At 43.3% G+C, this 72,089-nt stretch overlaps 1 protein-coding gene, 1 long non-coding RNA gene and 2 pseudogenes across 3 annotated transcripts; 2 read left to right on the top strand and 2 right to left on the bottom strand.

Annotated features, from left to right (window-relative positions):
* Positions 1 to 1,345: 1,345 nt before the first annotated feature.
* Positions 1,346 to 2,710, top strand: LOC110258844 (annotated as a pseudogene).
* Positions 2,711 to 28,980: 26,270 nt separating this feature from the next.
* On the bottom strand, positions 28,981 to 66,953 carry LOC110255302 (leucine carboxyl methyltransferase 1-like). 2 transcript variants are annotated; one of them, XM_021082082.1, is made up of 5 exons: positions 66,596 to 66,943; positions 58,747 to 58,838; positions 54,317 to 54,436; positions 49,151 to 49,227; positions 28,981 to 29,259 (listed from the first exon to the last, which is right to left on the bottom strand). In XM_021082082.1, the coding sequence occupies exons 1-5, from the start codon at positions 66,703 to 66,705 to the stop codon at positions 29,224 to 29,226; spliced, it is 435 nt and encodes a 144-aa protein (XP_020937741.1). In that variant the 5' UTR covers positions 66,706 to 66,943; the 3' UTR covers positions 28,981 to 29,223. The 2 variants fall into 2 exon arrangements, with proteins under 2 accessions (XP_020937741.1, XP_020937740.1); XM_021082081.1 differs by lacking the exon at positions 28,981 to 29,259 and adding an exon at positions 30,955 to 32,161 and having other exon boundaries at positions 66,596 to 66,953.
* On the top strand, positions 38,510 to 40,149 carry LOC110258845. Its single transcript, XR_002341263.1, has 3 exons — positions 38,510 to 38,571; positions 38,724 to 38,843; positions 39,890 to 40,149. It is a non-coding gene; the product is annotated as an uncharacterized LOC110258845 (long non-coding RNA).
* Positions 66,954 to 67,138: 185 nt separating the features above from the next.
* Positions 67,139 to 68,621, bottom strand: LOC110258843 (annotated as a pseudogene).
* Positions 68,622 to 72,089: the final 3,468 nt, after the last annotated feature.

The following is a 72,089-nucleotide window of genomic DNA, read 5'->3' as shown; positions in this document are numbered from 1 at the left end:
TGTATTAATATGTACATTAAACTGAATTATTTTGCTTATACTAGAAACTTATACTAATTGTACATCATCTACATTTCCATTAAAAAAAGAAAGTCATCAGGATGATAAAAATTATAAATATGCATGCAACTAATAATAGCATCACATATATATAAATGTGACACTGTAGAAATGCTAAGAAAAAAATCATAATTCCAAGCCAGGGACATTAAGAAGATGTTAAAAATTTAATAAAGATATATAAGATTTAAACTAAACAAAAACTTGATATAATGAATATAAATACAACCTGACACCAAACACACGTAGAAAGTATAACATTTTCAAGCAAACATACCATAGTCATAAAAATTAATCAGCTACAAGGCAATAAGTTAAGTCTTATTGTATTCTCAGAATCAGTACCCTAAGAGCACATTCTTGACCAGAATGCAATTTTGATATTCAGTATAAAAAATATAAAGTTGATATTCAATATAAAGACATTACTCAGGAACAACCACAACACAAAATTAGTGGAAGTAAATTCACTCTTGTAAGTGACCTTTACATAAAAGAAGAAATAGTAATTAAAATTGAAAATAATATGACTGAATGGTAATGAATATACTGCAGAGTTAAAATTTTCGTTAAAGCTAAAGTAGTACTGTGTGTAAATATATATGTATATATATTTAATTTAAAGAAAGATAAAAAAATCAGTTTGGCACTTAAGTTAGAATAACAGAAAACACTAAATAAAATCAATGTAAGAAAAATATTAACTATAAAAGCAGAAAATAATAAATACAACATAAAAAATCAGTAAGCAAAATTTCATCCTTTAGAAAGACTAAGATGTACAAGCATTAGAAAGTGTAAAAAAATTAGAAAGTGTAAAGAGCAATAAGCTATGTTAGGAATGAAAAAGAAAACACCATGGCCTAATTGTTGCAGAGATAATATAATGTTGCAAACAGCATTATGTAATGATTAGAATAACTGAATTTCTTAATAATATTAAAATAATAATAATACCTATACAGGGCAGAATAGAAAATCTAAATAGTCTATAACAAATAAATTGAAATAGTTTTCTTTTGCCTTTTTTTTTTTTAAGAGCCACTCCTGCAGTGTATGGAAGTTTCCAGGCTAGGGGTGGAATCAGAACTATGGCTCTAGGCCGATGCCACAGCCACAGCAACACAGGATCTGAGTCATATCTGCAACTTATACCACAGCTCGTGGTAATACTGAATCCTTAGCCCAGTAAGCAAGGTCAGGAATCAAACCCACATCTTCATGGATACTAGTTGGGTTCATAACCTATTGAGCCACAATGGGAACTCCAGAAGTAATAGTATTTTATATATAAAGAAAATACAAACCACCTAATTTTATTAGGAAAACCACCTAATTTTATTAGGAAATTATAGTATTTATTCAAGGAACACATATTGCTAAGATTATTCAGACATTTATGCTCAGCATTATTCCAATGAAATATTAATAGCAGATAAATATATGAAAAATAAAGGTTAGTCATCAATATAACAAATTTCTAAACAAAGTATTATTAGCAAATTGAATGCAATAGTGTCCAAGAGTTTGTTATGCACATGTGTCTATACTAAAAATGCAAATTAGTTCAACTTTAGAAAATAAGATTATCTATTTATAAATACAGTAAATACAGTAAAGGAAGAAAACTATTATGTGATGAGTAGGATGAGGAAGAACAAAAACTCTCCTTTAGTGCTGATGGGAATATGGATTGATACAGATACTTTACAAAACAGTTTGATGTTACACAGTGTACTGCATATTCCTTATGTTACAACCATTCTACTTCCATGAATACACCCTTACACACATGTACAAGGAAGAATTTTTATACTGGCAATGTTTGTAAAGATCACAAAAAATGAATACATTGTGGGATATGACAAAGTAATGAAATCAAATGAACTATAGTAATTTAAAACAGTACATGATTTCCCACTGTGGTGCAGAGAGTTAAGAATGCAACGGCAGGATTGGCAGGTGACATGTTCCGGGCACCGGAGACCGGGGTGGCCAGGCTGGCTCCAGGGCCATGAAGCCCCCGGGAGAAGACTCAAGCAGTCTGTTTGGAAGTCCAGAAGAAGCTGTCCCTTCAAGCAGGCCCAATAGGATGGCATCTAACATTTTTGGACCAACCGAAGAGCCTCAGAATGTACCTAAAAGGATCAATCCCCTGGGGGCAAAGGAAGTAGTATCTTTGACAAATGAATGCCTGTGCAGACTGGACAGCATCTGAACCCCCCTGGTGGGAAGACCAGTGACATTTTGGGTCCCCGTCACTGCTGCCTCGCCCCTGGCACACCCAAACAAGGCCAAGGACCACGTGCTCCTGCATGAGGGGGAGGAGCCCACCCCTGACCTCAAGGCCTCAGCGAGTGCCTCACCCAGACTGCCCAGGCAGGAGCCAGCAAGCAAGGTGGCCCCAAAGGGAGGCAGCCTGCACCCAGGAGCCTGCGCCCCTGGTGGACAGCCATGAGCCCAGGCTGGGCCCATGGTCGCGCTCTCACAACAAAGTCCTGAACCTGCCTGGGGGCAAGTCCAGCATCTCCTTCTACTGAGGTACCGCCACATCCCTCACTGCCAGACAAGCCTGGGAGATAGGATTTTAGATAGTTTCTTTCAGCCCAAAGGAGCGGGGTGGGGAGAGGGTCTGTGGGGGGCCTGCGGCCTGGCTCCGCATTGTCCTGAGGCCTTGGGCTTCCAGACACCCAAGGACACAGTGCCCGTGGGAGAGGCCCCTCTGTTGGCCCAGGGAGTGGGGTCTTCTCGTCTTTGGTGTGTAGTCTCATTGGGCATCCGGGAGTCACTGACACGGTTGCAGTTAGCATCTTTGGGAGAAAAAGGCAACCCCTGCTCGGTTCATGTGGGACGGAGGGGCTGGCGTGGACACCCTCAGTCTGGGGGGGTCTCTGTGGAGACCTTCAAATCCCTGGGCTATGACCTCTGGGCTCACGGCCTCCACTCCCAGGACCTCAGTTTCTCTCTTGAGTTCCACACATTTTCTTGAAATACCTTGATTGCTTTTCCTCCGTGCCGGTGAGCAGAACACCAGAACACTGTTCTCAGTCTTAGGCTTGATGGAAAGATTCTGTAGCTGGGTCTTCCGAGGGGCCCCACGTTGCCATGTCAAATCCTGGCCACATCTTACCTGAGAATCGCCACCTGTCATCCATCAGAGACTGGTTTCGGACTCTTTCCAGGTGGTTTTGCTTGTGAATTGTCCCCTTCTTTCTCATCGGCCTTGGGCCTACACCTTGCTCCCCACCAGTGCTGTGGATGCTCTCCCACCAGCTCCACTTCTTGTCTGCAAGGCCACTCAGCTCAGCAGGCCTTTAAACCACTGACATACGTCCAGGTAATGGGGTTATTCACATCCTTGCTCTGTCTTCTTTATAGTCCCGTTGACAGAGATCCTCAAGAACCTTGGGTTCTTGGTTTTCAATTTGATCCTTGAGAACCTTGGGTTCTTTGGTTCGAATTCTTGATCACGTCTAAAAAGCTGTTCTAAAGTAGCAGCTTTACATAAGTGACTATTGATGCCAGTCTGTGTGTGACACCTTTCTAGACATGAGCCCACCACTCACATCCAGCACAGAGGAAATAAGGCATCTTAGGCACCTGTAATATGGCTTTGCAGAACCTCTGGCCATATAGTTTCTGATGAGGCCTGGAGGTTTGGTAGTTGGGCAGCAAGGTGGTCACGAGCCCCTCTCATGATGCTTGCCCGCAGAGATAACCTTTGATCTCTCAGGTGACATTTCTCCCTGTGCGTCTCACAGACTACAGCATCAAGTCCTCTGATTCCCTCCTGAGGGGCCAGCAGGCAACCGGGGGTGGGGGTGGGGAGTCTGGGTGGTGGGGCTCTTGGTGCCTACAGAGATAATAGGTGCCAGAACAATCATCATAATCAAGATTCGGTTCCATTTCTAGTGGCCTGGACACTCAAGTGCCTGCAGGAGCCACCTGCCATGCTCCCCTTCTTCCACCAGCACCCCAGGGGTCTATACGGCACTCTGCCAACTAAAGACAGACTCACTTCCAGTTGCCCTGCTGACTTAAGAGCCAAGAAACACTCTGTGTGACTCAAATACCTCCTGTCTCCATCCTTAAAATGCTTATTTGTAAAGAAGTCTGAATTCAGAATGGTTTCTCCCCATTAGAAAAAAATGTCATTAAAAAAAAAAGAATCCAATGGCAGCAGCTCAGGTCACTGCTGAGGTATAGGTTTGATCCTGGGCCTGGGGCAGTGCATTAAAGGATTCAGAGTTGCTGCATCTGAAGCTCAGATTCAGTCCCTGAACTGGGAACTTACATATATCATAGGTGTAACCATTAAAAATGATAATAAAATAAATATAAAACAGCATGATCACATCTCCAAGACAAAACATTAAGAAATAATAGCCACAAATGAATCCACACACTGTATTTGGGATATAGTACTTAAGTAAATACAACTGCATGATTAAAGGTATAAAGAAAAGTAGAATGGGTAGTAAAATATTGAGGAAAAGAGATTAAATCCTGTCAGAAAAATGCAATGACTTAAAGATGAAAATGGGCTTCAAAGACACTGCTGATATTCTTTCATCAATTAATTGAGGAGCAAGGGTAAATGATGTTTGCATTATGTATATTTTTGTATATCTTTTTATTTATAGTTGATTTACAATATTAATTTCACATGTATAACATAGTAATCCAATATTTGTATAGATTATACTCCATTTAATGTTATTCTAAAATATTGGCTATATTCCCTGTGCTGTATGTTGCATCACTGTATCTTATTTTCTTTATATATAGTAGTTTGTTTTGTGTGTGTGTATATATATATTTAATGTCCATATTGTATATATGTGTATGTGCTTAATGTTTAATATATTCAATTATATAGTTTAGTAAGCAAGTGACTTTCAGCAGATTGAACTTTTGCTATTTATCTTCTGAGGGAATGTAATATCTTGAATCTGTTAGCTTTTACCTGTAGGCATTGGAGGGGGGCAGCATTGCTGGACTAGTTTGGGCAGAGGACAGTTTCACTGTTAATGGAGTGCACTACAGTCCCTCAGCTTAATTACCCTTAATTACCCTTATTTTTTAATTACCCTTATTTTTTAAGAATAGGATGCTCCTCACACCTATCACTCTCTTAAAAGATACATACATTGAAAATCTACATATACATATTATAGCTCTACCATACCCAAATTAAAAATGAAAATGGCACATCACTTTATAAAGTTAGAATCTCAAGGCCAGCCCTCACTCTACTAGGGAGAACAGCCAGTAAAGTTAAAACATGTTCATTTTTAGTTAAGAAAATAACAGATGCCAAGATAAATGGAGCATAGCAATAGTATGTAACTTTGACATACATAGTAAACACAGGCTTCCAAAATATAGCCTCTTGGCAACGTTTTACCTTAAGAAATTTAATTTGTAGTTCCAAATCTAGGCTATTTTTAAAGGATTCAAATGAACTTACATTCAAAAGTAAAGGAATGGGGAAGTTTCCTGGGTAAACATGATAAATGTAGAAAATCTATTCCTGGTGAATAATAGGTAGTGGCAGAAAATGCCACAAAAAGAAAAGTGTTAGAGCTGTCAAGTCTGTGACTGCAGAGGGGAAAATAAAAACTTCTTTACTGTCTAACCATCAGTGAGTATGTGGAAGCCAGGAGAAATCTGGCTCCTCTTCCAGCTGGAATATAAGTGAAATTAAAGGAATTAGAAGGCACAGGTTACTGCTCACCAATAGACTTGCATGCAGTACCAATCATGTAAGAAAATGTATAATTGCTCCTACTGGGACACAAAATCATTCTAACCAATATGTTCCTGCTCTCAGATATGTGAATTATGAAGAAATATTGAAGAAGTTAGGCTAGCTCTCATGGGAAATAGAATGGTAGTCACTTAATTGAAGTTTTAAACCCAGCAGGAATCAACAAAATTTTTCCAGATGAACTTCTTATATTTGTAAAATGGGAAACCAGAGGAAATGCTACCAAGATATTCATTCAAGATTAACCAGTTTATAAATCAAAGGAAGCACATCATATTATTGCCACAGGACCCTTTCTTTTACTAAATGTATTTCTTAATTTTTATTATGCCTCTTTCCTAACAGATTTGAAATCATTTGCTAAGTTACCATATAATTAGGGAATCACCTGAGACAGTTTGAAGTGAATACATTGCAGTGGATGTTACAAGTCACCGAGAATGAGCTGTTACAGTTGGGCTCTAAATTCGATGTGTAGCTTCATGGCACTAGACTGTGGGCACCTTGATTGCAGAACTAAGATAACATTCTTTTTTGCATCCCCACTGCCACATGACCTGAACTGAAAATATCTGAGTTAATGAATGAAATTAAATAAAAAATAAGGTATGATAAATTTTATTTATTTTTAAAAATCTTTTTGGCAGCACCTGTGTCATGTGGGAGTTCCCAGGCCAGGGATCTAACCTGCACCATAGCAGTGACCTGAGCCACAGCAGTGAGAATGCCAGATCCTTAACACTCTGTACCACCTGGAAACTCTGATAAATTTTATTTTAGAATTTTAAAGTAATGCTTGTTCAATAGATATTGAGCATATATTTGTGTGAGACATTCAGTATTGAGCAAGGCAAGATTCCTTTCCTCAGTGAGCTCATGGCTTGGTGAGTCAGAGTTAAGATAATCTCCATACGTTGTAAGGAGTTCTAAGAGAGAGCAGTTTCCAATGCTACATACACACATAAAACAGAACCTAACCAAGAGTGGAGACCTAGCAAAAAAGCTTCTTGATACATTTTGTGTGACAAATAAGTAAAAATTACCAAATTGTAAATAACATCCTGATTAGACAGATGAATACATTCATTTACAAAAGCATTTCTTTACAGAAGCTTATTTTATGAGTGTTTCTACATTTAAAAAATGACAAAATGTTTTCCTAGTTTTTAAATTATGTAAAATAAATAATTTTAATTCACCTTTCTCTATTCAAGTCATAACAGTAAAAAGATTTGGGACCATAGTAAAGTTAGCTCTAATTCAAGACATAGATAGGAGTTCTGCTGTAGCACAGCAGGTTAAGGATCTGGCATTGTCTCTGCAGCAGCTTAGGTTGCTGCTGAGGCATGGGTTCCATCCCTGGCTTGGTGCAGAGGGTTAAGGATCCAGTTTTGCTACAGCTGTGGCATAGATTACAGTTGAAGTTTGGATTCAATCCATGGCCCAAGAAATTCCGTGTGCCATGAGCAGGGCCAAAATAAAAATAAAAAAGACATAGATATACACTGAATTTGTAAAGCAATAAGTACGTGTAAATAAAATTATCTTGAGAGTGTGTTAAATCATCTGAACTGAATGCATGGCCATACTCCTGCCTCACTTAATTAACATTGTGGGTTTCTTAAGAAATCCAACCCAGTCCTGTTTTTCTCCCATGTGTAAACAGATATATTTGTCTGAGTTTGACCATGAGATGATGCTACTGACGGGCTTACAATCATATTTAATAGAAAATAGCTTTTCCTAACTTTCCTTAATCAAAAGAAGTGTCTCAGTAATGTGCAAACTCATTCTGTGAAAGTTATAGAGATACTAAAATATCTGGAGGCAGAGCAGTGGTATCTTCTACCACAGGCTCACTCTAAGCTAGAATCTCCTTGAGTAGAAACAGAAGGAATTGCAATTCTTTCCCTACTATTTAAATCTTTCTCTCTCCCTCATCTCCTCCTCCCTCCCTCCACCCCTTCCCTCTGTTGCTGTACCTCTATATGTGTGTGATATAGTAGCTTTTATTGCTGAGGAACAAATTTCCACACACTTTGTGATTTATAACAGCACCCATTTGTTATTTCATGGCTGTGTAGATCAGAAGCTCAGACAGCTCATTGCTGAATTCTCTGCTCAGGGTCCCATAAATCCAAAATCAGAGTGTGGCAGGGGCAGCATGTTCTCTTGGAACTTGGAGTCTTCTTCCAGGCACATGTGGTTTGGCAGAATTCAACTGCTTGCAGAAATTTTTAAATACATTATTCTAATGAGTTACATTAAAATGCTGTACAAATAGAAAAAAATTTAAAGTGAATTTCTGTGTTTTACTTCTTGCCTCTAGCCTATTTCCTTGATGAAGTGCAACATTCTTATCTGTTTATACAAGACAAATATAAAGAGTGACTTAATGACTTGTAAAAGTCAGAAATAGAGTTATCTTTGAAAGTCTGTGGAGGGGGAGGGGGTGGGCAGAAAGTTGCAAATGTCAAGAAACCACAGTGTCCCCTAATAGGAATCTAAAGACATTGTATGGTAGCCACCCATATATGAAATTGGAGCTTCCATATGAAATTGGGGTTCAATATGTTGTTGATAAGTTCATAAGGGAATACTTTGTTAATCACAGAGGAATCTAAAGGAAAGAACAGTTGTTGTCTAAGGTGAAGATACGGAATAGAAACCATGAACATGAGGGATGGGATTTGTTTTAAAAGGGCAAGGGAAGGGTTGAAATGTGTTGAAAATGGGGAGCTCCCATTGTGGCTGAGCAGATTAAGAAACCGACATAATGTCCGTGGGGATGTGGGTTCGATCCCTTGCCTCAGTCAGTGGATTAAGGATCTGGCTTACTGCAAGCTGCAGCCTAGGCCCTAGCTCAGATCCAGTGTTGCCATGCATGGCTGGAACATAGGCTATATCTGCAGTTCCAATTCAGCCCCTAGACTGCGAACTTCCATATGTCATGGATGCAGCTGTAAAAAGAAAAGAAAAATGTGGAAAATAGATAAAGGATCCTCCTGCGAGGAAGAAAGAGCTAGGGATGGGTTATAATGGTTCAGCTTAGAATGTTTACTGACATAGACCAGACCATCACAAGTAAATACTGGAAGACCATTGACTTGAGCCATAGACAAAACATAGAGCCAGCATAATTGTGAGTTCTTGATCCTATGAAATCTGAAGTGGCAACAGAATCAGGCATCCTCAAGGGATAAGAGCAGAAGAATTTCACTTCTCAGGAAGCAAATGTATTTCTCTCATATAAATGATAGAAAATTGGTTTTTTTCTAATAAAAATGTAAAGAAGTTAATGACAGGAATCCAATGAATAGAGTTTTCAGTTGAAGCCAGAGAATTAATACTTGTAAAAGTAATATCACAAGCTGCATGAGGAGGTTGAAATTCCAGACACTGACTGAAGTACACAACGTGCATTTGCATGCTTCATCCCCTAAAATGGGTACATTTACACCTCACCCCATGGGATGCAAGTGTTGATCAAGAGAGCTTCCAAATGCAGGGCAAATTCTTCTCCTAGTATTGTTGACTGCTACATTTTTGCTGTATAATATTCTTTATTTTCAACCAATTCAATAATTTTTTTTTTTTGCTATTTCTTGGGCCGCTCCCGCGGCATATGGAGGTTCCCAGGCTAGGGGTTGAATCGGAGCTGTAGCCACCGGCCTACGCCAGAGCCACAGCAACGCGGGATCTGAGCCGCGTCTGCAACCTACACCACAGCTCACGGCAACGCCGGATCGTTAACCCACTGAGCAAGGGCAGGGACCGAACCCGCAACCTCATGGTTCCTAGTCGGATTCGTTAACCACTGCACCACGACAGGAACTCCTAATTCAATAATCTTTAATGACAACAGGTAACCTAAAGGCATTTATCATATTTGTCTAATTTTAGGGTCTATTAGATAATAGCTTACCACTAGAATGTTTAAAAAATACTTGGTAACTGTATGTAGGGGGGTGTTATTTTTGAGCGTATTTAAAGTTATCTCTATGTATTAATGCACAGATTTATAGGAAAAGAATTAGTTTCCTCTTTGTATTCCTGAAAATTTTCAAGTTTAGCAATTCATTAAGAACATTACAACTAATTCTAACTAGAGCAGTATTAAGGAATGAAATTTGTTTAAATATGCATATCAGTGTATTCTTGCAGTAAAGCTTAACAAAAACATGTCTTTAATGTCAGAATCTGCAAAACACAATTTAATTTTTCCCTAACCTATTTCACTGTGTTGGATTTTATATTTGAATAATTGAAGCCTAAAAACTTTTTTTTCTGTCTTAGCAAAATATTTCCTTGATGACTTAATTTGCAATAATTAGGAAAATAAATTATATATATATACATATATATATATGTATATATATTTTGTTGTTGAAAGATTCAATGAGATACTAATATTTTAATTTGAGGATAAGACAGCGTGGCATTTAAAAAGTGAGCCCTCACTTGAATCAAATTAAGCTTGGCAGTGCTATAAGACTTTTTAAGAAATCATAAAGCCCATTGCAACTTTGGAGCACATGATCTTGAAAGACTGGAGGATAAGAAATCTCCCCCAGAGCACAATTTCTGTTGAGTGTTTTAACAAGCTGTGTTATATAGGAGATGACAGAAAAGTACCCTATTCAAAATGAACAAAACTCGGCACATTGAGGGCAGCTGATATTCAAGGTGATAAAACATCACAATATTCATGATAGTTTGGTTTTTTAGCTAAAAGAAAATATTTTTCACATGCACTGATAAAAATCAAATGATTGTTAAGGCATATAACTTGTGACATAAGCTCTGACCATAAACAGTGATTAAGGCAAGAAAGAAAAGAGGCAGCTTCCTTGGAAAATATAAAATAAAATATCTGTTCTTCATTTAGTAAAGAGTCTCAAGAATTTGAAAACCCATATTTTGGTATGACTGTACTTGTCTCCTAATACTTCCAAAGCATAAATATGAATTATCTCTGAAACAGCAATGTTAAGAATAAAAATAAAGGTCCCTAAGAGGCTAGGAATAAGAAAGAGAGCTAAGTATGATAGCCAGCTACCTTTGACACTTGAGGGAGGCATTCCTGAAAAAGTGCTGGATTTAAAAAAGCTTATCAAAAGCAATTTTATGTAAGAAATAATGGCAAAAGACTTCATTCAGATAACTTTCAAGATGCCAGGCACTACAGCTGACTATGTGCTAGCCTGTGGGCTGTGATGAAGGGTTGCTGGGGTCATCCTTGCATCTGCCTTCTGTCCAAGGAACAACTGGTACTCTGAGCAGAGAGGACCTACTCACAAAACTGCCCCCAGATTCCTTCCATACTCACCTTCTACCTGGAGAATGCTAGTGATTAATAGCAACTTCAGTGGATGGCTTGCATAGATTTTGGCCATCAGAATTTCTCATGAACTAGAATGAGGCTGTGTTGACAAGAGGTAAGAAAATCCTGGGTCTGCTGCTGGTGACTGTAAAGAGCTCTTCTAGGCATGAGGTGAAGTGAAGCCATGTAGGTTGTGAAGCTGTATTTTATCATCACTGGTGATGACTAGTTACCATCCCTCAGTGTCGCTTAATACATGTCTTTTGAGATGCAGCCTATGATTATAGCGTTTAAAACACCATTATTCTAAGCAATGTGTGGCAGTGCTATTCTAGCTGGGACCCATCAGTAAGCAACATGGTTAAATCTTACTTTCAAAAGAATACATAAAATACAAAGAGATAATCAAATAAACATGCAGTATACAATAAATTCTTTGTAAGGCTATAAAGAAAAATAAAAATTTGATGATAATTACTACATTAGATAAAGCAGTTATGGACGCCTCATAAGTAACTATTTTATGGGTGATGTAAAAGAAATTCCAAATGCAGAAGTCAGAGTGAGGGGAGGATATAGTAAGTGTGGCTAGAGTCTGTGTTGCCTGGGGAAGAAATCATTTCCCACTAAATCTCTCTCAAATCCATCTGTATTTCTCCAGACTGGTGATCTAATGCCCCAGCACTTCTCAGAGTATATTTTAATCTTGATTCCTCTCCTTTCAATAATGCACACCAATGCTTTTTACAAAATTTTGACTTGTAACTTGTGCCTTAGCTCATAAAATTTACTCTGCCTGAACTGTTTTATCTTTCTGTCTTTCCCTTTACATTTGAAAGATTAACTGATGTGTATCTCTTCGCATTTCAATCAGCTGAGCATTTTCACACTTTATTTTTATTCTATTTTTTATCACATTTCTCTTACTTTTTTTTCCCCACTACAATTTTTTTTTCCTACTGTACAGCATAGTGCCCCAGTTGCAATACATTCTTACATTTTTTTTCTCTCATTATCATGCTCTGTCATAAGTGACTAGACATAGTTCTCAGTGCTTAACAGCAGGCTCTCTTTACTTTTCTCATCATATTTTTTTTGTCTTTTTATCTTTTCTAGGGCCGTACATGGGCATATGGAGATTCCCAGGCTGTAGCTGCCAATTGGAGCTGTAGCTGCCAGCCTACACCACGGCCACAGCAACATGGGATCCAAGCTGCATCTGCGACCCACGTACAGCTCACGACAAGGCCAGATCCTTAACCCACTGAGCAAGGCCAGGGATCAAACCCACAACCTCATGGTTCCTAGTTGGATTTGTTAACCACTGAGCCACGACAAGAACTCCCAGATTTGCAGACTTCTTGACAATGAACTGTATTGTCATCTTGTTACCCAAGCTGATATGTATGTTGTTTTCAAAGAAAAAATGCAAAATATACACAAAATGTTCATAGGTAAAAAAAATTATGAACAATTTTTGGACTGTATTTAGTTAAGCCTTCAAACTTTACTCTCAGAGATTGACTGGAACTACTGTTAAAGCTGTATGTGTGATGATTTTAGTACTGACTGAGATGACTACCTCATTAATGTGAGGTCACAGTAAGTTCTTCTGAGGGGGGAGGATGTGTATGTGTGAGTGAAAAGACCCTCTACCTATCTGGAAATGGGTTATAACCATGAATGCAGAGACATTCTTTAAGGGTGTTGTTTGGCCTGTGATCTAATGCCTTTTTGAGAAAGGTATCCATAGATATATTAAAAGTCATAGCTCTGTTGATGTATGTCTTTCCACCGATGTTTAGCACCTTGGAGGCACTTCTCCACTTCTCAGTGGGCATCAGGGGTGAGCAGCCTGCTTTGCCTGGATCTTGCTCTCATCAGTTGCGGCAGGGCCTCATTTCTGTCTCTCACGGTTGGTTATACTTCACTCTGCCCTGTGATTCCCACAGTCCTCAATGTCCTCACTACTGTCGTACTTGGCATATGACTTCTAACCTTTCCCTCTACTCTTTTAGCAAAAAGGCATTAGGTCATGGGCCACTTGTCCTCAGGACTGAGTTTTAACATCTGTCCTGAAGGACTATATTGAGAGAAAACAAGGAGCACTTGGTCCACAAGAGTTTTCTCTTGCTTTCTCCTGAGTCCTAGTAAATACGATAACAGTCATCACAAGCTCCATTTTCGCTTTCTATCATGAAACTTTCCAAGGACTAAAAAATATTAAATGGTTACATATTAAATAAATAAAACCCTTCTTTCTCAAGATTAATAAGCCTTACAATAGAAACATATTTTTATGATTACTGTGCTTTCATCAAATCTTGAATATCACTAAGTCATATTTTTGGAAGGAAATTCCTCTTAGCTTATCAGGTTTTCATGCTTTCATTAGAGGAGTTTATTGATGCTTAGTTGATCCTGTTCCACAAGTCACCTTTCAAAATAATTTACTTTGTTTTGCTTTACAGATTATTTCTGTGGTCTTGTCAAAGGTTTGTAGCAATATATTACTATTATCCATCTCTATGATACCATAATGCATTTTTATAATCAGCATCACTTTCTGAGTAGAAAACTGAACTTTTTGGGTGACTTTCTCTGAAAATTGATTAATATTCTTCAGCTAGGAACATGGCCCTTTTCCAATAGAAACATATTGAGAACTTTAATGGATTTTGAGGAGTATGGTGATGTATCATGGATCATATGTGATTAGAAGCAAAAAGGAAAAGAGGAGGAGTTCCCGTCGTGGCGTAGTGGTTAACGAATCCGACTAGGAACCATGAGGTTGCGGGTTCGGTCCCTGCCCTTGCTCAGTGGGTTAATGATCCGGCATTGCCGTGAACTGTGGTGTAGGTTGCAGACGCGGCTTGGATCCCGCGTTGCTGTGGCTCTGGCGTAGGCCGGTGGCTACAGCTCCGATTCAACCCCTAGCCTGGGAACCTCCATATGCCGTGGGAGTGGCCCAAGAAATAGCAACAACAACAACAATAACAACAACAACAACAACAAAAAAAAAAAAAAAAAAAGGAAAAGAAACTGTTGATGCCTTGGTTTCTTTAACAGTCTCTTAGTGTTGGCATAAATTCCTACAGACCATCCACTCATCTTTGGCTGTTTTGATAGGATAATCTGAGTATGTTTCCCGATGAAAAAGATACTTTGCTGCCTGGATTGTTCTGTGATAAGCACTCTTAAAGATCATATTCAGTGAATTGCAAACTTCTCAGAAGGAGAAGGTAGATGAAGAAAAGCCACAAAGACATTATAAAAGGTAAGGAAAAGGACAGTGGGCAGATAATAAGAAAGGGGAGTGGAAGGGAAAACAACTGTACAACTTTACCAGCATGATGGGAAAAACCAACAATTAAGAGGTACTTCATGCAGGGCAAAGCTCACAAAAGTATGCATTTTTAAATTTCTCTTTTTTTTTTTGCCGAAAGGTGTTGTATGTAATTATTATTCTCCATTTAGTGAATATCAGTGGTGTATACAAAATGGCACAAAACTGATTTTTTTCTTTAGTTCTCCTGACTAGCTGGAAGAGAAAAGTTCCATATTCGTTGATTAAGCCATAGACTCTTGAGGTATCCGTTTAATACATTGGTGGAAAAAAGCCCTAAAAATTAGGAAAAGCTTATTGAAATGAAAATTCTTTACTTCAATCAGTTCATAGATTCAAAAGAGTTTGGGGATGAACTAGGAATTTATCATAAAAACTAGTCTTTCATATCAGAGTCAAAAAACTGGGAATCTAAGTCTCATAGTAATCCCTTTTAGGATTTTGAAAACTGTGACCTGAGGGCTGAATCTGGCCTGTCACCTATTTTTTATTGAAGCTGTATGGTAACTCTCACTTGCACCTTTGTTTACATTCTCTGTTTCATCTGTGGCTGCTTTGGTGCTACAAATCCAGAGGTTAGTAGTTGTCACAGAGACTGTATGTTCCATAAGGCCAAAACTATTATTTGACCCTATAAATATTTTGTTGACTTATGTATTTATTTTAAACATACCTATTATTCCAGGTTCAACTTGAATCTTCTAAGAGTTTTCTTGCCATTTTCCCTGCCCACCTGTCCTCTGTTTCTGTGGATTGTTGTTAAAATTATAGATATATCCATACCATCCACAGCTTAACTAAACTTCAGATAAGTATTTTTTTATTTCATTACTTTATTCTTGGAGTACTTATATTAGAAAACAAAACTTTAAATTCCTTCTTCTTCCCTAGAATATGTGAGTTTTACAACCCAGGAATGTCTTGCTCAAGAACTTGGGAGACTTCCTTTCTCAAAGTAATAATTGAGAAAGATAAGGCCCCTTTATCCCAGTCTCTATGCAGAGGTAGACACTAACTCCCATTAGTGCTACTTAGAAGACCACCCTTCAGGCTAAGGACCGGGAGTATTTTTCAATTAGTTCACTCTGTGTTTGCAAATTCACCCCCATCTTTGTTTCAGAGGAGCTGAGTTCAGACTCTTGCAATAATCTCTCAGTAATCTTGGCCTTCAGCAAACTTGGCTTGCTTTTTTTTTTTGTCTTTTTAGGGCTGTACCCTAGGCTTATAGAAGTTCTAAGGTTAGAGTAGTATTGGGCATAGCTGTGGGCCACAACCTTAGCCATAGCAATGAGGAGCCAAGCTTCCTCTGTGACCTACCCCACTGCTCACAGCAATGTTGAATCCTTAAGCCACTAAGTGAGGCCAGGGATTGAACCTGCATCCTAATGGATAGTAGCCAGATTGGTTTCCACTGAGCTGCTACAGGAACTCCTATCACAAAATTTTGGATAAAGTTTTCCTTGCCAATTTAATTCTATCTAGTGCAATACTTTTTTGAAGTATCTGTGACTCTTTTCTATCAGATAAATAAAAAAAGAAATCTTACTCTCAACATCCATAGTGATGGCTGCCTTAGTGAGTTTGGGCTGCTACAACAGAATACACTGCACGGAGTGGCTAACACAGTAATTATTTGTGTCTCCTATTTCTAATAGTCAAACATTCAGGATCAGGTGGAACAAAGTCAGGTTCTGGTGATGCCATGGTTCTAATTTACACAGGGTGGGTCATTTTTCTCATGCATCCTCACATGACAACAGAAGAGGGAAAGAGCAGAGCTCTATTCCTCCTAGAGGGACTCCACCCTCATAGACTAATTGCCTCCCAAAGGCCCAAGCTCCTGGTACCATCCCTCTGGAGGTTGGTGTTCCAATATAGGATACAGTATGGGGGAATCACAAAGATGCAGTCCACAAGCATAGTAGATTACGCTATTTATAGTCAGTGGGATTTGGTTAGACTGTTCATGATACTATGCATGTAACAGTGATAGTCTCCAAGTTGGCCTTATTTCATCACTTTTATGTATTTACCTTGATTCATTATGATAAATAGTCACCAACTATAAAAACAGTTGTTGCATCAAAGAAAGGAGGATTTTCAAAAGAAAAAATATCTCTGGGTCAAAGAAATGCAAATAAGGTAGGCATTTGAATCTATATCAAAACTCAGTTAATTCTCCACTGCTAAAATCAGTAATAGGACATTTACAGATTTCTTTTAATCACAAACTCATTTAATGTGTGTTAACTAACATTTACTGAGTATGGCCCTCTTTCCCAGCAAACACCTACAAGTTCATTATTGGATAAAGAGGCACATTGGCAACCTAATCTGTTTAAATGGATGAATTATTGGTGCCCCATCATTATCACATCCAAGATGTTCTGAGATTTTTATTTGAGACGTAAATAACCACATGTGCTTTACAACACCTTTTATGAATGGACTGGGATATTTCTGGCTGTACATAACTTCTGGGGGAAACGTCGTATCCTCTTCCTAAAAAATTGATTGGTCTCCTTTGACATGCATCTTTAGAAATACAATTGCTTAACAGAAAAATTTGTCTTGCAACACCTCTGCTTATTTTCCTAATTAGTAAAAGCTTTTTTTTTTTTTTTCTTTTTTTGTCTTTTTGCTATTTCTTGGGCCGCTCCTGCGGCATATGGAGGTTCCCAGGCTAGGGGTCCAATCGGAGCTGTAGCCACCGGCCTATGCCAGTGCCACAGCAACTCGGGATCTGAGCCGCGTCTGCAAACTACACCACAGCTCATGGCAACACCAGATCGTTAACCCACTGAGCAAGGGCAGGGACCGAACCTGCAAACTCATGGTTCCCAGTGGGATTCGTTAACCACTGCGCCACGACGGGAACTTCATTTTTTTTTTTTTTAAGTAAAATCTTTTCTTAAAGGTGTATTTAACCCTTAGTATGAATAATGGTCACAGTGTTCTTCCTCCTTTTCTTTCTCAAAGCCATAAATTACAAAAATATTTACTGGATTTTTTTTTTGGCAAATGAAAAGAATTTTCTCATTATATAAGTACAAGTAAATGTAGTAAATGAAAAAAATGTGATAAATTGGAAAATTACTTGCAATACACACCAAAATTATAAGTTTTTGTGAGGAGAAAATGTGTATTGATAGGATGCTGCAGAATAGCAGTTGACATGAAACATGAAAACATTAACTTTGGTTATAATAAGCTTAAATCTCACATTTTGAAATGGTTTTATCTGTCAATGTCCAGTGACTCAGGAAGAGAAGAAATGGAGGGGTATGATAAGTTAAATAGTAATGGGACTTCTTTAAATTCTCCACATGCTGGCTTTTTGCCTCTTCACCCTGCAAGGTTCACTCTCAACTCCTCCTGTGGGACAGGTCATTCTCATAGAAATTTATTTTCTTAATCAGAGAGTTATGTGAGAGCCTGAGATTCAATTTTGGAAATAAAATGTTTCCTCTGAAAAGCCAAACTTGTCCTTGGAAACATACTTTCTGGTAGCTGCCCCTAGACCCATCCTGGGCAGGGTTGACTTGCCTCTGAAAGTTCTATTATGACACATCACCATGGTAATGTGATTATGCACTTCTTGCCTCATGGTCAGACTCTCACTCTGTGGACTTAGCATTTGCTGTCTGCCCGCAACTGTGAATCTCTGACTTAGATTTCAGAATTTAGGAGAAGGAATTTTCAATCGCTGTCCCATAGGTAAGTTTACATGGATCCTCTAATGTGTGTTCCTTCAAATGGGCTTGCTAATTTTGCTCATTTTCCTCATCTTTTTTTTTTTCTCTTTTCTATCAGTCTAAACTATCTATAGAGTTATAAGTGTAACTTCCAGTTTTGTTGTATTAATTCCTATGTCTGATACACCAGCCTGAAATGTTTCCCTGAATGTAGAGAACCATATTATTTCCTAATGCCAATTTTGTACACACTCAACCAGAGAAAAGACAAAGGGAATGCACCCACACTGCTTCCACTGAAGCAGGTAAAACAGGATGCCTCCCCAGGAATGGATATTCCAGGAGGAACAGGGATTACAACTCAGCTCTTCTGAATGTAGCTGTCAAAATCTGAAACCAAACAGTGGGGGGTCTACATACAGAGAGTGTTATAAAGCAAGGAAACTGGGATTTACTGGCAGGATTCCCATGGGTTGATTTGGACAGGATCACGGGCTCTTTGGGTATTGCCAGGGTGTTTGATGAGAAGGAACAGTGCGATCGCTGAGTGGAGTGAACATTTGGTCAGTGATGGAAGGAGGGTCAGTCTGGAGATCCTCAAGGAGCAATCTGCGAGGCATTTCAAGCCTCTTGGGCATGGACATGGCTTTCAAATTGATGTGGGACACTTTATTTCCTCTACAAGGGGCTAGAGATGGATGAGGAGTTGATAGAGCAGAATTTTGGTGAGGACCTGAGCCCTGCCCATCCTTAGCCAGCCCTTTGTCCAGGCTGCCCAGATGGATACTCAGATCAACTCTCAGGGAGACCCTGAGCACCTCAGACTTACTCTTGACTCAGCCTCCAGGGTTGGTCCAATGAAAGGAAGCTGGTTCTTGGCAGAGCCATCATGTGGAGTTTGGTTTTGAATGTTTGGAGCTCTGGGTCAAGTGGTCATTGGGAAGCTCCTCTGGACAAAGACAGCTGACAGGAAGAAGATTCTGGGAGGACAAGAGCAATTAGAATCCCCAGGTCCTTCAGACCTTCAGAAGGGCTTTGTTTGGAAGAAATATTTATATTGTGGTTCACTAGGTGAAAGATGGGATCAAAGGTGGAGTGAGGGTGTGGGCTCTTCTCTAAGCTCAGGCAATTCCTCCGGGACATCAGAACTAACCTACAGAAACCATGGGGCAGGAGGGATTGTGATTGAAGGGAGCTACTGATTCAGGTGTCCAGGACATGATCTCAGAACCCTGGGCAGGGATTTCTGTCCTCCAGCAACCAGCTCCATTCCTGCCATATATCTTTTATTCAACATTGTTGTGACTCTTGGAAAGTCACTTCATCACTCTACATGTCAGTGCCCCCCACTGTACTCTATGGGTTATAGCCCCTGTTTGCACTTCCTCCCATACAACTGGACTGGGTATCAGAGAAGATGAAAATAGATACTGTCCATGAGCTGGGAAGCATCGGTCCCATGAAGATGCTGGAGAGTAAGCTTCCACCCTTCCTGATTTGGAGCATCCACTTATCCTCTTTGGCTTCAACAACCACTGAATGTATAGCTTATTCTTGCCATCACTCAAGGCTGAACACATACTGAGCACTGATGAAGCACCCGTCTGTCCTTTTTCTAAACTGTTACCCATACATCCTGAAGTCATCCTCATAACATAATACTAAAAGTTGGCCAGATTATAATTTCTATATCTTAGAACAGGACATTGAGGTACTTAGGGATCTACAACCCTTTCCCAGGTTCATGATTCTTCTAATTATGTTTGAACCAGACCATTAGGCACAATCACTGTGCTTTCCTGTGTTTCTAGAACCTCTTAGTTAAAGTTATTTGTTTCATAAAACCTGTCTATTAGTTGTTTTAAACTGCTCAATTTTCTATGTTCTGATCCGGGCAGCTCTCCTGGGCAGCTAGCAAGCCTGGGGACTGAAAGATTAAATGGAATAAATGCGTACTAATTTCCCTATGATTTTCTGACAGCAAGTTGTTAACAGTTCTCTCTGTGGTAATGCATTTTGTAGGATCCTGCTTCCAGATTAGAAGTAGCTGGGCCCTGAGGGCACAAAAATCTACCTATGGCTGTGTGAAAAACTTATGTTGCTGTCACCACAAACAGATGGTTCACACTCCACATGAGTCTGATGAATGTACTGTGGAGAATTTTTCATTCAGTTCTTGAAAGAATAATTTTACTTTAGTGTCCTCTATATAAGGAAGAACCATTACATATTATGTGATGTCCCTTTTTTTCCCTGTGATTCCAAATTGAAAGATATTTAGTCAGTGGTCATGTTATAGCTATGGAAATAAAAATACATTGAAATCTCAATGGCTGGTTGAAGTTTAAGAGGGAAGATGGTCTCTGTCTAGGGTATAGATATTAGCTGGTTTTGGGACATTAGCTGATAGGCCTCCATTAGTGAAACCATGTTTCCAGATTTCTTTCAATTATTGGACATTGTTTAGAACTGGGTTATATCAACAAAGAAGTCAAAGAGATGACACAGACAGTTCTTGAATCCCATCACTCCAGGTTCAGCCATGGATAACATATAACATGCTTTTGGTACCTTTATTACAATTAGTGAGACAATATGGATACATTTTTATTGATGGAAAGTCTGTAGTTTGCTTTAAGATTCATACTTGGTGCTCTTATAAGCTCTGCTGTTTGACAAATGCACACCTTTACCTGTCACCATTATACCACAGAGAAATATACACCCTAATGCTCCCTGGCATATTTCTCCCAAGAGTCAAAAGATGGGCAGTAACCAAAGGGTGTGAATAATGTGATGATGAATGGGAATACTGGAAAAATGAAATGGGAAGTATAACACAAAATGGAATAGTCTTCAGCCACAGAGTGGAGTTAAAGCTTGAAATATGCTAGAGTATAAGTGGACCAAATAATACAAAAATCTATTGTCGTGAGAGAAGTAAGGCAGGTGCACAAGACAAATATCATGTAATACTAATTGTATAGGCAAATTCATATAGCAGAAGTAGAAATTGCCAAGGCCTGGTGGCAAGGGGAAGGTGAATTGTGACCTAATGTGTATAGAGGTCATGTTGATTATAATGACAAAGATGTGGGTATAGCTAGCATTGATGGGTTCCAATCAGTGTGGGAGTAAAAAATGCTATGGAACTGTTTACTTAAAAATTATGCAAAGGGTACATACTATATCTGTGTCATCACACTGAAGGAAGTAAAAAATCATCAAGCAGAAGAGATGCTGAGCAGAAGCAAGGCATGTGAATATGTGGGAGATAAAATGGTCTCATAACATTTCAAGCAGTAGCAGGAATTGCCATGGGATTTAAAATGGGCTGGAGGAGTCATTGGACTCTGTCCTTGAAACATAGCATGACTTCTTTTTGTTTTGTTATGTTTTTATGGCCACACCTGTGGCATATGGAAGTTCCTGGGCTAGGGATTGACTCAGAGCTGTACCCCAGCCATGGCAACACCAGATCCAAGCCACATCTGCACACTTTACTGCATCATGCAGTAAAGCTGTATCCTTAACCTCTGGGGGAGGCTTGGTGTTGAACTTGCATCCTCACAGAGACAACACTGGATTCTTTCACCTGCTGAGCCACTCACAGCAGGAACTCCCCAAAGCATGAATTTTTAATTCACCCTTTTTTCAAATTCCCTAAGTTGTATTGATGAGGTTGGCTTTAGCTAGCAAGCTTAAGGCTCCCTTCCTCCGTTTTTCAGTGGACCTCTCCTTTGCCATCCTCAGTCCACCAAAGAGGTTGGCTAATAGCATGAGGGCCCATGCTTATTTGTCACCCACATCCTTACTCACCCACCTTGCTTTTACACACTACCTTCAACATCACTGCTTGAATAATTCCTGACCAGCGTCAACAATAACCATGACCTTTATTCTGTGTCCTCCTAGAAGATCCTGAGGACCTGGGGGAGGAGTGGTCCAGCCTCAGGTCAGTCGTGGCAGCTCCTTCTGCCACCATGGTAAGTGATGTTTATTTATCTGATTAAAAAAAACATAGCTTCATTTCCTGCTTTTCAAACTAATTCAAATACAAAAGTCTACAGTGTTCTGAGCAGTGGATATATACAGTTTTCCTGGCTTGGATGACTCTTAATTGTGTGTCTGTCCAAATGGATGATTCAGATGGACATTTTAAAAATGACAGCATCTGTTACAACATGTGTTTTTGGTTGGGAGCATTTTCTCAGAGAATAGGCCTAATAACAATAGGGTTTTGTAATTTTTGGTCAAAATTGAGAGATCTTCCGGGAAAAGTTGAAGCATTTCTCACAGACAACCTCTTTAGATTCCTTGGGAACATGGGCTCAGGGACAATTTCCCATTTGGTTTTGTGTGGACAGACAATGAAAAACCTTGTGTTCATAGAGCACAGGAAGCTTAGATTCTCACCATGTCTTCTTTTCTCTAGGTCCTTGTAGATGAGGTAACTGATGAAAATGATACTTATACAGAAATTATCACTCCAGTGACGAACAATCAGAATGAAGAAGAAGGTAGGTCTTCCTTGCTGGCATTGGTTGGAGAGCAGCCAGACCCAGGGTTCCTTTTGAAAAGAGGATTGGGGGTGTAGAGCATGTAGCTCTTTCCCAGTCATAGTGATGCCCAAGTCGTACATGCCCTGGATGCAAGTCTATCCTGTAGATTGTGCTTTGTGGTAAGATATGAGACATGGGAAGCAAGGTCCATATGTGAGCACATGTGGTGTGAGTATATGTTTCCTCAGGACCTATTGTCTGTTTCCACCACAAATAGGCCTGGCAACTTCATGGAAGACAAATACCACCCCCTCTGCTCAGCTGCTCTGCATTCATTCCTTCTCCCTTTGCCACCGCTGTTCCCAAGTGGGCTTAATACTCCGGTTGCTCAGGGGGAGATGGTGCAGAGTCAGATGGCCCAACTCCTGACCTATGTGGAAAAGCCAAAGTGGGAACCATGCCATAATCCCATGGGGATACTCTGGACCCCCGACCTGCACTTATCACTCAGCAGGGAATGATCAGTCATGGAACAAGAGGGTGAGGGTCCTGCTTGACATCCATGCCTGGGCCTAGCAGCATCTACATAGCTCCACAGCTCCTCTAGACCATGCCCATCCTTATAATATGAACTCTCAGTGCTGGTGTCATTTCTTAAACATGGCCAAAACAACAGAGAATTCAGGGATATGTATATATATACATATACATATATATACACACACACATATATAGTCACTTTAAGGCTTACAATTGATAACCCTATATACATATACATATAGACATATATATATACATATACATATATATAACCCTATATACATATATACACATATATATGTATATGTATATACATACATCTGTATATATTCACTTTAGGGCTTACAATTGATAACCCTACATAGCACACACCCAGGGGATGGTGCAAATAAAAGCTTAGAGTGAAACCTCATCATCTCATTTGTAGCCTCGTGTCCAGCACGGTTGTACAAACCTCCTGCACAGCTGGGTGAGCAGTCAGTGCTGATCACTCTCTGTTTCTCTCCGAGATATACTGTCCCACACTGTGAAGTCGGACAGCATTTCATTCAGGCACCTGCACACATTTTGTAGACAATGAATACTGGGAGAAAAATAGTGGTGTGATTAATAGTGACCATCTTTACCGGCAGGATTTTGGTAATGTTACATATTCAGTATTTGATTTTCTTTAGGAGAGAGTGGGAATACATTTATTAGCATACTTTTCCTAGAATAGAAGTCAACCCTCTATGAAAGTTTAAACAGTAATTAAGTGCAAAGACTTACGGAAGAGATGATAAATACAGTCAGTACAATGTGGCTTTTTGGGAGCAGATGATCTGGGAGGAAGTCAAGAAGACAGTGTCTATTTAGCAGAAACTTCAGACCAGCAGAACGTGTCTGGGTATCTATGCTTGAAACAGGGCTTGCTTTGGGGGTCTTTTCCCATTGATTAGGTTCCTCTTAGCTAGAAAACTGAAGGTCTGTTTTCACATCTTTTCTGCCCTTCTTTGCTTTCCTACCTCCACCAAAGGGGCTGTCCCTGCAGCAACTCAGTCCACACATATTATCCTCTCACATCTGTACACTCCCTCCCCATATCCTCACCAAGAAAAACTCCCTGAGTGATTCCTCAGCATCCTGGTCAGTGTCCCAACAGTTCCTCTGTGTTCCTCTAGCTCCCCCACCCCAGGATGCAATGGAAGAATTGCCTACCTTTGAGGTAGAAGAGGCTCTATCTGACATTGAGGTGAGTTCCCCTTTCTTTATCTCAGATGAAAATGCAGCTTCATTTCTTTTTTAAGTCAAAGGCAGTTATAAAATTCAGACCATGTACGTTATAGCTGATGTATACAATTTCCTTGGTTGGGGCATGTTGAGGGAAAATGAACTACAACAGAGACCTTATTCATTAAATATTTTCCCAAATGTTAGCATCAAATAACTACTGTCCTAAGAGCAGGCCCTTTCCCCAGCAGAATATTTTCCTCCTTGAATTAGAATTTTATGGTATCTGTTTCAAATTGGACCTGAGAAGTCTTCCAGGAAAAGCTAGATCCTTTTCCACTGATGTCCTCTCAGTTTCCTTTGGGGACCATTGGCACAAGGACAGTTTCCCAGTTAGTTTTCTGAGGACAAAGAGGGAACAAAAGACCTGTGAGCCCAGAGCACAGGAAGCTTAGATCCTCACACTGTCCTTATTTGTGCTTTTTCTCTTGTTACAGAGATCGAATATTGTTACAGATACTCATGTGTATTATGAGAAGGACACTCCACTGAGGATGACCATTCAGTGTGAGGAAGACGAAGGTGGGGCTTTCTTGCTGGATTTGATGGGAGAGCCACCAGATTCTGGGTTCCTTGTGGGAATGAGAGTTGGGGCTGTAGAGCAAGTGCCTATTGCCCAGTAAGGAGCAGTGCCACGTACTATGGTCCTGGAAGACACTACATTACTGGGTCTCTGGGCATGTGGGTGTCTCGGTGTGAGCCTAGGTGGTGTGATTGTGGATCTGCACATGTGTGATGTGTGGTTCTTCAGGATGTATTTCCTGCTTACACAGAGTACGCCCACCACCTTTCTTTAGGGAAAATCCCATTACCTTTGCACATCATCTCTCCTGTCACACCTGCATCCTTCACAGCTGTTCCCAGTTGGCTTACCATTCCCAATGCTCAGGTAGAGATTGTGCCAAGACAGCTGGCCCAAGCTCTCGATCCCCTGAGTGGAGAAGCCAAAATGGGAACCAGGTGAGGGTCCCCATATGAATGCTCTGGACCCAAGACCAGCACCTGTCCCTCAGCCAGGGAAACATCAGTCATGGGGAAAGAAGTGGGTCATGGGAATCTCTGCTCCCTGTCCATGCCTGGGAGTACCAGTGTCTCCAGAGGTCACAGACCTGCCCATTGTTATAAGGTGGCCTAAGTGGTCACAGAACCCAGGCAGCTCTGGGTGGACTTTGCAGTCTCATTGGCACAGACATTGGTGGGAATGGCTTCTCCTCAGCTCACAGATTCTGAGAGGGCTGAGGCCCCCATGAGACAATGCAGGTCATGCATACTTTGTGTAGAAAAGGAACCCTTTGAGAAAAACTATGATGTGATTGATAGTGACTGATTTTTAATGTAGGATTTCAGTAGAGCCAAATCTTCTACATTTGATTTTCTATAAGACCAGTGGTTTGTGAATCCATTTATTAGCATACTTTTCCCTAAAATGGAAATCAGCCCTCCAGTAAAGTTTAAAATTTTTTTATTGATTTTTCTTTTTTCCATTAGAGTTGACTTGCAGTGTTCTGTCAGTTTCTACTGTAGGGCAAAGTGACCCAGGCGCACATATATACACATCGTTTTTCTCACATTATCCTCCATCATGTTCCATCATTAGTGACTATATGGTGTTCCCTCTGCTATAACAGGATCTCATTGCTTATCCACTGCAAATGGAATAGTTTGCATCACTTAACCCCAGATTCCCAGGCCATCCTACTCCTTCCCCCTTCACTTCCGCTACCACATGTCTTTTCTCCAAGTCCATGAGTTTCTTTTCTGTGGAAAGGTTCGTTTGTGCCATATATTAGATTCCAGCTATATGTGATATCATCTGGTATTTCTCTCTCTCTTTCTGACTTAGTTCACTTAGCAGAAGAGTCTCTAGTACCATCCATGTTGCTGCAAATGGCATTATTTTGTTCTTTCTATGGTTGAATAGTATTCTGTTGGGTATATATGCCACCTCTTCTGAAACCATCCATTTGTGGATGGACATTCAAGTTGTTTCCATGTCTTGCCAGTGAATAGCGCTGCAGTGAGCATAACGGATTCATGTATCTATTTCAAGGAAAATCTTATCTGGATATATGCCCAAGAGTGGAATTGCTGGGTCACATGCTACTTCTATATATAGTTTTCCACGGTACTTGCATAGTGCTTTCCATGGTGGTTGTACCAATTTACATTCCCACCAACAGTGGAGGAGTGTACCCTCTTCTCCACACCCTCTCCAGCATGTGTTATTGGTTGACTTGTAAATGATGGCCATTCTGATGGCTCTAAGGTGCTACTTCATAGTACCTTTGATTTGCCTTTCTCTAATAATTAGTGATGAGCATTTTTCCATGTGCCTGTTGGATATCTGTATATCTTCCTTGGGTAAATGTCTATTCCTACTTGTTTTACCCATGTTTCAAATGGGTTGTTGGTTTTTTGGCTGTCAAGTTGTATATGTATTTTTTGGATAATTTAGAGGTTAGGCCCTTACCAGTTGCATCATTTGAAATGATTTTCTCCCACTCTACAGGTTTTCTTTTTTCTTTTCATACTTTCCATTGCTATGCCAAAGCTTGTCAGTTTGATTAGGACCTATTGGTTTATTTTTGCTTTTAATTCTTTTCCTTTACACTCTAAGGTAGGAAAACATTTGTAAGGTTGATGTCAGAGACTGCTTTGCCTGCATTCTCTTCTAGGATTTTGATTGTCTTATGTTCCATTTAAGTCTTTAAGCCCTTTTGAGTTTATTTTTCTGCATGGTGTCAGGGCTTCATTGATATTCATGTGGCTGTCCCGTTTTCCAACCACCACTTGCTGAAAAGACCATCTTTTTCCCCTTTTACATTCTTGCCTCCTTTGCTGAAGATTAATTGACTGTAGGTGTCTGCGTTTAATTCTAGGTTGTGTATTCTGGTCCATATGGCTCTATGTCTGTTTTGGTACCAGGAACACACTATCTTGATCACCATAGCTTTGGAATATTGCCCAAAGTCTCCTAGGTGGTTTCTGTTCCTCAGGACTGCTGTGGCACTTCTGGCTCTTTTATGCTTCCAAATAAATTTTTGGATTGTTGGTTCTAGTGTGGTGAAAAAGGTCATTGGTAATTTGATAGCCATTGCATTGCATCAAACTCTGTAGATTGCTTTGGGTAGGATGGCTGTTTCGGCCATATCAATTTATCCAACACTGGAGCATGGAATATCTTTCCATTTCTTTGAATCCTCCCTAATTTCCGCCACTAATGTTTTATCATTCTCACCATACAAGTCTTTCACCTCCTTGCTCAGGTTTATTTCCACAAATTTAATTTTCTGGAGGTGATTAGAAAATGTATTATATTTTTGTACTCCATTAATAATATTTCATTTTTAGGGTACAGAAAGGCAAATGATTGCTGAGTGTTAGTTTTGTGTCCGGCTACATTGTGGAATTTGTTGATCAGTTCCAGGAAGTTTTTTGTAGAGTCACTAGGGTTTTCTATATTTAGTAACATGTCATCTCCATGGTTGAATGTATCTTGTTCAAGGCAAGTCTTGTCCCCACATACGCCCAAGAGTGGGATTTCTGGGCCACATGCTAGTTCTATATTTAGTTTTCCGAGGTCCCTGCATGGTGCTTTCCATAGCGGCTGTGCCAAGTTACATTCCTACCAACAGGGTGGGAGGGTACCCTCTTCTGCACACCCTCTCCAGCATTTGTAATTTCTAGCCTTACTAATGATGGCCCTTCTGACAGGTGCGAGGTGGTACTTCTTAGCAGCTTGGATTTGCCTTGTTCTAATCATTCGTGGTGTTGAGCATGTTTTCGTGTGCCTGTTGGCCATCTGTCTATCTTCCTTGGGTAACTGTCTATTCAGTTCCTTGCCCATTTTTCAAGTGGGTCGTTGTTTGTGTTTGCTGTTGATGGTGTCTTGTCTTAGGTTTAAGTCTTTAAGCCATTTTGAGTTTCTTTTTGTGCACGGTTTGAGGGTGTTGTTTTCCAGTTTCCTGGATTTTCATGTGGCTGTCCAGCTTCCCAGCACCACGCGCTGAACAGACTGTCTTTTCCCCCCTTGACATTCTTGCCCCCTTTGTTGAAGAATAATTGACCGTCAGTTTGGGGTTTATTTCTGGGTTCTGTCTTCTGTTCCAGTGGTCTGTGTGTCAGTTTTGGTACCTTTGCCACACTGTCTTGCTTACCGTAGCTTTGTAATATTGACTGAAGTCTGGGAGAGGTGTGCCTCCTGCTTGGTTTTTGCTCCTCAGGATTGCCTTGGCCATTCCGGGCCTGTTTAGGTTCCGTGTAAATGTTTGGATGGTTTTGTTCTAGTTCTGCGAAAACGATCACGGATAGGGATGGCATTGAACCTGTAGATTGCTTTGCGTAGAACGGCCATTTTTAGGATATCCATTTTTTCCAAGCCAGGAGCGTGGCCTATGTCTGCCCTTCTTTGACTCCTCCTTAATTTCCTTGAGTCATGTTTTATTGCTCTCAGCGCAGAGGTCTTGCAGTTCCTGGCTCAGGTTGGTCCCCAGATGTTTAATGCTTTGGGTTCTTCCTTGGACCCCTGCTTGAGTGGCTAAGAGGAAGGCCATCCCCTCCCCTGGAGTGAACACTGGGGGAGGTGTCTCCTTGCAAGCCTGGGGAGAGCAGCCTTCCTCCTGTTCCTTGGCCCTCTGCAGCTACCCGTGTGCACTCCAGGGCCTTTGTCCATCCCCTTGTCTACCGCCTCTCCTTGTTTTGTCTTCCTTCTTTCGCGTTTACACAGGGTCATTTTTCTCATGCATCCTCCTCACCTGACAAAAAATAAAAAAGAACAAAGAGGAAAAGGGGAGAGCTCTAGTCCACCTAGAGGGACTCCACACTCATAAACCAATTGCCTCCCAAAGGCCCCACCTCCCGGTACCATCCCACTGGAAGTTGGGGTTCCAACATAGGATGCAATTAGGAGGGAGCACAGAGGTGCACTCCATAAGCATAGTGGCTAATGCTCTTTATAGGCAGCAGGATTTGGCTAGGCTGTTCATGATACAATGCATGTAGCAGTGATATTCTCCAAGTTGGCCCTGTCCCATCATTTTTACATCATTTATCTTGATGCATTAGTATCGATAGTCACCAGCTTTTCAAAACATTTGTAGTATCGACTAGAGGAAGATCGCCCCCCCCCAAACAAAACAAATCCACTATAGGGCTTGGCCAAAGGAATGTCTAATCTACATGGCAAGTTGAATCTGTATCTGAACTCAGTTAATTCTCCACTACTGAAATCAATAATTGGATATTGACAAGTTTCTTTTAGTTGCAAACTGAATGTGCCCCTCTTTGCCAGCAAACACCTACCAGTTCCTTCTTGGATAAATAGGCACGTCGTAAGTCTAATCTGTTTAAATGGATGAATCGTTGGTGCATCATCACTATCCCATCCAAAATGTTCTGAGATTTTTATTTGAGACATAAATTACCATGTGTGCTTTACAAAACATTCTGCTCCTTTTATGACTGGACTGGGACACTTCTGGCTGTACGTAACTTCTAGGGCAAAAGTTGTATCCTCCTCCTGAAAAACCGATTGCCCCCTTTGACATGCATGTCTAGAAATAGTCACAATGGTTTAACAGAAAAATTTGTCTTGAAACCCCTGTGCTTACGTTCCTAAGTAGGAGAAACTTTTCTTAAGGGCGCCGTTAATCCTTGGTGTGAATAATGGTCACAATATTCTTCCTCCTTTTCTTTCTCAAAGCCAGAAATTACAGAAATAATTACTGATTTTCTTTTTTTCTTTTTCTTTCTTCCTTTTTTTTTTCTTTTTGGCAAAAGAAGAAAACTTTCCTCAGGTTGTATGTATGAGTAACTGTAGTAAGATACAAGCATGTGACAAATTGGAGACTTACTTGCAATGTGCATCAAAAATAGTAATTTTTGTGAGCAGCAAACTTGAATAGGACACTGCAGAATAGCAGTCGTCATGAAACATGAAAACATTCACCCTGCTTACAATAACCTTAAATCTCACGTTTTGAAATGGTTTGATTGGCAAATGTCTAGTGACTCAGGAAGAGTAGAAATGGAGGGGTAGTTCTTCCTTAAATTCTGCACATGCTGGCTTTTTTGCCTCTTCACCCTGCAAGGTTCACTCTCAACTCCTCCTGGGGGACAGGTCGTTCTCTCTCATAGAAAATTCTTTTCTTAGTCAGAGGGTTCTGTGGGAGCCTGAGATTCCGTTTCGGAAATGACAAGGCTCCTCTGAAAAGCCAAGCTTGTCCATGGAAACACGCTCTCTGCCGGCAGCCGTTGGACCCATCCTGTGCAGGGGTTGACTTCCCTCTGAAAGTGGTACGATGACACGTCACCATGGTAATGTGCTTGTGCACTTCTTGCCTCATGGTCAGGCTGTCGCTCTGTGGCCTGAGAGGTTTGTACGTGGTGGCCAGTGTGACGCTCTCACTTCACGGCTCATGCTTTAGGAATGGGCATCTCAATCACTGTTCCTAAGGTAAGTTTACATTGCTCCCCCGAGTGGCTGTTCCTTCAGATGGGCTCGCTCACTTTGTCTCCTGCATTTTTCCTTCTTGTGTTTTTCTTCTCATTTCTACCCCTCTGAGCTATCTCTAGAGTTATGCGTATAACTTCCGGGTTCGTTGTCTTAATTAATATGTCTGGTCCACCTGCCTCAGATTCATCACCCGTCATTGTTGTGACGCTTGGACTGTCACTTGGTTACCCCTCATGTGGGTCCTGTTTGCACTTCCTCACCTTCAACAGGACTGAGTATCAGAGGAGATGAAAATAGGTACTGTCCATGAGCTGCGAAGCATCGTTCCCATGAAGATGCTGGGGAATAAGCTTCCACCCTTCCCGACTTGAGGCATCCATTTACCCCCTTTGGTTTTCAGCCACCACTGACTGTCTAGCTTACTCTTGCCATCACTCAAGGCTGAACGCATATGGAGCATTGACGAGGCACCCGTCCTTCCTTTCTCTAAAATGTTACCCGTACTTCATGAAGTCGTCCTCATAACATCATACTAAAAGTCAGCCTTCTAGAATACCATTTCCACCTCGTAGAACAGGGCATCGAGGCCCTTAGGGATCTACAACCCTTTCCCCAGGTTCATGATTCTTCTGAATGTGTTTGAACCAGACCATCAGGCACGATCACTCTTACTTTGCTGTGTTTCTAGAAGGTCTCTGTTAAACAAAGGTAGTTGTTCAAAAATCCTGTCTGTTGGTTGTTTTAAACTGCATGATCCTTCTAAGTCTGACCTTGATCCAGGCAGCACTCCTGGGCAGCTGGTGAGCCAGGGGACCAAAAGATTAAATGGAATAAATGAGTACAAATTTCCCTACGGTCTTCTGACAGCAAGATGTCAGCAGTCCTCCCTGTTGTGATAGATTGCATAGGATGCTGCTTCCGGATCCAAAGGAACAATCGACAGACGTCACAAAGATCCACCTCTGGCTGCACTAGAAAGTTATGCTCCTGGCGCCACCAGTGAGTGCACCCTGCTAATGGGTCGGGGACAGGTACGTGGAGATTTTCTCCTTCGGTGCATGCAAGAATAATTTTTCTTTAGGGTCCCCTGTATACGAATGAACTCGGAAGTATTTTGTGGTATCCTTTGTGCGTGCGTGCGTGCGTGCATGCGTGTGTGTCCAAGTTGAAACATACTTAGTCAGGTGGTAGTGTTTATATACCTGTGGAAATAAAACGACTTTGAAAGCTCAACAGCCGGTTGATGTTGGAGGGTGAAGATGATCTCTAGCCAGGGTGTCGATGACGGCTGGCTTTTGGACATTAGCTGCTGTGTCTCCCTCAGGGAAGCCGTGTTTCCAGGTGTCTTTAAATTAGACATTGTTTCGACCTGGATTATGTGGACAAAGAAGTCCAACAGATGACACAGACGGTTCCCGAATCCCACCGCTCCAGGTCCAGCCATTGACAATGTATCACATGCTGGTGGTACCTTTATTCCAATTAGCAGAACACTAATAGTTTGCCTTAGGAGTCATACTTGGTGCTCTTATAAGCTCTGCCCTTTGACAGATGTGCAATGTGATTTCTCACCATTATAGCACAGAGAAATCCGTACCCGAATGCTCCCTGGCCTGTTTCTCCCAGGAGTCCAAAGATGGGCATTATGCAAAAGGCCTTGATGAATGTGGTGATGAATGAGAGGACTGGCAAAATGAAATGCCAAAGAAACTCCGAGTGGGTTACTCTTTAGCCGCAGAGTGGAGTTAAAGCTCGAAATACGTTAGGGTATGGGTGGACCGAACACTACAAAAAGCTATTGTGGTGAGTGAAATAAGGCAGGTGCACAGCAAGACAGATACCGTGTAATACTACTTGTGTAGGCACGTTCATATAGCAGAAGCAGGAATTACCAAGGCCTGGTGGCCAGGGGAAGGTGAGTTGTGATGGGTCATGTCGGGTAGGATGACAAAGGTGTGGGTGTAGGTAGTGTTGATGGGTAGAAAAGCGTGTGGAAGGCAAAAAGGCTACGGAACTGTATAGTTAACAGTTATGCAAAGGATAAATATTATACCTGTGCCATCACACTATGCTGAGCAGAAGCAGGGCATGTGACCGTGTGGAGATGAAAAATGGTCTTGGAACATTCCAAGAAGTAGCGGGAGTCGCCACGGGATTTAAAATAGGCTGGAGGAGTCATTGGACTCTGTCCTTGAAACATGGCATGACTTGTTTTTGTTTTGTTATGTGTGTGTGGCCACACCTGTGGCATATGGAAGTTCCCAGGGGAGGGGTTCACCCAGAGCTGTACCCCAGCCATGGCACCACCGGATCCAGGCCACATGTGCACACTACGCCGCAGCATGCAGCAACCCTGGATCCTTAGGCCCCTGAGGGAAGCTAGGGAGCGACCCTGCCTCCTCACAGAGACAGCTTCGGGTCCTTAACGCACGGAGCCACAGCGGGAGGTTCCCCAGAACATGAATTTGGAATTTACCTCTTTTCAAATTGCCTACATTGAATTGAGTATGTTGGCTTTGGCTAGGAAGCTTAAAGCTCCCCTTCTCATTATGTCAAGGAACCTCCCCTTGGCCAGCCTCATCCCACCAGAGTGGTCAGCCAACAGCATGTGTGCCCATGCTTCAAAATCACCCTCATCCTTACTCTCCCTCCCTGGGTTCACACACCACTCCCCAACAATGCTGCCTGAATAGTTCCTGAGCAGTGTCACCAATATCATGACTCATACTCTATGTTCTCCCAGTTCACCCTCGGCATATTTTGGTGAAGGAGTACAGCAGCACAGAAGATACTCCATCTGACCCCTCAGTAAGTGCCTTTTATTATTTGAGATAAAAGCATAGCTTCATTTTCTCCTTGTTTTCAATCAAATTCAAATGTGAAAATCTATACAGTTGAAAGTATGGAGACATACTTTTTTCCTGGGTTGGATGACTGAATGCCTTTCCCAGTGATTGACTGTAAAAGCTATTTTCAGTACAACAGCATCTGTTGCACACTGCATGTGTGGTTGGGAGCATTTTTTCTGCAGAGTATTACCCTCCTTGAAAGAGAATTTTTTAGTGTTCGGTCAAAATAGACAGGTCTTCCAGGAAATTTTGAAGCATTTCTCACAAATGACATCTCTGTTTTCTTTGGGACCATGGACTCAAGGAAAGCTTCATTTAGCTTTCTGAGAAAAGAAATAGTATGAAATATTCTTTGTTCATAGAGCCCATGAAGCTTAGATTCTCACACTGTTTTCTTTTCTCCAGCTCATGTTGTACGAGTGGCCTTACAGAAGCGGTGTGTATTCAGAGATCATCTCTCCAGTGACAAACAATCTTGGTGCAGTAGAATGTGGGGCTTCCTTGCTGACATTGGTTGCAGAGCCTCCATATCCTGGGTTCCTTTTGGAAGGAGACTTGGGGGTTTAGAGCATACAGCTCTTCGCCACTCATAGTTTTGCCCAAGATGTCCATGCCCTGGACACAAGTATATCATGTTGATGCCTTGGGTTGGTACATGTTATGAGGGACAGGGAGTGAGGTCCATGTGCAAGCACATGTGGTGTTTTCCTCATGAGATATTTCATATTTACATGGACATGACAACCATTGAATTTCCCCAACACAAATTCCATCCCCTCTGCACAACTTCTCTACATTCATGCATTCTCCCTTCACCACCACTGTTCCCAGTTTGGCTTAAGTTTCCCCTTGCTCAGCTGGAGATGGTGCAGAGAGAGTTGGCCCAAGCTCTTGACCTCCTACATGGAAAATCTAAATGGGGACCCAGGCCAGGTTATCCATGGGAGTGCCTGGACCCCTGACCTGCACCTATCCCTTGGCCAGGATTTTGTCAGTCATGGAGCACTGACGGGGAAGGGTCCCTGCTCCATGTCTATGCCTGGTAATACCAGGGTCTCCAGAGGGCCTGTAGATGCTATGCATCTTATAAGGTCCCTGTCAGTGCTGACATCATCGCTTCAACATGGCCAAAGCAGATGGGAATCGGCGAGGCGTATTCTTGTATTGGACAGTGTCACTGTCATTCTTACATTTGGCCACCCTAGGTAGCACACACCCAGGTGATCTTGCAAGTAAGAGCTCAGAGTTCACCCTCATCCTGGTGTCTGGCACCATTGTACAAACTTACTGCCCACCTGGGTGAGAAGGACTCTGTGTTCCCTCTGTGCTTCTCTCCATGAAATAAGTCCCTCATGTTGTAAGACTCTTGTTATTGTGGCTGTACATTTAATCAGGGCACATGCTGCACACGCTGTGTAGAAAATGAAGCCTGGAGAACAACCATGATATGAATGATAGTGGCTGTTTTTAATGGTAGGATTTCAGTATTGTCAGTTCTTCTATATTGGGTTTTCTTTAAGAGCAGTGTTTTGTGAATCCATTTATTAGCATGCTTTTCCTGGAAATCAGCCTTCCAGTAAAGTTGTAATTTTTTTAGTGCTTTTTGTCTTTTCCTTCATAAGTGACCACATATTGTGCCCTGTGCTATCCAGTGGGATCTCATTGCTTATCCACTCCCAAAGCAGTTGCTTGCACCTCTTAACCACAGAGTCCCAGTTGAGCGCAACATACATTTTCACATATATTTGATCACCATCATAGCTTCTATGGGGTCATATCTTCTCAAGGTGTTTACCCATTTTTAAACTCAGCTATTTGCCCACAGTCTTTGTTTTTCATTTTTTTGGTTTGTGTGTGTGCATGTGTGTTTTGTTTTGTTTTAATTGAGTGTTAGTTTCTTATATTTTTTGGATATGGGTCCCTTATCCAGAAGCAATATTTGCAAGTATTTCCTCCCATCCTATACATTGCCTTTTCATTCTGTTGATTGTTGAAGAGACTATACTTTTTTGACTGGGGAATCTTAGAACCTGGGCAGTGATCATTTGGCCATACATATATGAGTTTACTTTTAGGTCCTTCTCTTATGGATCATTGGTCTGTCTTCCTGTTTAGATGCCAGGGGTAGATGTTTTTGCTGCTGTGGCTTGGCAGTGTGTTTTGAATCTGGGAATTGAGACGTCTCCATTGTTGTTCTTTGCTGTCAAGATCATCTTTTTATTCTTTGGGGCTCTACATGTATTTTAGGATTTTCTTTTCCAAGTCTCAAAAAATGGCATGATATTTTGTGAGTTGTTGCAGTATAATGTGTACATCATTTTCAGTAGCAGAGAAATGTCGACAACATTAAACCGTCCAGTCTATGAACATGGTGTGTCGTTCCAAGCACTTGCACCTTCTTTAATTTCTTTCAGCTATGATCTGTAGTTTTCAGTGTACAAATTGTTCACCCCGTAAGGGGGTGCCACTGCCTTCCTTGGGTCTTCCAGGCTCAGGGGTGAGAAGGATGGGATCATGAAAAGAGTGATGCATCCCTCCCTCCCCTCTGCCCATTCTCTCTGGTTTTGTCCAGCACCGGTGCCCTGGGCCATGCTCCTCACTACTGGCAAAAAGTGGGGTGCCCTGCTGGGAATTCCTCCCAGGTCAGAGTGTTGTTGACACTGCTGTTAGAGTGTCCCCAAGGACTCTCGCAATGCCTAGCATGGGTCCAAGTGCCCAAGATAACCTGCAAATGAAAGATCCCCTCTGGTCATCCAAATTCTCTGAATGAACAGTGAGGTGAGGGTGGTTGGTTGTCTCTTCTTCATCTTGCAAGCTCTTAGAGCCACTCTGTCCACTGTGGTACCCACTAGCCAGAAGTGCCTGCTTATATTTAACTTAGTTCAAATTGTGGTTAACTCAAGCAATTAAAAAGAAGCATGCTCACACACACACAACACCCAATGGTTTGATCACACTAGCCATATTTCAAGTGTGCCCATAAGTGTTGGAGTTTCTAGTGGGTCAGCTTGAAAGGGAGAGCTGTAATGGACCTGTGGAAATGAGAGGTTGACAGATGCTTCTCTCAGCATCTCTTTCTTGAAGGTTTGAAACTGTGATCGATGTCTTACTGAAGGACTGTTGCTCCACAGAGCCCAGGGGAGATGTGAGAACCTGGAGAGAGGACTAGTGGGATGCCTTGGAAGGCAGCATTAGCTGAAGGGGAAGGGGAGAAATGGGTGGGGCAACTTTCCTTATAACATTATTGCTCATGTTTATGATTCTGCAGAATTTATTGTGGAGAGCGTTGGCAGCATCACTGACGAAGATGCAGGTAGGAACAACACTGCCAAGGGTGAAAGCTTGGATTCAGGTTCCCAGCTGGAGGGGATCCCTTACAGCAGATTTTGGCTTTGTTTTTAAATTTGCCTATGAAAACCATAAGCTGACAGGGCACAACAAAACTCTGCGAGTCACTTGACACTGGAGACCCAAGTTCTTGGAGCAAGTGTCTGGTGGTGGATGAGAAGTATACTCTGTCTGCACTTTCAGGATCCCATTGCTCTTTCTTCCTCACGTAAAAGCACTCCCAGGGTAGGATGGCTTATGGAGCACGTCTCTGGGATCACGGATGTGCTCCAGCCTCCTTCAGCTCATCTCAGCCTGGACAGCTCACCCAAGGCTGATGTGCACATCATGTTTGAGAGAGAGCTCCATGTCCACCTGCCTGGGGACCCTCCCCACCAGAAGGAAGTCTAGAGGAATGTGTGAAGGGGAGGCTGGGCTTCTCTGCACACTTGCTCTCACAGACCCATCCACCTGGTCTCCTGGGCTTGACCAGGCCCAGGACAGAGGCTCAGGGCAGCAGGGCCTGGGACCCCTGGTTCCCTGAGAATCCACCGCTCATCCAGGCAGCTTTGGCCCTGCTCCCCACACCCCAGTCATGTGCACACCATGTCCTCTCCTCAGGCCTGCCCAGCTCTCATCCCTCCTTGTCCTTCCAAGTCTAAGGGCAAATCCTGGTAGGCACCCTATGTTTATGTAGATGCCTGTTGCCTCATTTTGGGGCAAGGAATTTGGATACATTCCTTCACCTCTGATTGTGCTTTTATCCTCTCTAAGGAGCTGGGAAGGTCAGGGTGGTGTTGTGAGCAATAAGCTTCTGCCAGATACCTCAGGTCACCCAGGTATAGGAGTCCTGGTGTGGAGTTTTGTCTTCCTCCCCAGGTGCCAGCACAGGATCAGGCCCATGCCAGGAACTCCCTGGGTGGCATCGATTGGTTAAGAGAAACATTGACTGCCTGGAGAGTGGCAACATTGCCATGGCCCTTCTTCCACCCTGCCCTCATTGGAGGAAGGAAATGAGCAGTAATTAGAGGAGAGAAATGAGGAAGGAGGGAGTCAGAAGCAGGGGTTCTGGAGGAAGGCCAGGGCGTGCTCCGAGGTGCATGGGGACAGATGCAGCCTGTGTGTGGAGCAGGAAGACACAGGTCTTATTCCAAGTCACATTGAGGGAAGCAGAGGGCTGCAGCAGGATCTTGGAGATCAGAGACCTTCTCCACTGTAGATGTGAACCAGCTGAGGCCCTGGGAGGTCCGTGGAGGTGAGGACAGAAAGGAGCCCGAGACTGAGCTCCCTGCAGTGTCATGGTCCTGAGGTTCCATCTTGATTCTAAATCACCCCTTTCCTTTCCTATGGCCTCCCTGACCTGGTGGCTGCCCCTGGACACAGAATGTTACATGGCAGGTAACGAGAATTCTGACAAGGAAAGCAGAATTAAGCGGGTAATCTATTTCCTCTTTCACATCTTTTCATTTTCCTCTCTTTGTGTCACCCGTAGACTCTTCCTTGTAAGTCTTCCCCATCTCCTCTCTCCATCCTTTTATGATACTTACCATGATGGATTTGGTCTCAGAGACTGTACTTTTCCTCCCAGAAGCGGAAACGCTCCCTGTTCCTGCGTTTAAGAAAAGCATTTGGGGGGACAGCCTCCGATGCCGATGATGAGCACACCTAGGAAGAGGCAGTGTCGATGTGGCAGACTGGGGGTGCAAAGGTGAGGAGACAGATGCGCCTGTTCTCCACAGCATGCCCAACTTCCTTTTGGTTTTTCAGAAAGCCAGACAAAACTCTGTGTGTCCGCCCTTGAGTGTGACCACGAAGTGGAGAAAAGAGGAGGGTATTAATCCATCCAGAGGATGCCATGAGCACACCTCCCAAGCAACACATCCCCATCCCAGGAGCCCCTGAGGTTGCTAGTCAGAGGGGCGCTGTAGGGCCATCAAGTGCATGACTCACTAGGGCTCTTCCCAGTGTGTTCTTTTTGAAGAGCCCCACTGGAGTGGTCCGACATCCTCTGCAGGACCCATCCCTGCAGTGCCAATCCCCACCCCCTGAAGAAGTTACCAGGGAGCCTCCTCCCCCCACCCCCAGGGAATCACCAGGTGATGTGAGGCAATGGAGGAGTGGCCCTGACCTGCTCAGTCTCAGGACTTCTGGGAAAAGGGTGACGAAGACCCAGACACCCACTGCTCTGTGAGCAGGGAACTCACCTGTCCCTGCTCTGCATCCCTATGGACTCTTCATGGTCCTGGTATCATGTTGGGAAGCTGCAGGATCCCTGCTTGCCTAGGAGGTGCCTGAGCCCTGGGGGTCCCTCAGCCTCTGCAGCCCCCTTGTAAGGTCTCGGTCACCTTATGGCCCCATTTCACAACCTGCGCTGGAGCTTCTGTAGATACTATATGTGTCCAAGTCACACTAAAGCAGCACGAGGTGGCACTTCATTGCAGTGCTCATTTGGGATGGGTTGCCAGGCAGGATTTATGTTACTTCTGTTCCTTTTGTTTCTTCTCCAATTTTGTCATTAAATAACATAAACAACTTGTTTTATTACATTTTTAAAAAGCAGTGTTGTGGAGTTGCCTTGTGGCTCAGCGGGGTAAGGCTCTGGCTTGTCCCTGCTGTCTCTGGTCACAGGTATGGCATGGGTTCCATCCCTGGCCCAGGAAATTGTGCATGCTGAGAGAGTAGCCAAAACTTTTTTATAAATAAATAAATAAATAAATAGCAGTATGTTCCCAAATGATCACCTTTGTGTTACAGATTGTCGGTCTGACACCAGTGACAGCCTGGATGTGGACACCCCCAGCCTGTCTCAGAATCTCCATACATCAGGACCTCCACATAGTCAAGCACAGCAGAAGCCTCACTCAATGCTCACCTCCTAGGGCACCTCACTTAGTGTAATCTCTGTTGTTTAATTGCGTATCCCTTGTTTTATCCTTTAGTTTTATCTATATGTTCTACGTGTTCAGTATTTATCTCTATGTTGTGTTTTATGAAATAAAATGTTTTATTAATTTATTACACTGTATTTATCTATACAGCTGCTTTTAGAATCCTGCTTTATAAAATAAAATACACAGATAGAAAAGCACCCTCAGCAGAGGCAGCGCTTCATGAGTTGTTGGAAGGGAGGTGCCCTAGTGTCCACCAGGATCACTCCCTCCCTCACTTATCCCTCACCAAGTCTCAGTTAAGTAAGGAACCAAAGTTCATACTTTACACTGGTCCCATGTCAGTGGTTTGTTGTTGTTGTTGTTATTGTTCTTTTGAGGGCCACACCAGCAGCATATGGAGGTTCCCAAGCTAGTGGCTGAATCTGAGCTATAGCTGTTGGCATATGCCACAGCCACAGCAACACTGCATCCGAGCCACATGGGACCTATACCACAGCTCACCGCAGTGCCAGATCCTCAAACCCACCGAGAGAGGCCAGGGATTGAACGTGCATCCTCATGGATGCTAGTCAGATTCATTTCTGCTGAGCCACGATGGGAACTCCCCATGTCAGTGTCTTTCTAGGGAGTCTGTTGTCTGAAGCCTGTTCAATCCAGTGGTCATGGGGACAATAGACCCAGGATCGTTTGTGATGGCTTGGACATCAGGACTCTTGATACCCACTCGGCCTGGCTTGTAAAAAGTTCATGATTCATCATCTGCCCCCTTGTGAATCTTAATATGTTTCTCTATTTCCTTCCAGCACAGAGTATTTATTGGCAACAATGTTTCTGAAATTATAAGTGTTATTTCCTTATAGTTCTCCTTTTTATTCTAGATGCCCAGAGGAATTTTTTTAAGCTTTACACTGCAGCAGCATCTCTTATTAGTCATTGCAAGTAAATGATCAGTGTTCTTTTGAAAACAATTTCAAGACCGACCTTTTTAATTTTCAGAAAAATCTGCATGATACTGTTTAAAATTGCTTTGTACCATTGGTTTTTCTCTTTCAGGTCCCTCAATCATTCATCTTTCAGATCTCTTATGGTTGTCTTTTATTTCAACACATTCATCAGATATTTTACGTCTTGCTTGATTTATGTTCCAGGAGTTGTTTTTGTTTTGTTTCATTTTGTTTATAGTTACTAAGAATTTCTTCCTTTTCATCCACCATTTATGATAAGGTCTTATTTCTCACCCTGTTTCTCCTAGTTTTAACTTCATTTACAAAATGATTTTTCAGTATGTTAATTCTTTTTTGAATCCTATACCCTAATTGCTGAGTTTTTAAAATTCTGATCTCTGAGGCACTTGGATTATTTTCACTTTTTCTTCTGCATTTCTTCTTCTTTACAGTATTTGGTCTTTATTATTAATCACATCATCACGCATGACAAGAGGATCATCATATCCATGGAGAAGTTGATAAGCATTTGGATTGGGCTTACTTATCCCAGAGTTTTTTGGGTTTATTTTATTTTATTTTATTTTTTTTTTTTTTGGTCTTTTGTCTTTTGTCTTTTTTGTTGTTGTTGTTGTTGTTATTGTTGCTATTTCTTGGGCCGCTCCCGAGGCACATGGAGTTCCCAGGCTAGGGGTCGAATCGGAGCTGTAGCCACTGCCTATGCCAGAGCCACAGCAACGTGGGATCCGAGCCACGTCTGCAACCTACACCACAGCTCACGGCAACGCCGGATCGTTAACCCACTGAGCAAGGGCAGGGATCGAACCTGCAACCTCATGGTTCCTAGTCGGATTTGTTAACCACTGCGCCACGACGGGAACTCCTGGGTTTAATTTTATTTGGCCATGCCTATGGCATGTGGAGTTTCCTGGGCCAGATACCAAACTAGCACTATAATAGTGACCCAAGCAGCTGCAGTGACAATGCCAGATCATTAACCTGCTGAGCCTCAAGGGAAATCCTTTTAATTGAAGTATAATTACCTACAACACTAAGAGTTCCAGACGCAAAAATATATTTTTGATATTGCTGTTCATTCCAAAATGATCATAACTAATATAGTAACCACCTGTCACAAGCCAATGTTGCTACAAAGTCACTATGTTATCTATGCTACACATTTAATCCCCATAAGTCATTTATTTTTTACCTAGATTTTTGCAAGTCTTATTAATTTCCCTGGCATATTTCTCTCATCAGTGTACCCATATCCCCTCTGGCAACCACCTCTTTGTTTTCTGTATCTATGACTGCATTATGTGTTGTTAGGTTTGTTCACTTGTTTTGTTAGTTTCCACATAGAGGTGATATCACATTGTTTGTCTTTTTTTTTTTTTATTTTCCCACTGTACAGCAAGGGGGTCAGGTTATCCTTACATGTATACATTACAATTACATTTTTTCCCCCACCCTTTCTTCTATTGCAACATGAGTATCTAGACAAAGTTCTCAATGCTATTCAGCAGGATCTCCTTGTAAATCTATTCTAAGTTGTGTCTGATAAGCCCAAGCTCCAGATCCCTCTCACTCCCTCCCCCTCCCATCAGGCAGCCACAAGTCTCTTCTCCAAGTCCATGATTTTCTTTTCTGAGGAGATGTTCATTTGTGCTGGATATTAGATTCCAGTTATAAGTGATATCATATGGTATTTGTCTTTGTCTTTCTGGCTCATTTCACTCAGTGTGAGAGTCTCTAGTTCCATCCATGTTGCTGCAAATGGCATTATGTCATTCTTTTTTATGGCTGAGTAGTATTCCATTGTGTATATATACAACATCTTCTGAATCCAATCATCTGTCGATGGACATTTAGGCTGTTTCCATGTCCTGGCTATTGTGAATAGTGCTGCAATGAACATGCGGGTGCATGTGTCTCTTTTTTTTTTTTTTTTTTGTCTTTTTGTCTTTTGTCTTTTGTTATTGTTGTTGTTGTTGCTATTTCTTGGGCCGCTCCTGTGGCATATGGAGGTTCCCAGGCCAGGGGTTGAATCGGAGCTGTAGCCACCGGCCTACGCCAGAGCCGAGCAACGCGGGATCCGAGCCGTGTCTGCAAACCACACCACAGCTCACGGAAATGTCGGATCCTTAACCCACTGAGCAAGGGCAGGGACCAAACCCGCAACCTCATGGTTCGTAGTCAAATTCGTTAACCACTGCGCCACGACGGGAACTCCACATGTGTCTTTTAAGTAGAGTTTTGTCCGGATAGATGCCCAAGAGTGGGATTGCGGGGTCATATGGAAGTTCTAAGGTATCTCCAAACTGTTCTCCATAGTGTCTGTACCAGTTTACATTCCCACCAGCAGTGCAGGAGGATTCCCTTTTCTCCACAGCCCCTCCAGCACTTGTTATTTGTGGACTTATTAATGATGGCCATTCTGACTGGTGTGAGGTGGTATCTCATGGTAGTTTTGATTTGCATTTCTCTATAATCAGCGATGTTGAGCATTTTTTCATGTGTTTGTTGGCCATCTGTATATCTTCTTGGAGAAATGTCTATTCAGGTCTTTTGCCCATTTTTCCATTGTTTGATTGGTTTTTTTTTTGCTGTTGGTTGTATAAGTTGTTTATATATTCTAGAGATTAAGCCCTTGTCGGTTGCATCATTTGAAACTATTTTCTCGAATTCTGTAAGTTGTCTTTTTGTTTTCTTTTTGGTTTCCTTTGCTGTGCAAAAGCTTTTCAGTTTGATGAGGTCCCATGTTTGTCTTTTTTCTGACATTTAACTGAGCATAATACCCTGTAGGTCCATCCATCTTGTCACAAATGGTAAGATTGCATTCATTTTTATGGCTAATAGTCCATCTGTGATATATATACATATGTGTTATATCACAGGAGCATGGCTGGTTGTGTGTGTGTGTGTGAGAGAGAGAATCACATCTTCTCATGCATTCATTTATTCATAGATGCTTTGGAAAAATACCCAGAGGTGGAACAGGTGGATTTTCTGAAATTTCTATTTTCAGGATTTCCCGTTGTGGCGCAGTGGTTAACGAATCCGACTAGGAACCATGAGGTTGCGGGTTCGGTCCCTGCCCTTGCTCAGTGGGTTAAGGATCCGGCGTTGCCGTAAGCTGTGGTGTAGGTTGCAGATGAGGCTCGGATCCCGCGTTGCTCTGGCTCTGGCGTAGGCTGGTGGCTACAGCTCCGATTCAACCCCTAGCCTGGGAACCTCCATATGCCGCGGGAGCGGCCCAAGAAATAGCAACAACAACAACAACAACAAAAGACGAAAGACAAAAGCCAAAAAAAAAAAAAAGAAGAAGAAGAAGAAACAGACCAACTGAACAGACCGATTACTAGAAATGAAATTGAATACATCATAAAAACACTCCCTACAAATAAACCCAAGGACCAGATGGCTACACAGGTGAATTCTACCAAACATACAAAGAGGATCTAGTGCCCATCCTCCTTAACCTTTTTCAAAAGGATAAAGAAGAACACTCCCAAAGATTCTATGATGCCACCATCACCTTTATTCCAAAAGCAAAGATACCACCAAAAAAGTAAACTAGAAGCCAGTATCTTTGATGAATGTAGATGCAAAAATTCTCAACAAAATCTTAGCCAACCAAATCCAACAACATATCAAAAGGATCATACACCATAACCAGGTAGGGTTCATCCGAGGTTCACAAGAATGGTTCAACATATGCAAATCAATCAACATCATACACCACATTAACAAAAGTAAAGTCAAAAACCATATGATCATCTCAATAGATGCAGAAAAAGCATCTGACAAAGTCCAACATCCGTTCATGATCAAGACTCTCGCCAAAGTGAGTATAGAGAGAACATTCCTGAACATGATCAAAGCCATTTATGACAAACCCACAGCAAATATAATACTCAATGGAGAAAAACTGAAAGTCTTCTCACTCAAATCTGGAACAAGACAGGGATGCCCACTCTCACCACTGCTCTTCAACATAGTTTTGGAAGTCCTAGCCACAGTAATTAGACAAACAAAAGAAACAAAAGGTATCCAAAGAGGAAGAGAAGAGATAAAACTGTCACTGTATGCAGACGACATGATAATATACATAGAAAACCCTAAGGACTCAACCCAAAAACTACTTGAACTGATTAATAAATTCAGCAAAGTAGCAGGATATAAGATTAACATTCAGAAATCAGTCACATTTCTATATACCAACAATGAAATATTAGAAAAGGAATACAAAAATAGGATACCTTTTAAAATTGCAACTCAAAAAAATCAAATACCTCGGAATACACCTGGCCAAGGAGGTAAAGGACTTATATGCCAAGAACCATAAAACTTTAATCAAAGAAATTAAAGAAGATGTAAAGAAATGGGAAGATATTCCACATTCATGGATTGGAAAAATCAATATTGTAAAAATGGCCATACTACCCAAAGCAATCTACAGATTCAATGCAATCCCTATCAAATGACCCATGACATTTTTCACAGAACTAGAACAAACAATCCAAAAACATATATGGAACCACAAAAGACCCAGAATCACCAAAGCAATCCTGAGAAACAAAGACCAGGCAGGGGGCATAACTCTCCCAGACTTAAAGTAACATTATAAAGCCACAGTCTTCAAAACAGTGTGGTACTGGTATCAAAACAGACAGGAGTTCCCGTCGTGGTGCAGGGGTTAACGAATCTGACTAGGAACCATGAGGTGCGGGTTCGGTCCCTGCCCTTGCTCAGTGGGTTAATGATCCGGCGTTGCCATGAGCTGTGGTGTAGGTTGCAGACGCGGCTTGGATCCTGCATTGCTGTGGCTCTGGCGTAGGCTGGTGGATACAGCTCCAATTCGACCCCTAGCCTGGGAACCGCCATATGCCGCGGGAGCGGCCCAAGAAACAGCAAAAAAAAAAAAAAAAAAAGACAGACCAATGGAGCAGAATAGAGAACCCAGAAATAAACCCCAACACCTACAGTCAATTAATCTTTGACAAGGGAGGTAAGAACACAAAATGGGAAAAAGAAAGTCTATTCAGCAAGCATTGCTGGGAAACCTGGACAGCTGCATGCAAAGCAATTAAATTAGAACACTCCCTCACACCATGCACAAAAATAAACTCAAAACGGCTGAAAGACTTAAATATACAACAGGACACCATCAAACTCCTAGAAGAAAACACAGGCAAAACACTCTCTGACATCAACCTCATGAATATTTTCTCAGGTCAGTCTCCCCAAGCAATAGAAGTAAGAGCAGAAATAAACCAGTGGGACCTAATCAAGCTGAAAAGCTTTTGCACAGCAAAGGAAACCAAAAAGAAAACAAAAAGACAACTTACAGAATTCGAGAAAATAGTTGCAAATGATGCAATGGACAAGGGTTTAATCTCTAGAATATACAAGCAACTTATACAACTCAACAACAAAAAAGCCAATCAACCAATGGAAAAATGGGCAAAAGACCTGAATAGACATTTCTCCAAAGAAGATATACAGATGGCCAGCAAACACATGAGAAAATGCTCAACATCGCTGATTATAAGAGAAATGCAAATCAAAACTACCATGAGATACCACCTCACACCAGTCAGAATGGCCATCATTAATAAGTCCACAAATAACAAGTGCTGGAGGGGTTGTGGAGAAAAGGGAATCCTCCTGCACTGCTGGTGGGAATGTAAACTGGTACAGTCACTATGGAGAACAGTTTGGAGATACCTTAGAAATGTATACATAGAACTTCCATATTGCTGGAGGCCCGCTATGGCGGCCAGGGAGCATACGCTTTTTCCCGAAGAAGACGGACGGACGTAGGCTTTTGCATCGGAGACAGCCTCTTTGTCCCTTCTTTCAGGGCGCTGGACTGCTCAAACTTTATTGGCAACAGTGGTTGATTATATAGACAGTTTTTCACTACAGATTACATTACAGTGTTAAAGTATATTGGTTAACTATCACATGGTATAGCAGCTGTGCATCCTGTTTTAAGATCTCGACCTTAACTAAACTTAGTGAGTACTTTGAAGAGGCCATAAAACACAAGAATTTAGCATTTACAAATTTGTTTGTAGACTGGTGTTTATCTTCAAAGCGTTATGGCAGGGAGACAGTGTGAGTAAATATAAACCAACCTAATTAAACTAGCTATCACTAAAAAGCGTTTAAAATCAAAGACAAAACTCACAGCTTTGGTTTTTTGGATAAGATATGGCTAACTTCTATGGACCTCATTAAAATCCTAACTCTAAAGTTACTATATAACTAGTTAATAGATAAACACTATGTTTTAACTAAGTTGGATTTAAATAGGGGAAAAGTCCTTCAGGACGAAATTTGTATTATACTATTGTTGTCACAAATCACCACAGGACAATAAGAATGGGAAATAAGAATAATAAGTAAATAATTAGGAAAGACTGAGAAAAACTGAATAGCAAATAAAACAGCAGGAAAGACTAGGTTACCCGAGAAACAATCCATGTTCTCCAACGCAAACATGGAAATTGTTTTCCCAGGAAAGCCTCAAATCTTCCCCATCAACTTCAAAGTGAGAGCTGAGTAACCTGAGGCCTGCGCTCGGCTTGCACCGTGCAGGCAGGCTTTTATCCTGACCAGAGGCCCACCTTCAGCATGTACCGTTCAGGTGAGCTTTTTTCCTGACCAGAAGCCCACTTTCGGCTTGTACCGTTCAGGTGAGCTCCCTTTCTTGGTTAAGAACCTGCCTTCAGGTTTTTCTGCCATCAGGCAAGGTCCTTGTTTTGAGTCCTTGCATTTTCTCAGCTCCCTGCACCATATGACCCCGCAATCCCACTCTTGGGCATATATCCAGACAAAACTCTACTTAGAAGAGACACATGCACCCGCATGTTCATTGCAGCACTAGTCACAGTAGCCAAGACATGGAAACAACCCAATGTCCATCAACAGATGATTGGATTAGGAAGATGTGATATATATATACACAATGGAATACTACTCAGCCATAAAAAAGAACAACATAATACCATTTATAGCAACATGGGTGGAACTAGAGACTCATACTGAGTGAAATAAGTCAGAAAGACGAAGACAAATACCCTATGATTTCACTTATAACTGGAATCTAATATACAGCACAAATGAACATTTCCACAGAAAAGAAAATCATGGACCTGGAGAATAGACTTGTGGCCACCCAGGGGGAGAGGGAGGGAGTGGGAGGAATCGGGAGCTTGGGGATATCAGATACAACTTGGAATGGACTTACAATGAGATCCTGCTGAGTAGCATTGAGAACTATGTCTAGATACTTATATTGTAACAGAACGAAGGGTGGGGAAAAGAAACCGTATTCATGTAAGTGTATCTTGGCCCCATGCTGTACAGTAGAAAAATAAATAAATAATTTTTTTAAAAAATTGTGAAATATAAGAATTAGGACTTGACTGATATGACTAATATAAAAGGAGGGAGGGACTGTGGGTTAAAACCATTAGGAAACCTTAACCTTTGTCTGGAGGTCAGGGTTTAAATCTCTCCTCCACCCCCTTTCAAGCCAGGTGACCTGAGGCAAGTTCACTGCACTTCTTTGAGCCTCAGGTTTCTCATCTGTCAAAAGGGGCTAATGACAGTACTTCATCCAGGAGTGGCCTCCGAGGACTGAGTGAGAATGCAAAGGAGGCACATACCATGGGACTCGGCAAAGGAAAGCTCTGGGCAAAGAGCAGCAACCTCACCACTTAGAGCTTGGCAAACTCCTTGAAGACTAGACTCAGAATGCAAACCCCCCCCCAATATCTCAGATATGATCACTGATTCACCTCAGCCCCCCACGGATTCATTCAAAAATATTTACAACACATCTAGTCTGAGCCAGGCACCTTTCTGTACCCTGGGGGTGAAGACATAAGCCAAATACACATAAAAATTCAGATCACTAAACTACGACAGGGCATTTGTTTCAATGATAGAGAAATTACATTCTTGGACAGAAAGGTCCCAGGAGAGGGTCTATTTCATTTTGAAGACTGCAGGACACACTGCAATGAGGGTCCAGGGACAGGGAGAGAGGGAGGAGGCCAGGAAAGGAAGGCAGTGCCTACATGAGGTCTCCCGCAGTCAGCCCTGCTGTCTGCCAGGAGCTGGTTCTGATGCCACGGGCTCTGGCTTCCGGCCAAAGCCACACTTACTTGATGCTGCGCAGCTTCCTCGTGATGATCGCTGGAACATTGACTTTCTAAGATGTACTTGGTAGAAGATCCACATCCTGAAAAAACACACATAGAAATCTTTACACAGTTATCTATTACTCACACCTTCAGCCATCATCTTCATGAACCAAGTACTAGGCCCCGAAGAGCAAAGGTGGGACTTAAGGATTTTCAATCAGGGGAACAATATGGTTAGAAATGTACTTTTCAAGAGTTCACATTTTGGCTCAGTGGTGATGAATCTGACTAGAATTGTGAGGATGCGGGTTTGATCCCTGGCCTCACTCAGTGGGTTAAGCATCTGTTGCTGTGAGCTGCCGTGGAGGTCGCAGATGCAGCTTGGATCCTGCATTGCTGTGGCTGTGGTCCAAGCTGGCAGCTACAACTCAGATTCAAGCCCTAGCCTGGGAACTACCTATGCCACAGGTTCGGCCCTAAAAAGACAAAGAGAGGAGTTCCCTTTGTGGCACAGTTGTTAACAAAACCGACTAAGAACCATGAGGTTGTGGGTTCGATCCCTGCCCTTACTCGGTGGGTTAAGGATCTGGCATTGCTGTGGGCTGTGGTGTAGGTCACAGATTTGGCTCAGATCCCTCATTGATATGGTGCTGGCGTAGGCCAGTGGCTACAGCTCTGATTAGACCCCTAGCCTGAGAACCTCCATATTATTTGGAAGTGGTCCTAGAAAAGACAAAAAGAAAAATAAATAAATAAATAAATAAAGACAAAGAGATAGAGAAAAAGAAATGTACTTTCCAAAGTACTTTGATGTCAGTATAAAGAATGGATGGAAGGGAAACAAGGTCATTGGAGCTGTCCAGCTAAGAAGTGGTGAGGCCAAAAAGAAAAAAAAACAGAAATGATGAGGAACCTGAAGTGGCAGAGTGGCGATGGGGAGGGATGAAGGGAGGGGCTAAAAGCTGGTTTGGAAGCAGGGCATCACAGGATTTCCCAAAAGGCAGCTTGAGACCTATTAGAGTCAAGACATCAATGTGGGGGATTGCGACCAGCAGTTGGGGATAACAGAGAAATGGCACATATCCGAAAGCATCCCATGGAATGAGGTAAGTATTATTTTGTGATGCATGGATTTCTTTCCAGGATGGTGGAGAACAGAGAGGTGGTAAAGAGCAGGCTCGCTGGGCCTGGGGAGACAGGGTTCAAATCCCAGCTCCACCACTTGTTTGCTGGGAGGCCTTGGGAAAGTCACGAACTCCCTGGGCCAGAGTTTCCTCATTGGAAAAGGAGAGAAACTGGTAACACCTCATGGGGTTGTGAGGTATAATGAGGAAATAGGGGAGGGACATGCAGACGAGAGCCTGCCAGTAAGCATCATGTGCCTGCCTCTACCATTTCCAGACACGGGTACGTAGACGCAGGTCCTGGCTAGGGACACACAGTAATTTTTCCCTGTGACGTCAGTTAATAGAAGTGCGAAACACACACACACACACACACACACACACACACACACACACACAGGGCCCTGCATCCCCCTTCTGCTTTTCCTAGCTTAGTCACTGACCACACCCACATCTAATCCCCTGCTGGTCATGACAGAATTTTTCCGTCTCCTCCCTGTCCAATCAGTCACTCAGCCCTGAACGTATGCAAATGTCAGATCCCTGTGTAATACACCTGAAACTAACACAATACATCCAATCTTAGGATATCGCTTCTCTGTGGAAGCTAAAAACACAGAAGATACAAATGGCCTTAAATATAAGACAGGAATAGACCCACAGACACAGCAGAAACACCTATGGTTACCACGGGGGAAAGGGGATGGCGAGGGACAAATCAGGAGTTTGACATAAACAGATACACTCCAATACCTGTAAAACAGATAACCAACACGGACCTCTCTATAGCACAGGGAACTATACTGAATATTTTGGAATAAGCTAAAGGCAAACATATATATATACTTTTTGGTCTATATATATTATATAGACACACATACACATAAATAACTGAATCTCTGTCCTATACACCCGAAACTAACACAACACTGTAAATCAATTATAGCTCAGTCAAAAGTTATAGCACACACAGAAATCAATTTTCAGCAAAATGCTCCGCCCCACTGCCTATTCTCAAAGGCATCCTCTCCTCAGCTCCCTCAGCAGCTGTGGAGACTGAAACACCACCCCTTTCAGCCTACAGCAGCCCCCACACCTCTAAGACTAAGACTCTAAAACTCCAGGAGACCCTGAGGACCCCGAGAAGGACAGCGCAGCATCCTACATCCCGCACAGGACGTCTGACAGTTTGAGGGGCCTTCCCGGGCACGCGCACACTTGCCCCTCATCAGAGCTCTAGGGGGGATCCCTGCAGAAGAAAGCCTCCAAAAGGCACCCCTGGAGCTGCTCAGACGCAGACGTCCTCTTTGTCAGCCTTGAGAAAGGGGCAAAAAGGCTGTGGCAAGGGATGCCTCAACACCGGATTCAGTGATTCTCTCCGGCTCCTCTGACTCTCCCCTCTGAGGAGCTGGCAGGGCACCTGAGGCAGGGAAGGCAGCCAAGGCCAAGCACAGCCACCAGGGGGCGGCCAGGAACAGCCACCAGGAAGGGTGGCCCTGAGACAAAGACCCAAGGTGGTCACCCGGTTCACAGGCCCCCAAACTGAGACTGCGTCCCCTGGGCTCTGGATCCTTTGGCTGCACAGAAATGTTCTTCAAGGAACACGAGAACTGAGGCCCCTTAAAGGGTTTCACTCACCCTTTATTCTTTGCCCCATTCTTGCTGCTGCCTGGAGATGGGGGTCTTGGACTGTCAGTCTTGGGCCCCTGGGATCTGATGGAGTAGCTCTCAAGGCCGTGGTCCCTGGAAGCCTGTGACTCTCGGCTAAGCCTCTCCAGGCACGGCTGGGGGGCCACCCCAGGGGGAAGAAGTGTGAGGCAACTGGACCAACGGACAGACTTTCCCTGCTATTTACAGAGATATAACGCTCTAAGACAGGGCTTAGAAAACGTTCTGGAAAGAACCAGAAAGGAAGCATTTCAGCTGTGCAGGCTAGGGGGTCTCTGTCGAAGCTACTCAGCCCTGCAGTCCAAGTGCTAAAGCAGCCGCAGATAAGGTGTACATAAATGGGAGTGGCCACATTCCAATAAAACTTGATTTACAAAAATACATGGTGGGCTGGATTTGTCCTGTACAACCTCTCCTCTCAAAGAGCAAGCCGGCGTAATATTTAAACACACACACACACACACAGAGAAAGGGAGAAATTGTAAATTAAAAAAATAAAATAAAATAAAACTCAGGAGTTCCCTTGGTGGCTCCGTGGCTACCAAACCCAACTAGGAATCATGAGGACATGGGTTCAGTTCCTAGCCTCCCTCAGTGGGTTAAGGATCTGGAGTTGCCATGAGCTGTGGTGTAGGTCACAGAAGTGGCTTGGATTGGCTTTGCTGTGGCTGTGGTGTAGACCAGCATCTGTAGCTCCAATTTGACCCCTAGCCTGGGAACTTCCGTAGGCTGTGGATAGGGTCCTAAAAGAAACCAAACCAAAACAAAAAACCACTCAGATTCATATAATCATCAAACAAAAGAAAAAACTTCCACAAAGGACTCTGAGGCCCTAAGCTATTCCTCTTGTCTATGACAACCTTTTTCTTGGAAGGGGCACCTTGCCCCGATGTACCTTGCTCGGAAATTAAAGTCTCACGCTTAGAGTTATTAACCCACCTCCAAGATGGGAGTAGGAAAGCAAACCACATGAACACATCCATAGGGTGTCAGCCATAGGCAGGATCTCTCCAGCAGCCCCTCTTAACACCAGCAGTGCATACACTCTTACACCGCATTCTGTTCCAGATGCTTCCACCACACCAGGGGCACGACGCAGAGACACAGCTGAGACACAGAAAAGACAACCCCACCCCACCCGACCCCTAACAACCCCAGGGCTGAGGGCACAGGAAAAAGAAGGGAATCCGCAGTTTGATGGGCAGAGGGCAGCGTTTGCTTCACATCCCAGTACCGCGGGCTGTCTAATTTGGGGGAAGACACAAACCTTCAAAGCCCCACTTCCCGCACATGTCTGAGTGCCTGGCCGCTGCCCCCGCTCCGCACCACAACAGCTCTCGGGTTACTTCATGAGGTCCTCTGTGTAAAAGCACTTCCTACGTGCTAGTTATCTTCTCCAGAAGGAAGACTGCAGAGGCAAACTGTAAACACTAGGGCCACGTCGAGGCTACGGATTCTCAAGGAAGGAAAAGGTTGGGAGCGCTGATGACCAAAGACCTTCCTATCCAGTGAGCTCCTGAGGGACAAAATAGATACTGTGGGTCAGGTCACGCCCACATGCCTCTCCACTCTACAGTTTCTCTTGGTCTAAGTCTGCAAGAAATCTGGAGAAGTGCATGTGGCTGTTACTGTTACGTCACAGACCTGACAGAACCAAGAAAAATCTGTGTGTACACACACACACAGACACACACACACAAAGGAAGGAAGGAGGAAAGAGAGAGAAAGAAAGAAAATGCAATTAGTGACATATCTACAGGGAAAAGGTTTGGTGATACAATTCCAGCCCAGGAATCAAACACCAGAACCTTATCCTGGTTCTGCCACTAACTGGCCCCAGGGTTGCTTTCCTGGGAGTGTCATTACACCTGCCCTTCAACCCTAATGGTGCAGTGGAGGAAACAAATTGCCAAATGACTCCAAAGGGGCTCTGCACCGTGAAATCACTACCCAGCCCTGCAAGGCGCCAAATGTTAGGGAAGACTGTTAAGATGACCAAAGACCTTACATTACTGTCCAAAGGACAAACACACATTCCTGGTCTCAGCAGTTCCTTCCACTGGCACAGAATTTTTTCTCTTGATGTAGTGCCCCAGACACCGAGGGAAATGTACCCAAAGATGTGTATTATAACCCCGTTTAACAGGGCGGCTCAAGAGCAAAAGGTGAGAACCAACCCACATGTCTCCACTAGGGCCCTGCTGGGATCCAGTACCGGGCTGATGGGTGGTGTTGGGGGTGGGGAATCTCAAATAGGGTGGAGACAGGGTGACACTGCATCCTTTTGGTATATACATTTCAATATATATACATATTTTTCAAGTTTCCTAACCAGGTAATTTCACAAAATGAAGTTTAATCCCCTGGAGAGAGAAGAGGGGACATTTTCATGTACCTTTAACCTCCAGAAGGTGGTATCCATCCCAGCCCCAAGGTTTAGAATTTGACAGTTGCATCCTGTCTTCCGTAGAAATGCCTTGATAAGCTGACTGACGCTGGACACGAGCAAAATATCCTAGAGACAGACAGAGAAGCAAATGATCACTCAGTGACCCAGGAAGTAATCCCTGCAGGGCCCACTGCGCTAGGAGAGCAAGACACATGCTATCCTTATTCAGGGTCAGCATTTATCTGGAGACTTTCCGGGAGAAATGATGTTCAAATCTTCTTCCTTTCTTACTTAAAAAAAAAAAAAAGAAGAACAAAAAAAACTACTGGAACCAAAACAAGTACAAGCTCCTTAAGGGTGGAATTAACCAGCTTAAGAAAAATAAGATGGCCTATATCGTTACTTAGGAAAAATGAATGTCTCTGTCAAAACAGCTGATCTAAATGGTCCTCTTGGAAATGTGCTTTTTCTGGCTCTAGTGAAAGGGACTCAGTACTCTGATAAAAATAAAAATTGTGCAGGTTTGATCCCTGACCAGATCGTCCACATTCCGCATGTGTGGCCAAAACAAACAAACAAAAAACAAAACAAAACCCCCATGTGACAGCACGCAGAAGAAATTTAAAAATCATTAGAAATGATGGGATTTTAATTGGGATTTTGCCAAATCTGTGACTCAGTGTGAGAGGATTAAAAGTTTTGAACCTCCTAATCCATAAAAGTATTATACCAGAGCAACTGCTCATGCCTTCATTAATATTAACAATTTTTCAGTTTTCTGTGTACAGATCTTGCACATCTTTCATTGAACTTATATATTTCAGCATTTGATGTTCTGGATGCCATTGTTCTTGGCATCTAGAATTACACTTGATTTTTTTCTTGAGTTTGTACCTAGTGATCTTGCTAAACTGACTAATTTATTCTAACACACTAGCAATAGATTTCTCTCCGACAGCATAAATATGTAATGATGCAGTCTGTGAAAAATGGCAGTTTGTGATGCTTATTTTTCAATCCTTATGCCTTTGTTTTTATCTTTTTCTTGCTTTATTACCCCGGCTAAAGCCTCCCTAAAATGCTAAATAAAACATGATAATCAGTATACTTGTTCTTGATCTCAAGGGGGTGAGTTTTGAGTATTTCACCACTAGTTATTATATTTGCTTCAGGTTTCTGAGATGTTTTTGCTTTTAACTGTGGTAAATTTTGTCCAATGGCATTTAAAAAAATAAAATGTTCTTTTGACCCTGCCTGTGGCATGCAGAAGTTTCATGGCCAGGGAATGAACCCAAACCATAGCAGTGACTCCAGACACAGTGGTGAACCCACTGAGCCACCAAGGAACTCCTGTCTAATGGAATTTTTGCATATTTTGGGATAACCCTATTATTTTTTTCCTTTGTTATTTGATTTCCAAATGATACAAAACTGATTTATTCTTGAATTAAACGTTGTTTGTGTGTATTACATTTGATGTATCTTGGATAAAATTTGTTAAGCATCCCCCGACCCCTTTTTTTTGATCATGAAAGAGACTTTTGATTTTCATTTCCCATAAGGTCGTTGCTGGTTTGATATAAATTTCAAATGGGTCAAATTAAACCTTTTTGGAAGATTTTCACTGTTTTTATTTTCTGGAAAGAGATAGTGCAAGATCAGATTTCCTAGGTTTCTTTTTATTTTTTTATTTTTATTTTTTATTTTTTTGGTCTTTTTGCTATTTCTTTGGGCCGCTCCCACAGCATATGGAGGTTCCCAGGCTAGGGGTCAAATCGGAGCTGTAGCCGCCGGCCTACACCAGAGCCACAGCAACGCGGGATCCGAGCCGCGTCTGCAACCTACACCACAGCTCACGGCAACGCCGGATCCTTAACCCACTGAGCAAGGGCAGGGACCGAACCCGCAACCTCATGGTTCCTAGGCGGATTCGCTAACCACTGCGCCACGATGGGAACTCCTATGTTTTCTTTTTAAAGTGAATTTTTCTTGGAACACTGTCATTTCATCTCATGTTAAATTTATTGCTTAAAAGTACTTATAATTTTCTGTCTATATCTCAAGAATCTGTAGTCATAACCCCTTTTATATTCCCAATATGGGTTATGTGTGCTTTCTCTTTATTCCATATGCAGTTTGCTAGATGTTTATCAATTTTATTAACCTTTTCAGAAAAGAACTCTTGGTTTTGTTGATATTCTCTTGTATTTTGAAAAACTCATTAAATTTTAATTGTATCGTTTGTTTTACTTTCTGCCCTTTACATTACAACTTTTTCCCAAAGTCATGGAAGGAATAATCAAATCCTGAATTTTCCAGCATTTTTTCTGTTGTATTTAATGTGGGAAGTTTTCTTTAGGTGTGTGTTTGGGTGCCTCTCACACATTTGAAAAGATTCTTGGGGTATAATTGATGGGGTATAATTATACAACAAACTATAATTTTAAAATAAAAAAAATCAAACTTGTGAGAGCACATGGAAGATAATGTTTTGGGGTCAGGAAATTGGGCAGATGGATGTCAGAGCACAGAAAGCCACACTTCTTATCGCAGTCCCCTCGCTCCCACCCTGTCTGGCTTAGAGCCTCTGTGTGGATAACGTGGCATCACAGGCGGGAGGGGGGACACAAGCCAGTGGCGGCCTAATGACTGGCCTTGTTCAGCACTGGGGCAGGGGGAGCTGGGACAGAGGAGCTGGGAAACACCGAAGGGGGACAGGAAGACAGAGTCTGTCTGTTCGGAAGGCCTGCTGCTCAACTGTCACCACTTCAAGAATAAAACTTGAGAGCAGCATTTGGAAACTTGTACTGCAGTTTGACAGAGGGATTTTATATCTGCTGAAGCTACTAATAAGTTAGGCTTCTATTCTGCATGTCTTTTCATGACATTTTGCTAGCAAGTCTTTGTTTCTTCTTTTATCTTTCTGCAGCTGCATCTTGAAGTTCCCAGGCTAGGGATCAGATCAGAGATGAAGCTGCCAACCTATGCCACAGCCACCGCCACACTGCAACCCTGACACATGTGGGACCTACACTCCAGCTTTGGCCAATACCCAAGCCATAACCCACTGACTGAGGCCAGGGACTGAACCCACATCCTCCTAGAGTCTACAGCAGGTCCTTAATCCACTGAGCCACAACGGGAACCCTGCAAAGCATCTCTCACTGTATTTTACAGAACCTCATCCACAATGGATTCCCTTTGGGGACAAGAATATGTCCTCAGGGCAGACATTTGGGAAGCCCTCTCCTGCTGGGCTGCAGGTCTCCAATCTCCAGATGCAAACCCAGGAGAAGAAAGAAGGAAGGGGGCACTCAGCCAGCCACTGGCCATGGAGGGTCCCTGCCTCTGGACCATTCATGAGCGAATCTGCCTCCAGAGCCCAGGGGGGAGGCTGCAGGCCTCGTAGCCAGGCCTTGCCCAACCTAACTGATGCCTGGCTTCACCCGCAGCTCAAAGTAAATACCACATCCTTCTTCTCAGGAGTCACCATTTAGAAGTTTCTCTGCATTTCGTACAGCACCGACCTACAGGACCCATCATGAGGGCCAAGCTGCCCTGCACACCCAGGAACTACACTCCTGGGACAGTTTCTCCATCCGGCTGAAATGAAGTCACACTCCTGTCTCAAATCCTTCCATTTCACTGATGGAAATTACTTGCCAAGGACTTCCTGTTGTGGTCAGCAGGTTAAGAACCTGACTAGAATCCATTAGGGTGCGGATTGGATTCCTGGCCTCACTCAGTGGGTTAAGGATCTGGCACTGCTGAGAGCTGCAGGGTACACTGCAGACAAGGCTCGGATCTGGCATTGCTGTGGCTGTGGTGTAGACTGGCAGCTGCAGCTCTGATTTGACCCCTAGCCAGGAACGCCCATATGCCAGGTGTGGCCCTAGAAAAGGAAAAAGAACGATGTTACTTGCAGAACCTGAGAGTGTTATGAACATTTTAACAAGGTGGCAACAACAACAATAATCCCTTATGTGGACAGTTCAGAGTAAAAGACAGATCAATGCCTTCTAAGCATATAAAAATCATTTTCAACCTCACCCCAAGAGGAATAGAAAATAAAAAGAGTGTACATTTATCATGTATCAGATGAACAAAGATTACCTTTCATAAGACAGAGGGTCCCGGGTATGGCCAAAAAATACAATTTCCTAAGACACCATGCTGGTGAGGAAGTTGAAAAGTGTGCACAAAAGCACTCTCTTTTCCAGAATGAATCCATAGGAGCTCCCTGGTGGCTCAACAGGTTAAGGATCTGGCATTATCACTGCTGTGGCTCAGGTCACTGCTGTGGTAAAGGTTTGATGCCTAGCGGACATGCTGAGGGTGCAGTCAATTAAAAAACAACAACAATAAAAACCCTAATCCCTAAAACCTCAGACCTCTCAGCTGACGAGCAGATACTGGGGAGGGAGAGGGTCACTTGCCTCTGTTAATTTTGGGGGCCTTCCTCGCTTTAGACAGTCTCACCAAATGCGGGATGCAAGGGTCCTGCCAGTAGCCAATGCTCACCGCAAATCTGGAAACAATGGAAAAAGAAGCAGGTGAGGAGAGTAGGTCAGGCCAGGTTCCACGGCCAAGTTCCCAGGACCCAAGTAAAGGAGCCACAAGAAATAATGTATTGACCTCAAAGGCCAAGTCCCACCTAGGGCCCCAGCACCAGCATAAATAGGCTTCTCCATCCACCTTTCTACTCCCAGACACTGCCCCTCACACAGTGCCCACCATGCTCGTTTCTTCCCTCAGATCACACATTCCATTCCCAGGACCCTGAACATCAAGTAACCCCACGTCCTACACCATTCAGAAGACCTGCAACCATGTATTCACTCAGCAAACGCACTGGCCAGAGCTGATCAGAGCCATTTCATCCACCAAGAGTGCGGTTTCCAGGGGAAGGAAGATCCCAAAAGAGTGGGCCAACATCACTAATAACTCCCAAGGAATTTCTCCGGATTCGTACACACCTGTCATTTCCTGTCCCTTAAGCAGGTCCAAGGAGGGAAACCAGGAACACTTACACAAAGCAGCTACAACTTGGGAAATGCTAAGGAAGCCCAAACTCTATCCTCATCTACCCTACCAGGATTTAAAGCGAGACTGTTCCAACCTGGGGAGCTGAGGCCCTGCTGGCCCCTGAAACTCTCCTGCCACCATGAGTGGAACCAGCCTGAGGACAAATGACAAGTCATAGAAGGAACCTGGATCCCTAAGGCTTCATCATGTTCCATGGCCTGGAGCCTTCTCTATGCCCCTAGGAATATGAGCGAGGTAACAGTGAGATGATACAGCTCTTTACAACTTAAGCCAAATTGAGTTGGGCTTCTGCTGCTTGCAGCTTAAAGCAAACTAAGTGATATCCTATTAACACAACGACTTCCACATTGCTTGATAAGTAAGTCCAAACTTAAGATGTGGGGCAGGAGGGGGGCATATGCTGGATGTCACCCATTAGGTTGTCAGCTCCTCAATGCACACATCACATCCTTCCTTTCCTTCCTTTTCTTCACATCCAGCAACAAGGCTTCCTGCTGCCTTGACTGCAAGAGGTGCTCAATTTGGTACAAACACATCAACCCCTCCCCACTCCAGCCTCTCCCATCCATGTTTGCACATCCATACACACCCAGGAGGAAGCATGCATGTGCAGCTACTCAAGGCAGCAACTCCACACAGCAACACACAAAGGACTCACTAAGGGACACAATTCACTACAAGCCCAGGCTGTCCAAGGAGAACAGAGCACACCTGCTCCCTGGTCTGAAACAGTGCTTTTCAAACAAGGAGCTGGGACTCATTCATATCCTAAAATCCCGGTAGCTTAACCGGACCTTTACAATTACTATAAGCAGTGTAAGTTCCCCACATTCCCTCTTCTTTTGAAGGTATTTGATTTGGCTAGTCCAGATTCTTTGGGTTTCCACACACATTTAGATTCAATTTGCTGATTTCTTACAGAAAAAGAAAAGACAGCTAGAGTTTTAACTGGGACTTAAACAGCTAGTCTTTTGTAATGCTATATTGTAAATGATATTTCAAATTCTCATTTTCCTGTGCATGCACATCTATTCACAACACGTGCCTGACAAAGGAGTCCTAGCCAGAATGTATCATAAGGTGAACCCAATGTGATCACCAGCAGCAACAATGGACAAAGGACTCCAATAGTCCATTCACAATAAGCACCGGAGAAGTACGCATTTATCACCAGGGAAATGTCATTTAAGACCAAAATGAGACGCTAGTTCACATCCACTGACAATGAATGTTTAACAAGGACATGGAGCCACTGCAGTTTGGATACATTGCCAGTGAGAACTGCAAACTGATAAATCACTTTGGAAATTCATCTGGCAGTTAAATACATACCCACCCTATGGCTAAGCAATTCCACTCCTAGATATCTATCCAAGAGACATTTCAGACTGCTACAACAATGTTCCCTGCAGCCTGTTCACAATGGCCAAACACTAGATCCAACTCAAATCGGCACCACCAGGTAAACAGAACAAATCATGTTATGTTCACACAACAACACAAAAAGGAGCACATGATTTGACACTGACCACAATTCTCTCCTTGACCAACCTGTCACCTGCCTCCTCTGAGCTGCTCCTCCACTAGACCTCTGCCTGGGCTTAGAATATAAAGCCTGGCATTACCGTTGTGGCACAGTGGTTTAGAAATCCGACTAGAAACCATGAGGTTGTAGGATCAATTCCTGGCCTTGCTCAGTGGGTTAATGATCCGGTGTTACCATGAGATGTGGTGTAGGTTGCAGATGCAGCTTGGAGCCCGCATTGCTGTGGCTCTGGCATAGGCCAGTGGCTATGGCTCCAATTAGACCCCTAGCCTGGGAATCTCCATATGCCACGGGATCGGCCCCAGAAAAGGCAAAAAAAAGACAAAAAAAAAAAAAAGAATATAAAGGCCTGAGCAAACTTGAACTCAGCTGCGAACACCTCAAGGCCACATCACCAGGATGACTCCCGTTCCCCTTAGAGGGCTTGCTTGCTTGCCTGAGAAAACTCCAGGCTGCCAAAAGAATTTACTCTTTGCTCCAGGTAACACCCTGTCCCCCAGTTAGCAAAGCCAGATGCTTTCACGGGGACCAACCCCCTCTTCCCCACGTTCTGTGCTTTTTCTCTGACTCCAATGAATCCCTGCTTCCCCCTCCTTCCTCCCTCACTCTCCCTTTAAAACACTCTCTCTACAAACTGGAGTTGGGTTGAGTTCATACTGGATTCTTTTCTGCATTGCAATCGTTATTACTGATTAAAATCTAACCTTACCACTTTAACACGTATCCAGCTTTGTTTACCTGTGACAAAGGGTGTTTTATCTTTGACAACGTGTGAAACAGGGATGAATCTCCAAGAACATGTTGAGTGAAAGAGACACAAAAAGAACGCATGCTGCATGATTCCATTTATCTTATACTCAAGAATGGGCAAATCTATTCAGGGTAGCCAGAATCAGAAAATATTTGCTAAGTAAGGGTAAGGAGACTAACTAGAGCTAAAAGGGAAATTCCTGGGTTTTAGAAATATTTTATATCCTGTTTTGGGCAGTGATACACAAATACATTCAACTGTCAACACTCATCAAACTGAACCTTCATGTTCTGTATAAATTATCTCCCCCTCTCTCCCTCACACCTGCCACCTCTCTCTCTCTCTCTCTCTGCTGTCTTACGAATACCTGAGCAGGAGTTCCCGTTTTGGCTCAGTGGGTTAAGAACTCAACATCGGGGAGTCCCTGTTGTGTCTCAGTGGTAACAAACCTGACCAGGACCCATGCGGACAGGGGTTCAATCCCTGGCCTCTCTCAGTAGGTTAAGGATATGGCATTGCCATGAGCCGCAGTGTGGGTCACAGACACAACTCAGATCTGGCTTGGATTTGGCTGTGGCACAGGCTGGCAGCTACAGCTCCCATTCCACCCCTAGCCTGGGAACTTCCACATGCCACAGGTATGACCTAAAAAAAAAAAACAAAAAACCTGAGGAAATTCTAGATGGAGGAAAAAAAAGATGAGGGCTGTAGCTAATCCTCCCAGGTCCCTTTCCAGGTCTCAGTCCTCTTCTTCCTAGGAGGACCCCCATTTTGTCTGAGGCATCCATCTGCACTGGGAGGAAGTCTTACCTCCCCACACTGTGCTGCACCCAGGAGTGGGGCCGTGTGTCCTAACTCTGGCTAAAGAGCTCTTAGTTCACAGAAGTCTTCAGAGCAGAATCCCCAGAAAGCTTCTGCTCTCCTGATGAAAAGGGGCACACTCAGACACACATGCCTCTTGCTAATATCCCTTCCTTTGCTTTCCTCCTGGACCGCAGCTGCTCACACGGTGCTCCCAGAAGCACAGACTAAAACCATTCGGACATCCCTGCAACAAATCTGTTTTTAACCTGCAAAGCAAGCTTGCGGAGCCTTGAATCCATTCACAACGGAGCAACTTTCTAATCAGAAGTTTTCAGACAGTGGAGCTCCCTGGTGCCACAGCAGGCTAAGGATTCAGCACAGTCACTTCTGTGGCTCCCGTTCCAGCCCTGCACCAGGCACTGGAGCATGCCACGAGTGTGTCCCCCACCAAAAGAAGACAAAAACAAAAACAAAAACAATGAGTGTGACCAGAGAAAAAATACTCCGTCTCACTCCTGATTTAGGAAAACAGATCCTCTTCCACCTCACACCAGTCAGAACAGCCATCGCCGACTGGGTCATTTTGCTGTACAGCAGAAATTGACCCAACATTGTAAATCAACTATAATAAGAAAACATTTTAAAAAAAGAATGGCCATCATGAGTAAGTCTTCAAATAACGAATGCTGGGGAATGTGTGGAGAAAAGAGAAGCCTCCTACCCTGTTGGTGGGAATGTAAACTGGGGCAAGCAGTACGGCGGGGCCTCAGAAAACTACATTCAGAACTACCATATGCTCCAGCAATTCCACTCACAAAACCTGCATTCAAAAAGATCCATGCACCCCTATGCTCACTGCAGCCCCATTCCCACCAGTCAACACAGGGAAACCACCCAGAGGTCCACTGACAGATGAATGCATCAAAAGGCATGGCACATAAATACACAATAGAATACTACGTAGCCATAGGAAAGAACAAAATAATGCCACCTGCAGGCAACATGGATGCAACCAGGAATTACCATACCAAGTGAAATCAGAAAGAGACAGACAAATACCACAGACATCACTTCTAGGTAGAATCTACAATACAGCACAAATGAACCCACCTATAAAACAGACACTTTGTGGTTGCCAAGGGAAGGCGGGAGGGAGCGGGATGGACTGGGAGTTTGGAGGTAGTACATGCACACTCCTACACTTAAAATAGATCAGCAATGTGGTCCTGCTGTGTAACACAGGGAACCCTGTCCAGGCTCTTGGCACAGACCATGATGGAAGATAGGACGAGAAAGGCAACATATGTAGGACTGGGTCACTGGACTGGATGGTAGAAATGGGCACATCATAAATCAACTATACTTTAAGGAAAAAATTATCATCCACCTGCCAGTATTGTTACACACAAAAGCAGTACATCCCATCAGAAGAGTTCTAACTTCTGGATTGTAGGAGGGATGATGGAGATGAGGAGGAGGAGGACAAAGGGGGTGGGGATGATAACAATGACTCCTTCTGAACACCTACTATGTGCCAAGCACTGTGGGAAGGGCTCCACACTTAATCTCACAGCTACCCTCTGAGACAGATTAACGGTATTTATCTTGCACAGGAGGGCTCCGTACCAAAGGATGCAGCAAATTCAAGCAGAAATTACAGACCTAACTCAGGAGCTAACTGGCTTTTGAAACATGATTTGTAGACCTTAGACAGCTGTAACTCAGGGGGGGCAGGAACCACCTGACTCGCAGCTACATCAGTGACTTCAAACAAATAATATTCAGGCTGCAGGGAAATCAAAACTAGCCATAAGAGGAGTTCCCGCTGTGGCGCAATGGGATCAGGGACATCCCCACAGTTCCAGGAGGCAGGTTTAATCCCCAACCCCACTCGGAGTGTTAACGGAACTGGCATTGCCAAAGCTGTGGTCACAACCATCTGATCTGATCCTAGGCTTAGGAACTCTTAGGTCGCCGCAGGGTGACCAAAAATAACCCATCGATTAATTATTTTAAAAAAACTAGCAATAAGCATTTATCGAAGGCTTCACTTAGGGCCAGATCCTCTGCTAACCTTTGCATGGATTATCTCATTGGATTCTCACATGCAAAGGGCACGTTACCATTATTACCCCCAGTTTATTTTGTTTTATTTTATCTCATGTTATTTTATTTTGTCCACACCTGTGGCAGGCAGAGATTCCCAGGCTGGGGATCAAACCCGAGCCACAGCTGTGACAACTCCACATCCTTAACAGCTGGGCCACCACGGAACTCCTCTTAGAGCCATTTTACAGACGAGGAAACAGAGGCAGAAAGAGAATAAAGGGCCTACCATTCTGCAAGGAGTCACAAGATGACTCTGTGACAAGCCGTAACGGTTTAACATGTTCCCCTGAAGATGCAGAAGAACCACAGAACTTGAACATCACTGGTCCTGGACACTGTCCACAGTCATTCACCTGACGACTCTCACCATCTCTTTGCCTGGTTTGTTCACATAAGAGAAAACCCGGTGCAAACAAAGCTTGGATGAAATGCATCCAGGGGGCAAACAGGTCCGGGTTTTATGGCCCCAGAACCTATGTCAGAAGATTCTGATTCGGCATCTTCAGGATCCAGAGTAGGCCCTGAGCACCTCTGCCTTTCTTTTCAAAGTCCCACAGGCTATGCCGATGGGCACTCAGGCCTGGGAACGAGATTCCCCGCAGTGCCAAACCCTACCTTCCCCACAATGTGAAGCGGTCTCAGGACACGCGGGCCTTGCAAACTGAGGCAGAGAAGAGCTCAAATTATGACAACTATCCAACAGAGGGTCAAGGAAAGGCAGGCCCGCATTACACTATTTCTCTGCACTGCTGAGTCTGAACTATTTTATACCAAACTTGCCCTGTTTTAAAGTAAGCAACGTAGCCAAAATTGTTACCAACAACTTCTTTTTTTCTCTTTTTTCGCCGAGCCGGCAGCATGTGGGAGTTCCCAGGCCAGGGACTGAACCCCTGTCACCGCAGTGACCCGAACCACAGCAGTGACAAGGCCATATTCTTAACCCACTGCACCCCCGGGGAACTCCACCAACAAATATTACATAAACCAATATTACCAACACAAACGGCAGTCCCTAGGTGGCCCCAGCTTCCAGGAAGGTCATTCAGTTGCTCTAACAGTCCACACTCCCTCCTGGCTCTGCCACAACACCCTCCTACATCCCTGTTTCCTTTCGCCCTCCTTTCTTTGCTCTCTTCCTTCCTTCCTTTCTTGCTTTAGGTCTTCTCTTCTCAGGCGAACATCATCCACTCAATTACAAACTCCAAGAACACCTTGTTTTTCTCAGCACTCCGCACAAAACTGTAACTATGTTGCTACCCCGGTAATTGTTTGCCTCCTGGCCTTTCCAACTGGAGTGAGTTCAGACACCACCTCAAACTTGCTCATTACCAGTTCTCCATCACAAAACACCACCAACTCGCCAAAAGGAAGGGCCTGGAACAAATTAAACTCTGAATTGTTGTTGAACGACAGGACGAGTGGAGGACACTCAAGCGTCATGCTTTCTTTTTCACGCCTTCAGGTCCATGACACACACCTGTGCTCACCACGCACACCCACCCCCACCCCCCCCCCACACACACACAGCCTCCACTACACTCCTAATTCTAGACTCCCTTAGCAAAACCCAGAGCTCTGGAGAATACAGGCTCGGCATGCAAATATGTGGCCCTGGACAGGCCTTTCCCCCCCTTAACTAGCCTGGGTTTCAGGAGCACGACGGGGATCATGACAACTCCCAGGGGAATCTAACTTATACAAGAGCAAGAACCTGCATTTCTCTTCCGAACCCATCAAGGCCGCAGTTATGATTTCCTTCAAGTGTGTGTCCAGGCCATTCCGCGCCACCTTCTTCAGTGCCTTATCCCAGTCAAGGCATCCCCAGGCTTATACTGTGCCAGGCACACAACAAACGTTACATATTATTAGTCAAGTAAATGAGTCCCCGCTCTGAGCAGGGGTTCACAGATGGCCCACAAGGGAACGCGTACCTTTTGGGTAAAAGCCCACTCCCAGACACAGGCCCGCCTCCCACCTAGGCCCCACCACCCAGGGGAAGCCGGCCCCTAACCCCCCGCCGCGCAGGTACCGCTTGCACAGAGAGGCATCTTCACAAGGGCCACGCATGCCCTCGTCGTCCGCGTCCAGAAGGGAGGAAGAACAGGCGGTAAAAGACGGCCTCCGCAGGCTAGTGGCCATGGGCGTGGAGGGTGCGAAGGGCTGCGTCCACCGGGGGCATGGAAAAGGCTCGAGGGACCCCTGGTGAAGAAGCGAGCCGCAGAGAAGGCAGGCGAGAGGAGCGGGGCTGCACCTGGCTCCGCTGGCGTGGCTCAGTGACGCCGCCCTAGGCAGCTGCACCAGCAACCTCCCAGCGTCTTGGCTTCTCCACCGAGGGGCTCCTTGGACAATTTCCCCGCCCCCTCAGCCCACGGAGGGGTCCGTTGGAGAACTCCTTTGGCCCCGCCCCCACAACCCGGTCGGTCAGGCGGCGAGGGGGCGGGACCTGAAATGGATGCCAGGGAGCACCGCAAGCCCTTCTGGGAATAGAAGTCCTAGCGCTTTGGGAAGCCCACGGGTTACTCAGGGCAGGTTATGAGGTTTTATTTTATTTTATTTTATTATTTTTTTTTTAGCCCTTTAGACCAATTTATTATATCCATTTAAAATATCATCCAACAAAGGACAATGAAGTTTACAGCTGGGACAGGTATACATAACTCGAGGCATCTACAGTCCATCGTGCCCACTGAATGACAACTTTGCTGCTGAAATTTCTTAAAACTTACCGAACTAAAACAAAAGACTGAATAATACAAAAGGAGGAGTATTTCAGTGTAGTCATCTGTTCTGTCAATTGGCTTTTTTGAAAAAGGAAACACATCCTGTTTTCCCCGACCAGTAAATAAGCAAGAGCTACATGCAGCAGTGTGAGTATTAAGACATTTCTCAAGCCTTCTCAAATGAGTCCAAGGCAGGGATGGGATGGGGGAGGAAACTGATAGAAAAACATTGCTATAGACATCATAACAAACAATAAATTTAGATAATTTAAAATAAAAAAAAAAGGCAAGAGGCAGCATTTCAGCAGCAAAGTGCTCAATAAAAAGTATACTGTAGAGGGTAATACACGAACGTTGGGGTAAGAAGAGGACAGAAAAATGGGTCAGCAGGATGGGCGAAGGCCTCAAAGGAAATACGGCATCGTCGTTCTGGGAGGAATAACATGTTCTGAATCTGGAACTGCCCGGAATAACTTTGGTTCTCTTGTATTTACATCTTTGAAGACCATGATCGAAGCAATATTTCCACAACGATAGCAGTAATTAGGAGCAGACCATACTGTTACCAGCTTCTCATCAAACATAAATTTATGGCCTTCATGCACTAGCTGGTGTGCTCTGCAGATGAGTTTTAAGTTGTTGATATGAACAAACTCATTTGTGACCTTTGCGCCAAAAAGTCAACCTGCTCCTCGGGGACTGATTGCCCAAGTATCCACATCTTCAGGATCTGACCAAACCAGATCACAAAATGCTCCTTTATGAGGAATTTCTTGATTCCGTTCAATAGTACGGATCTGATCCAGTGTTTTGATATCAGGAGATAAACCACCATGAACACACAAAATCTGCTCATCTATTAAAGCTGCTACTGTGAGCATGTCAAAAACTTTGGTACAGTATCTCCAGGCATTAGCATTTCCATATTTGGTTTGGCACTCATCATAAAATCCATACACCTGTTATCTGTCTACTCTCATGATTTCCTCACAAAAGTGTAATACGATCAGGCCATTTAGCCTTTAGTGCAAGAAGGTAAGTGAAGGTCTCCAAACTATAATAACCTCTGTCTACAAAATCACCCATAAATATGTAGTTTGTGTCAGGAACCTGACCTCCAGTTCTGAATAGTTCACAAAGATCATAAAACTGTCCGTGTATGTCTCCACACACTGTTACAGGTGTCGACACTGGCTGGACATTTAACTCTTCCAAGAGGAGGTCACAAACATAGTCACACAACCGCTTCAGGTCGTTCTCGGGCAGGTACTTGCATAGACGCACTATCTCCACATACTTGTCCAAGTCCGCGGGCGCCATTTTAGAAATAACAAGCCCCGACAGCGGCGGCGGTATCGGCGGCTTTACTAGCTGCGGCAGCGGCGGAGGCCGAAGGTTATGAGCTTTTAGAAGTGCAATTAACTCATGATGGAAGAGCTGGCATAATCCTCAGCGTTGGGGCAAAGGGCAGAGAAGCCATCTGCAAAAACAAGTGCAGTGATGGATGCAGTAGGAGCTGGCTCATTCAGCAGGAAGAAGGCAGGGGACCTGCACCCCAGCCGAAGAGGACTTCCTAAACCTCTGCTGGGAGAACATATTATTTTCCCCAAACTGAATCCTTTGTGGATGACATTCTGTAAAATACAATAAAAGATGCTTTGCAGAATTCCTGATGTGGCTCAACAGATGAAGGACTTGGAGGCTGCGGGTTTGATCACTGGCCTCACTCAGTGGGGACAGATCCTCCAACAATGTCATACGCCATGGCAAAAGTCACAGATGTTGTTTGGTTCTGGTGTGGCTGTGGCATATGCTTCAGCTGCAGCTCCAGTTAGACCACTTGCACAGGCACTTCCAGATGCCACACATGTGGTCATGTGAAGAAAAAAGGGAAAAAAAAATGATTTGATAGAAAAATAACACGGAAAAGACATGCAGAATACAATACCGACTTTCGGGGGGGGGTATTTTTTGGTTTTTCCTTTTTTTTTTTGTTCACCTTTTAAGGGCCTCACCCTCTGCATATGGAAGTTCCCAGGCTTTGGATTGAATTGGAGATACACCTCCTGGGCCTACACCACAGCCACAGCAATGCCAGATTCCAGCCTCATCTTTGACCTTGGCCTATGCCACAGCTTATGCAATGCCAGATCCTGAACCCACTGAGCAAGGCCAGGGATCAAACCCATGTCCTCATGGATACTAATGGGATTCATTTTTGCTGAGCCATGTGAGCCACCCCAAGCCCAACTTACTTTTTAGTAGATTCACCAGACGTAAAATCCCTCTGCTCACTTGCAGTAAAAGTGTCCAAATGCTACCCTCAAGTGTCATTCTGCAAATAGTCACCGTTGAGCAGCAGGCCTTCAAAACAGACAGACTGTCTTTCTGTCCCCCTTCAGTGTTTCCCAGCTCCTCTGTCCCAGCTCCCCTGACTCCAGAGCTTAACAAGTTCAGTCATTAGGCCACCACTGGCTTGTGTTTCCCCTCCCCCTGTGATGCCATGTTATCCACACAGAGGATCTAAGCCAGACAGGGTGGGAGTGAGGGGAACACGGTAAGAAGTGTGGCTTTCTTTGCTCTGACATCTGTCTGCCTGATTTCCTAGATCACCAAATAGTATTTTTTCATGTGCTCTCATGATGTTGAGTTCCATTTATTTTTTTACTTATTTACATATTTATGTATTTATTTATTGCTTTTGAGGGTCACACCTGAGCATTCTGAAGTTCCCAGGCTAGGGGAGGAATCAGAGCTACAGCTGCCAGCCTACACCATAGCCACACCAACATGGGACCTGAGACATATCTGTGATCTACACCACAGCTCAAGGCCATGCCAGCTCTCAACCCACTGAGTGAGGCCAGGGATTGAGCCCTAGTCCTCATGGATACTTGTCGGGTTCATTACCACTGAGTCATGACTGGAAGTGCAATTTTGAGTTTGCCTAAAATACTGAGTAGATATCACTAAAGCCTCAAAAAAGTACATCTCCAAGAGGCACATCTAGATCAGATATTTTCACAGAAAACATTGTGTTTTCCTAAGTAGCAGTATAGGACACTGTATTTTTCTTAAGCTCATTAGTTCCAGTCTTAAGGAACTTGTACTTATTTTGGTTAGGGCAGCTGTTTTTTTGTTTTTGTTGTTTTTGTTTTTGTCTTTTTGCTATTACTTGGGCCGCTCCTGCGGCATATGGCGGTTCCCAGGCTAGGGGTCGAATCAGAACTATAGACGCTGGCCCATGCCAGAGCCACAGCAATGCAGGATCCGAGCAGTGTCTGCAACCTACACCACAGCTCACAGCAATACCGAATCCTTCACCCACTGAGCAAGGGCAGGGACCAAACCTGCAACCTCGTGGTTCCTAGTCAGATTCGTTAACCACTGCACCAAAACGGGAACTCCTTTTTTTTTTTTCAATAATAGAAAGGGAGGGAATATCAAAGTCATTAATTTTCCTGGAAAGCCTCCAGATAAATGCTGACCCCGAAGAAGGGCAAAGTGTTGTCTTGCTCTCCTAGCACAGTGGGCTCTGCAGGGATTACTTCCGGTGTCACCGAGTGATCCTTTGCTTCTCTGTTTCTAGGATATTTTGCTCACATCCACAGCATCAGTCAGCTTATCAAGGTGTTTCTACTGAAGACAGGATGCAACTGTCAAATTCTAAACCTTGGGGCTGGGATGGATACCACCTTCTGGAGCTTAAATTTCTCCTCTTCTCTCCCAAGTGGTTTAAGTTTTTGAAATTACCTGGCTCAGAAACTTTAAATATATATATATTGAAACATGGTGCATGTCAGTCTGTCTCCCACCCCTGTTTGAGGCCACCCACCCCCCAACACACCACCCCTCAGCCCTGTCCTTGAACTCACCAGGGCCCTAGTGGAGACATGAGGGTTGTTTCCTTTTGCTGCTACAGCCAGGGTTCGAGTCAAAATCTTTGGGCACATTTCTCTCTGTGTCTGTGGCAATATAGCAGGACAAAAAGTTCTACCAGTGAAGGAACTGCTGACACAAGGAACATGTGTGTTTGTCATGTGGACTATAATGCAAGGTTTTATTGTCCTCATAACAGTCTTTGGTAAGATTTGGTGATTTGCAGGGCTAGGTAATGGTTTTTGGTGATTTGCAGGGCTGGGTAATGGTTTGGAGTCATTCTCTCATGGCTTTCCTCCACTGCACCATTAGGGTTCAAGGGCAGGTGTAATGACCCTCATAGGAAAGAAAACCTGGGGGTCATTAGTGGCAGAAGCAAAACACCAAGGTTCCAGTGTTTGCTTCCTAGGCTGGAAGTTTATGGCCAAAACTTTTCCCTACAGGTATCATACTGACTGCATTTTCCCTTCCTTCCTTCTTCCTTTCTTCCTTTCTTTCTCTCTTTCTTTCTACAGACTTTTCTTAGTCCTTCTATCAGCTTAGACACTTGACCATAATGGCTACATGCACTTCTCCAGATTTCTTGCAGACTTAGACCAGGAGAAATGGTATAGTGTAGAGGCATGTAGGCATAACTCTCCCTGCAGTAGCTATTCTGTCCCTCATCAGCTCACTGGATAAGAAGGTCTTTGTCCATCAGAGACCCCTGCCAGATGGGGTTGGAGAGTACAGAGAGCAGGTCCAGTCCTAGGAAGGCAATGCTCTGTGGGTCACTGGGGCCTCCAAATGTTGAGAGTGGGGAGGTGCAGCCCCTCCTTATCCAGAGGGTCTCAGGGACCAAGCAAGGGCCCAGAGCCAGGTGCCCAGCCTTATTCTTTATCCCAGCATGGGGCCCTCTGGCTCAGTGAACTCCCCTGCCCACAT

Source organism: Sus scrofa, unplaced genomic scaffold (genome assembly GCF_000003025.6).
Source record: "Sus scrofa isolate TJ Tabasco breed Duroc unplaced genomic scaffold, Sscrofa11.1 Contig48, whole genome shotgun sequence".
NCBI classification, from domain to species: Eukaryota; Metazoa; Chordata; class Mammalia; order Artiodactyla; family Suidae; genus Sus; species Sus scrofa.
The sequence above is the reverse complement of the archived record's forward strand: the minus strand, read 5'-3'. Positions and strand labels throughout refer to the sequence as shown.

What these genes read in the sequence shown, in the direction of transcription:
- LOC110255302 (XM_021082081.1), bottom strand. Translation starts at nt 66,705, where the DNA reads ATGGCCACTAGCCTGCGGAGGCCGTCTTTTACCGCCTGTTCTTCCTCC. An exon ending in GGCCCCCAAAATTAACAGAG is followed by an intron (nt 54,437 to 58,746) that starts GCAAGTGACCCT and finishes GTCTGTCTCTAG; the next exon opens with GATATTTTGCTCGTGTCCAG. An exon ending in AGGAAGCTGCGCAGCATCAA is followed by an intron (nt 32,162 to 49,150) that starts GTAAGTGTGGCT and finishes TTATTTCCACAG; the next exon opens with GTATATAAACACTACCACCT.